The 72,089-nt window shown below is 31.9% G+C and overlaps 1 protein-coding gene across 1 annotated transcript; it reads left to right on the forward strand.

The window, feature by feature from the left end:
* Positions 1-9,705: 9,705 nt before the first annotated feature.
* LOC129220457 (acetylcholine receptor subunit alpha-like) lies at positions 9,706-56,325 on the forward strand. Its single transcript, XM_054854877.1, is given in 8 exon segments — positions 9,706-9,768; positions 15,272-15,316; positions 21,569-21,678; positions 25,757-25,937; positions 44,667-45,017; positions 45,019-45,191; positions 45,817-46,105; positions 56,143-56,325. Coding segments are annotated over 7 exon segments (1,314 nt in total). The 5' UTR covers positions 9,706-9,768; positions 15,272-15,289.
* The last annotated feature ends 15,764 nt before the right edge of the window (positions 56,326-72,089 follow it).

Genomic DNA, 72,089 nt, shown 5'->3' on the forward strand with positions numbered 1-72,089 from the left:
ATTGGCGAGAAAATTCACCAACATTATTTGTAAATATACAGGCGAACCAAAGGACCTTTTAATTTTCTATTACGGGCAAAGCCGTGCGGGTACCACTAGTCTTTTATAAAGAAAAAAATATTCTGCTAATCAATTAGTAGTCGCTTTTGTACTACTCTAAGTAAAATTGTTAAAGACATCGGGGCAGAAAGACTAAAACTTCACTTTTTGTAGGTTTTGAATTTTACTTTGAAATGTATGAAGAAAATATTATTGTTTATAGTGTTTAAGAATGAAACATCTCCCTTAAAATTTTCCATAAGATATAAGTGAAAAGGGTCTATAAATAGCACATTTCAGGAAAAAGCGAAGACTTTTTTTTTTAAATTTTTTGTATTATTTTCAAACTAAAATTTTTTTTTCAGGAGACTAGTATGGTTTTAGATTTTTATTAAAAATCAAAATTTATTTCGGATCGCTATATGCATTAGGAGCTAATGCGGTATAAGCTCTCTCTCTCTCTAATACGGTAACAAATAATTACACCGATATATTAAATTAAACTACAATTATTGAAATGGATTTCGTAGATGCGAATTTTAACATTTTATTCAATTTTAAGACAAAATCTTGAAGACGCGCGAAATGCGTGCTTATTTATTTATGTATTATTATTATTATTATCATTATTATTATTATCATCATCATTATTATTATCATTATTATTATCATTATCATCATCATCATCATTATTATTATTATCATTATTATTATTATTATTATTATTATTTTATTTATTTATTTATTTATTTAAGTGAAGTTTTTTAAGCTAAGGCTTTGAAATTCTGATCCACAACCTCTTTGTGTAACAGAAGTGATACAGTTATACTGTAAAATAATAGTAATTATGAAGCTAAAATACTTCCGCTTTTTAACTGAAACTAAAACAATGAAAAATAATAGTAATTATACAGTCAGTTTCTTTAATAGATCTATAAAGTTAGTTTCAAGGCTAAAACCTAAACAAGCATCAATATCTAGATTTTGTTCCTTTTAAACTTTTCAAGTAATGCAGGTTTTCCAGGATTTCTTTAATTCAAATCAAGTCATCACTTCAAAGGCGTATTCCACATTGCCTTCATTAAGTTCAGCCTTGAAATTAGTTTGTTAACTCTTAATAACAAAATTACTTCATAATATATATTAGTTTTCATATTTTTTGGCAACAATTAAAAAGGGTATTTTGAGTACTGTTCAGTTTTGGCGTTATTAAAAATATATTTTTTCATATCATCTTCTTGTGAATATGAATAAGTCAGGCGCAGAAAGAACAAGAGCTGGCATGAGCGGAAACGCGCGGATAAAATGACAGTTTAAAATGTAAAAAAAGGAAAATGGAGAAGTTTCACTTCATCATGTGTAATTAAGACACGCATTATTATTAGTATTATCATTATTGTTATTATCTTTTAAATTTTATTTATTTTATTTTATTTATTTAATTATTTATTTATTTATTTGTAATTCCTCAATTTTTTTAAAAAGTGGAGCTGTCTCCTTCTTGCCCCTTGACATTTACATAACCGAACGAAAAATGAGAAAGTTACCTGTAACAAGTGTATTTTCAGTATTTTAAAGTTAAAAAAAATCTTCCCCCTTCTGATTTGGCCATCTACTGCACATTCGTACACAGAGAGGGAAGGACGAGGAAAGGGACAGATAAAGAGAGGGAGGGAGAGAAAGAGAGAGAGAGATGGAGAGAGAGAGAGAGAGAGAGGGAGGGAGAGAGAGAGAGAGAGAGGAGAGAGAGAGAGAGAGAGAGAGAGAGAGAGAGAGAGAGAGAGAGAGAGAGAGAGAGAGAGAGAGAGAGAGAGAGAGAGAGAGAGAGAGAGAGAGAGAGGAGAGAGAGAGAGAGAGAGAGAGAGAGAGAGAGATGGTATTTGCGCGCGCTAAAATCACCGAGAGCCCTTCTGAATCAGCACATCGAAAGAAAACACAAGAAATTCAATAAATAAAAATTCTTCCTGCGAAAGTCTAGCACATGAGCCACTGCTTATATAAATACGATATTTTCTTAGCAGACGGAAACTAAAAGAAACGAAAATCACTTGAGATTAGTTCTCAAGAAGTATGCTGGAGTTTTTGAGGATTTTGCTTAAAGCTATGCACAAGAGAATACCAGTCGCCGGATTTTATGTCAGCTTTGAAATAAGAATTTTGTTTCATTCTGCATTTTAGCATTTTTTTCAGTTAAGTTTATCGGATTCGTTTTCCCATCTGTCAGTTTTGTTTGATTTTACTTGAGGAAAGCTAAAGTTAACCTCCCTTATGAATAAAGAGTTTAGATATTCAGTGTTTGTGTATCATATTTTTGAATAAAAGTAAAATGACTAGCAACATCACATATCCGACATGGATTTACCTCAAATGCATTTCTGAATTGCATATATTATGCTTTTTTTTTTAAACCTGTAAGCGGTATCTGAATAACTTGCCTGTATAATATTTTTTATGTCGCCTGTCATGCTAAATGTAAAGTGTTTTGCTCTATTTCATTCTGTTTGAGTTATGTGTTTTAGATAAATATTTTAGGATGAGTAAATTTTTTGAAAAGAATGAATTACTTTACGAGTTTGATTTCTAGAATTTCAAAATTCTCATAGGTAAATATTTATTTAAAAATGAATGAATGTTAAAGCTATAGAGATTAACGTTGTCGACGAAGATTTAAAATAATGTAGAGCTTAGCTTGACACAAAAATTGCGCACAGTATGGAATTTTTTTTATCTGTAAACGGTACTTAAAACTTACTTTTTTTTATGTTTACAACGCTATAAGTCAAGTATTGCATTCAATTTTATTCTTTTTTAACTAAATGAGTTAAATATTTATGAGTGTATTAATTCTTTTTAAAAATATTTTCAAGTTCGAATTTTTAAATTTTTAAAATGTAGGCGGGAAACACTTTTCGGAAAATAAACGCATAAGAACGTTATGTAGAAAAACATTACAATAATGTCAATTTCACCTGATAAAGAATTATTTTTTTCAAAATGTATTTAAACTCTAAACTGTCTTTTTTCTTGATGCTAGGAAAAAATTACAGCAAGGGTTTTTTTTTTTTTTTTCATCGAAACAAAATATGTTAGGCATAGGAGTAAGACAGAAAGAAAGTACATTATGATTACGAAAAGATAATGACGTTAAATTGTTATTTGGTACTAAAAGCAATTTCCCATCCGTCAATTTTTTTCGTTATGTAATGCACATTGTAATTGGTTGGAAATTAAATGGTACTTTTGATGATGTTATGATAGACAGGAGGGTATACTTGACAGATTTTGCACTTATTTCCAGTTAACAGAGGTCTACAGTTATTTTTTTTTTAAATCTGATTAAAATTTTTACTGAGGTCGTGTATTTATATCATTAATATTGAACAAACGTATTTTTCTTAAAATTATTTCCTGATGTCTACAACACTGTACGAGGCAGTGAAAAGCAAAGGGATGTAAGTGAACTTTTCAAAGTTTTGAAAAAATAATCCTTTAAAGTTTTGATTCTAATAGGCTTTCACTGATTTTTTTTTCTAAATCTTGCAGTATAGCAACCTCTACAAGAGCTACTAGTACCATCTTTTGGTCAATAACAGAAAAGAGGTTTTCTTAAGATTTCACTAGTAATCTCGAAGTTTTTAGTTTTGGCATTTACACCCCATTGCTTCTAACTGCCTCATATGCAAAGAGTTGTACTCAATTTCATTCTGTTTTAATAATGGTGTTTAGGTATTTTTGGGTACGTCAATTCTTTGAAAAGGACAAATAACTTTACAAGTTTTGTAAGGATATGTGGCTAAGAGAGGTAAGGCTATGTCTACGCGTCTGTAAGGATGCGTGGATGAAATTTTACAAATTTGAAAAATATGTTTTAGAACTGGGTTTAATGCAAATTTTAAAGCTAGGTGCTTGAAAGAAACGTCTCATTTTTTCAATATTGCAGTCGAGATATTTTAAATTTATTACTATTTCAATAGTGGTAAGCGGAAATTCCCGACATTCTACGGATAAAGAGATTATTCATTTTCCTTGACATTTTCTCAATCCTTAAAATGTAAAATGTCGTCTGTGCTACTTAAAACAATATGTACCTCATACTAAAATCTTGCGGTCAGTGTTTCTAAACTCGGTGACTTGTTTTGTGTTTCATTAGATATTATTATCTTCAAAAACTTCTATCCTGCTGTCAACACCACTACCTCGACTTCACTATCTAAATTTTCTCGTACTTAAAGCTGAAAATTTCATCTGACACCCCCGAAGCTCTTTCAAAAGAAAAAAAAAATTCTTAACTTTCGAAATTGGGTTCCGTAGAGACACCTGTCAGATGAATTTTCCGTAGCGCACGTCTCGTTAATCCAGTGCCATTAAAAATTCATATTTTCGAGAAGAGTTGACTTTTCTTCCAATTTTAAGCTTACTTTATTTATTGACTGAATATTGAGTTTCTTACCATCTAACTGGGACTCCTTAGCGAAATTGATTAAACTTCTAACTTTCTAACTTTTGATTCAAGTTGGGTGGTTTATATAAATATTTTTCAGTGAAATATAAAATAACATTTTGGTAACTTTAATCCAAAAAATAACAGTACTAGCAACTAATTTAATAATTCTTTTGGAAGTTTACACATAAAATAATTGTTTTTTTATTTACTATTTTTAGTAACTGTTTATCTTTATAGTTGAAAGTTTATAAACTGATAGTAAAACACTTTTGGTCATTTTTTGGTAATTTATAAGAAAAAAATACATATTTTTAGTTATTTATAGCCTTATTATTTCCAATTTTAGAATATGATCTGCTTTAGTGCAATAAACATATAATTGTTAAAATATGTAGCGCATATACTCTTAAATAGTATCAGCCATCATTAAAAGTGAAAAATTATTATTTTAATTCATATTTTCGAGAAGAGTTGACTTTTCTTCCAATTTTAAGCTTACTTTATTTATTGACTGAATATTGAGTTTCTTACCATCTAACTGGGACTCCTTAGCGAAATTGATTAAACTTCTAACTTTCTAACTTTTGATTCAAGTTGGGTGGTTTATATAAATATTTTTCAGTGAAATATAAAATAACATTTTGGTAACTTTAATCCAAAAAATAACAGTACTAGCAACTAATTTAATAATTCTTTTGGAAGTTTACACATAAAATAATTGTTTTTTTATTTACTATTTTTAGTAACTGTTTATCTTTATAGTTGAAAGTTTATAAACTGATAGTAAAACACTTTTGGTCATTTTTTGGTAATTTATAAGAAAAAAATACATATTTTTAGTTATTTATAGCCTTATTATTTCCAATTTTAGAATATGATCTGCTTTAGTGCAATAAACATATAATTGTTAAAATATGTAGCGCATATACTCTTAAATAGTATCAGCCATCATTAAAAGTGAAAAATTATTATTTTAATGGCAACTAATTTTTCAATTAATATTTTTACTATCGGGGCTGTATCAAACCAGAATATATTGCCCGTTCCTGTTAAGAAAATTACACGTACTTGAGTTTAAAAGTTAGAACGAAATAAATTGTGTTATGTTGAAAACAGTACATGCAATTTATTTAGAAGTAACTATCCTCCATGTCATTTTGCCTAACATTAACATCACGTATATTAATTTTTGGTCAACTGGCATCATTTAATCAAAAACTTATTTTGAAAACACAGTAATGTATAACTTAAAATATTATAGACGTGTTATTCTAATAATTAAGTCAAGTTGGCATGTATTCTCTTCTCATGCAGAAATATTGAAATAAGTTTTTTTTTTTTTTTTTTTTTTAAGTTTAAATAACAGAGGTTGTCGGATGCACTGAACTGATTGTATTGAGACAAGTGATATATTTATATCTCTATCAGGGCTAGCACTTTCAAAACATTTTTAAACAATACTGCTTCTAATCAATTTATTTTATCCGAATCAATATGGAGAAATATTTTTTTTCTTATGTGATCATTAAGAAACCAACTTTATCGTAAGAAATAGCAATTTCTTTAAACCAAGTGGGGAAAAAGAGTAAACTTTGAAACCAACAACCCCTTAAAAGTTTTTTAGATGCTTAGTTAAACATTAAAACATTGATTTTTGACCTTCACATCAAGTCTTCTTAACTAACGCAGTCTATGGGACGTATTTCATTAAATTTAAGAGCAGACTGCAAACTTGATAACTGATCTTAACTAAACCATCCTATGCTACGTACTTCAACAAATTTAGTACCTAAATTGATAACTGATCTTAACTAAACCAGCCTGTGCTACGTTCTTTAGCAAGTTTTCCGTTTTCTTTAAGCCTGTTCTAAAAAGTTAAAATGCAACTACGATTATTAATTTTATGTGATACATTTTACATCTGATTTTTTTTTCATCAATATGTGTCGAAAAGAGCTCACTGTGTCTGATTTATTTAGGAATGTGTGATTTTCGTGAGGAACGAAAGATAGGAGCAAGTGGAAATATGGAAAACTATTCTCCGCCTCGAAAAAATATTTAAAAATTCTGAAATCTTTGTTTTCATTGATTCGACCACTTAAAGATTGTTTCCTCTGTTCTAATATACGTTTCAATTTCTCCCCAAAATATTTTCCCAATGTATACAAAACAAGAATGCAATATAAAATATGCTTATAATCCCCCAGAACCCCGGGGAACTAAAATATTCTTCTGTTGATGGTTTTACTTCTATTTCAATTTTCCTTTTTCAGGACATTTTAAAATATGAATGTTTATTACGATTTTCTTTCGTGTACGCTTTATGGAAAAAGTTTCAAACTTATGGAAAAAGAAAGCGTTTTATGTTTCGGAAGTATCATTTTTCGTCCTTCCTTTCGTTCTAAAGAAGAAATATGAATTTTTGTAGGGAAAAACAATTCTGGTCTTGAAGAAGTCACAGTGGTTTTTTCTCAAAACTAAAAATAGCTCCGTTCTCTCAAGTCGAGCATAGTTTCGTCCTTCGTTAAAAATATAACTATACATGCACTGCCGTTCAATCGAAATTATTAGTTACACGCTCATTAAACCTAAATTCTTAAAATGTAATTAATATACATTAAGACACTTAAGTCCACTAGCAAATTTGGGTCATTGAAGGGAATTTAATGGATTAGGGTTTCATGAATGAAATAAATTTTAAATTAATTTTAAGGTTTGTATAAATACCGGTTTAAAATATATACTACTAGAGGTACCAGCACGGCTTTGCCCGTAGTAGGAAATTAAAATGTCATTTAGTTCGCCTGTATATTTACAAATTATGAATGATGAATTTCTCGCCAATTCGCTATGTTCATTTGCTCATCCCAATTATGGTAGTTTGCTTGTCCACTTTATGGTAATTTGCTTCACGTTACATTAATTTGTTCTTTCACGTTATGATAATTTGCTCGGTAAAATGTTCTTAAAATTGGAACGAAAAAAGAACAAAATCGAATTTTTGAAAAATCACTTCGAAGTGCACACTCCCACGTTACAACCGAACTTCGCGCCAAATTTCAAGAAAATTGTCCTAACGGTCTAAGCGCTATGCGCATCACAGAGATCCAGCCATCCGGAAAGAGTGTGATCCAGACAGTGAAGCTTTCAGCTTTATTATTAGTAAAGAATTGTTACGTTCAGTAAATTATTAAAATATTGAATTACAACTTTCTTTCAACAGTGTTGAACTTTAGAAAGAGTTTTAAGCAAGGAAGAGAAACGTCTTTTCTTTTTTGCTTTTTCGCTTCGAGGTGCTCATTCCTGTGCTGCAAACTAATTTTGTGCCAAAATTCAAGAAAATCGGCCGTACGCTATGCTAGTAACAGACATACAGACATACAGATGCAGACTTTCAGCTTTATTACTATTACAGATAAATATAGGACAATTTTTTTTTCCGTAACTCCAATAGGGACATTCCAAGGAATTGACGCCTCATATATTTCATTAGAAATAATATTTTAAAATATTAATGAACACATTTTTTCTGCTTAATGAATTAAAAACTTATGTGTGATTTCTTATCCGCCACGTGCGGGACATAGGGTTGACTTTTTCGTGGAATGGCTCAATATATTCTTAAATCTATTCTTTAATTTATCAACAAAAAAAAATGCATTTTATATGTGCAGAAGGAAATGAACACCGTAAAAGAAAAGAATGTTAATGTCAGTTTTTATTTAAGTTCTTAGCAACAAGTAGAAGAATTTTCTTATATTAATTGTTTTGCAACTGTATTTTCAATTGCGTACCTTAAAAATCCCATTAAACCATAATATATTGAACAGATAAACATAACAATTAACATTTTTTACCCTTTTGTAGGCACATTTTTACGTTTAAAAGGTTTTGGAGCCATAAATAAAATTGTTAATGTTGTTTTCTTTTCAGAACACATTTAAATAGAAAAAACAGAAAGATGCAAGTATGTAAACACGGCCTCTTACTCATTATATTACATTCCTAAATAAATCAGACGCAGTGAGCTCTTTTCGACACATATTGATGAAAAAAAAATCAAATGTAAAATGTATCCCATAAAATTAATAATCGTAGTTGCATTTAAACTTTTATAGAACAGGCTTAAAAAAAAGGAAATCTTGCTAAAGAAGGTAGCACAGACTGGTTTAGTTAAGATCAGTTATCCAATTAAGTACTCAATTTGTTGAAGTTCGTAGCGTAGGATGGGTTAATTCGGACCAGTTATCAAATTAGTTTTTAAACTTGTTAAAGTACATAGCATAGACTGGGTTTGTTAAGATCAATTATCAAGTTTGCAGTTTGCTTTTAAATTTGTTGAAATACGTGTCATAGACTGCGTAAGTTAAGGAGCGTTGATCTGACGGTTAAAAAACAATGTTTCAATGTTTTTTTCTTGACTTACTTCTTTATCTAATATCTTTATCTTTATCATTACTAATAATAAAGCTGAAAGTTCGTTTGTTTGGATCTCTGTTACGCTCATAGCGCCTAGACCGTTCCGCCGATTTACATGAAAATCGGCACAAGATTAGTTTGTAGCAGAGGAATGAGCACGAAGTGATTTTTTGAAAATTCGATTTTGTTCTTTTTCTATTCCAATTTTAAGAACATTTTACCGAGCAAAATATCGTAACATGGACGAACAAATTACCAAACGTGGACGAGCAAACTAACATACGTGACCATGGGCGAGCAAACTAACATAGCAAATTGACGAGAAATTCATCATCCACTATTTGTAAATAAACAGGAGAATCAAATGACCTTTTAATTTTCTACTACGGGCAAAGCCGTGAGGGTACCGCTAGTAGAGAATAAAGCATTGTCTTTCTTTTTAAGAGTGATAACTTTCAAAAATTCAAACCGAGAGGTTCTGCAACTTTTACGTTGATTTCAGTTCCAAGACATCACTGAAATATTTGTTAATTAAAGTTAATATACAAAAAACAAGACGCATGTTACTTAGGGTAGTTACAATAAAATTTCGTGGCCTGACTAATCATGGTGCTTTTTGCGTTGTGCGAAAGTATGTTTATTTTTGCGTTTAAATGAGAATTGCACTTCTAAAATTTACATTTGTATTTTAATGTCAATTAAATCAGTTAAAAAATTTAAATGAATCAAGCAATTACGCTAGCTTTTTCCATTAAAAAGGAGAATATTTAGCTCTAATATGCGCTAACAACATATTTCCACTCCTAAGCTTAAACCCACGGCTTGTAATGAAATGTGTTTTATGCCTAGGGCGAATCTAGAGTGTGGCATTCTTCAAGTAAAGGGTTTCCATGACAACAATCCTTCCATCTAAATAATAACTGAAAGTTAATAAGAGCTTGAATTGCCGGAGCGGAAGAGGTTAACTTTAATAAAACTAGAACTGCCGGGTTTTGTTTTAAATGCTAAGGAAATTTAGGTACGGCGCATGTGATTTCTGACCTGCAGGAACTTGGTCTTTGTTCGAGAAAGTTGTATATCATTAAACTCGAGGAAGCAAGCGGCATAAATAGTATTTCCGTAACTGTAACTGCACCGAAATAAACATCTTATCTTCTATGTCCTGAGTTCATCTGCTTTATGTTTAATGTCATTTGTACGTGTTAACATAAGGCTCGGTAATTTAAGCTAGAGCTATCTCTTAAGAGCTTTTATATCCCTTCAAGTTATTTATTTCTGGTATACATTTTAAAATAAAACTGCGCAAGATTTCTTTCCTAGACTTCTATAATTGTACATATATGTACATTATGTGTGTATGTGTGTGTGTACGTGAGTTTGTGTGTTTGTGCAGTTGCGTGTGAACGTGAGTTTGTGTGTTTGTGCATTTGCGTGTGTGTGCGCACATGCGTGTGAACTTGAGTTTGTTTGTGCATTTGCGTATGTGTGCACATGCGTGTGTACTTGAATTTGTGTGTTTGTGCAATTGCGTGTGTGCGCGCATGTGTTTGTGCGAGCGCTTGTGTGTGTACGTGTGCGTTTGCGTTTATGCGCACTTGGGTTCGTGTACGCATGTGTATGAATAGATGAAGATAAATGTGCGCTCTATGCAGATATAAAATGCCTAGCAGCGTTTTCTTAAAGACTGAAATTATTTAAAATCAGTTTTTTCATGTGTCCTCAATCATTTGATTATCCAAATGCTCATTGCATTAATTTAGGAAAATATTTATGGGCAAATGTGGCAGTGAGATACAAAGAGATGCATTTTATTCAATTATGTATAAAAAGTTAATACTGTTAATTAACATAATGATGTGATTAAGAACGGTTAGTTAAATATTATGCTTTATTTTAACTAACTGTATTATAATTCGAGTTAATGTCAGCAGAGCATCAAATTAACGCAATTTTCATGGTCATTGTTGTACTAAAACTGAAAAACAATCACTTCCGGGAATTAGGAAACTAAAATAATCTTTAATTGTAAAATTCAAGTGTTATATTTCCATAAGGCTTACAAATCTTTCTACAATTAAAATTTAAATCCTACCGAAGATTAAGCTTAATTTTTAGTTATTGAGTACTTTGTTGGCTCTTTTGTTCGTAGAATGTATCTTTTTCCGGAAAAATCTTTTAAAATATTTATCTTTGGAAAATATCTAATTTACCTCCTTTTCATGCAATGACCCTGGGATATTTGAACACATATATAAACAAAAGGATTACTTGCTGACATCATAATAAACTCTTTAATTCTCTAACGTTATATATTTGTTGAAAACTCCGCCTACGTTCTGAAATTTTTTTTGGGGGGGATACAGTACATTATCGAATACAAAACAACTCCAAACAGAAACAAACAACGATATTGTAAACATTCACTTACGCTGGCAAAAATTCTCCACACATTTGCTTGCAAACGATATATTTACGATTTCTAGAACATCCTACCCCTCTTCCCATATGCCACGAAGGAAAATATTTTTTGATCACCTTATGCTATGCTCCAGGCAATTCGCTTTTCAGAAATATTTTAAAACGGAAACCAATCTGACTTACAAAAATGGCACCTTCAAAACCAAACACTCTCAAGAAATATTTTATTTCTCGACGAAACATACTGAATCAGTAATGATTTCTTAGCGGGGCTGTTGAAAGGGGTTTGTTTTCTTTGCAATATCTTCTTTTCTTTTTTTTTTTTTTTTTGGTTTCTTTATTTTTGGTGATACAGCTGAAGACAAATAACTACAAATTGCACCAACACATACAAAAAAAAAAAAAAAAAAAAAATGCATGAGCTAGAATAAAACGTAAGTGGAAATTTGTTGATACATTCGTCTTTCGCTTGAAATGTCTGAGTCAGTTTGAAAATGAAACTGTAGTGGATGATTGAAAGACATGTTATATTTTAAACATTCAAATAAACTTAAAGTCCGTCAATTGTATATTAACAATAAAGGTTTAATAATATACCTGTTTTAACAAAATATAATCATTTGTCATCAAAAATGGTTTTAATTGAGGCAGTGAGAATCAAAGTGATGTAAGTGGCAAAATTAAAAATTTAAAGATGACCAGTATAAATGGTTGGTGAACCTCTCCTCTGTCTTGGGGCAAAAGATAGTAGTTCCAGAAACCATATAACTTGGTACTACTAGCCCTGGTAGGCGTTGTTTTATGGCATGATTTAGAAATACTTTTCAATGAAAGCCCACCAATAGGACCTTATCTCTAAACGCGTTTTACTCATTGTTACTCGTGGTTGAAAATGTCCACTTACATCCCTTTGCTTCTCACTGCCTCTATTATTTTAAGATTCTGATTTGTACATATTTAGTTCAGATTTTTAACAAAAGAAATTCATTTCAATCGTAAACTATACATTTATACTGAAACCAATTCGTAAATATGTAGTGCAATTTATCTAATATACAATTTATCTAATATCGAGTTATAAGAAGAAATTTGTAATTCACCCAGCTATGTTCTTTGTTTGATACACACTTTTAAATAAAACAAAGAAGTTATGATTCGTAACTGTTTCACATTTTTAATTTATAATGGCTTGTATTAAGCAATAAAATGCCATTATACTACTAAACTGGTTTAGTTGTTTAACTTATCACAGTGATTTGTAACGAAAATAAAATGTTAAATCATTTATTCATTCAAAATTGCGTGCGTTGCAATACAGAACGGCTCGTTACTGCATCAAGAGACTGCAATTTCACCTTTTTTCTTCGGCTCATTAGTCGGGAAATACCATAACAAAACTGGCGGGGAGAAAACGCATATAGAAGTTGAATATATCTTTATAATAGTAGTCAAAAACATTCCAAGAGACAGGCAAAATTTCCACTAGCGCGGTAAAGCTCCACCTCGAAACGCAAAGATGAAAACTTGGGTATAAAGCTCATCGTAGTCACCGTCTCATTGATGGAGCTAAGGCAGAATAGCAAGGAAATACATACATTCCTTTATACAGTATTTGTAGACTGTAGTATTGGCTTGCGGACTCGAAATAATGTAACAAGCTGTGCGTTGATTGCTTGCAACTATGTCTATCAACGCTTCTGTTATTTATAGCTTTATTCGACTTGTATTTTTATTTATGCAGTAATATCCCGATAAAGCAAATACCAATACAACAAACTTTCCATTTTACTGAAATAAATTTTCTGTCCCGATTTTATTTCCATTACGTTGCTTGAATTCCATGACACAAAATTATCGTTACAACGGACCAAGTTTTGTGATCCCTTGAAGTTCTTTGTAACGGGATTTAGCAGTATAATTTGACAAAAAAAAAAAAAAAAAAAAAAAAGAAAAAGAAACTTAAAACTGCATTGTCTCAGGTTCTATTGAGATATAAGCAACATCATCGCTTTAACTGCGAAAACAATTACTTACACCCTTGTAAAAATTAATGGAATCAAGACATTTTTTTTTACAATATCACCTTTATTTACATCATTTAATTATAAAATAAAACTCACCACTTAGTATGCCCCCCCTTTTTTTTTGTTCAGCACCATTTTTACTCTACTTGGCATAGAGTCAATTAGAGTTTTGCACTTTTCTTTGAATTTTTGATAGCAAAGCACAGATCACTTTCTTTTGTTGCGCAATCAGATTTTTATTCACTGTCACAACGGCCTGCCTCTTCCGCGGAGAAATATCCATGGCTAACAAAACGATAAAAACAGACCGGATTGAGAAAAAACAACAAAAATATATCGAAATTTATAACCCTTAAACAAAACACAAATATTTATGACAAAAAAAAAAAAAAAACCGCGAGGTTATAGGGCTTAATCAAGTGGTAGGCTAAACAGCTGTTAAAACAAAGATTGCGAAGCCTAAAAAACTCGAAAATTAAAAATTCCAAACTTGAGTCCATAAATTCTCACAAGAGTGTATTACTGCTTGCCTTAAAGTGCCTATTCAATGGCAAGCCCTGTTTAATGTTTAAATGTCGCTTAAATGGTCGAGCTCATTGTTCCGAGCTTAATTGATGTAAAAACTCCTTTTTACCATCATTGCAGCTTGCTACACATTGCTTTTTAATTAATAAATTTAATTAATAGAACGTGCGGCTCCAAGGAAGAAAACGATTAATCAAGAAATATGCGTAGTCGACCGGTTTCGAGTTCAAATACATTTAAATATGTATCTTTTAAATTTCCCAAAATTATGACATTTCGCTAAGACAAAATAATGTCAGTTCAATGTCAAGCGAAATTACACCGTCTTTGGATGCCTTAGTTTATGTAACAATGTCACTTTGATATGCGGGGCAGCCTACTAGGTTGTAGATAAGAATTATTTGTTTGAAGATTAATGAATTCTTCTTGCGATAATTAAAATTTTGGCTGACTGTTTGAAGTTTCATTAAGATTAGAAACCGCTTTTAATTAGTTAAGTCATTTGTTATGTAGGCTACATAAAGACTGAGCGCCTTGATGTTTGTTAGTAAAGAAGATTAAGCAACAAGAAAGCTAGCTACGGCTAATCGAAATTATTTTGCCATGTAAGGTCAAACAAATTGCATATTGTGTTCTAGCAAATGTTCGGAGACATACGTTTTGAGCAATTTCTCCTTTTTACAAACTGTATGGTAGGGCCAAATAAGGACATGTCGACTAATAAGGTCAAACCCCATTTTTCTAGCAGGATAACAAAAGTTTGCTAGATCGTGATATTACCGTACCGTCATTAAAAAGCCTAACTGATGACAAAGCGTCATGAACAAGCAATTTCTTATTAACAGGTAATCGTGTAACAACCGTTATTACTTCCTTATGGATCACAGTACTTTACTAATGGTTAAAAAATGTTTAATTGTCCAAGAAAGCCGAATTTTTATGATGTTATTTATGTTTGTTGCGAATTCAAAAAGAAAAATGTCTCTGGGTACCGCCATTTTGTTCTGTGATTTGTTACCGCTAGAAAAGTAGACTGTAGCTCAATAAGGCCATGATTGGCATTAATATGACTCTAGTGTCTTTATTAAGGTGCTAAGGAGTAGGGTCCCCAGCACAAAAACGGTTTCAAAAGACATCCTCGGTGACGTGAAGAAATTTATTCGTTGCGATTTTTTTTATTTATTTATTTATTTTTTAGAAATTTAAATTTGATAGTTGTTTTGTCGAACCTCTTTCGTAAACAACAGCAATTTGTACTTTTTTTTAAATTCATGTTTCCTGAACTGCATCTTTAGTAACAATAAAACCATCACCTATTGTTTGTTTTCTAATTTATTGGTGAAATATTTTTTGAAATAGAAATATTTGCCTAATATTAATTCTTTATTTTTTTTTCTTTCAGAATTTAAAGAATCAAATAATGACTACAAATGTTTGGGTAGAACAGGTCAGTAAAACTCAACTATTTAGTTCATGTATATTTTATCATTGTTTTTGATTTTTTTTTCTCCCCAAAGCAAAATTTGTCACATCTTTTCATACTTAATTAACTTTTTATATTTATATATTTCTGGTACTCGGTCTTTTTCCTTATCAGATATTTGAATGAAACTGATGCCGACATTATATTACTCAAATGCTAAATTTAGTTCTGTTTTGTTAGAAGAAACATTTATATTGACTGGAAAGTATATTGAGTATAAGGCTTTCGATAATATTATTTCTTAAAGGTATCGATTGCTTAATCGAAGTAATCGATGCAATCGACTTGTTTACCTGTCGATAACACAACAGCAAATATGACTTCTTATTTTTGTTTTTCAAACTGTGGGATTCTGCATGAACAAAACGTACTTGTTTCATAAATCCAAACCAAATGATCTGCTACAAACAATTTTCGTAGGACACCAACAGGAAAAATTAACAGATAATTTGATTGTCAGCCAGGGCTTGCTTTTTGCTTCTCATTGTTTCGATCAACAGGAAAGACTGATTTGTGGGCCAAAGTTATTCGACATTTTACCTTTACTTCTATGAAACTTTTGAATTGGTGCCCGAAATGCAACAAGCAATGTCAATTTTTTTAATGATCCGTTCAAATCGTTATTTTCCCTTCTCCAGTACATTGAATTTGTTTAGTTGAACTGTGCGACCATTTAAAAATGTTACAAGTCTCAGCAACAGCTATTCATGTACTTTAAAAGCGTTTCATTGGATCAGTATTATACTTTTAAGGAAAAGCAACTACAATTATCTAAAAATAAGATGTAATACAAATAAGAGGCTTAGGTTTAGATTTAAAAACCTATTATAGTTCATTTTTTATGATGGTTCTTTATAAGCTCACTAATTATGCATTAAAATACTTCCTTGCACCCAAAAACATGTGTCTGCTATAATCTGCTGCACTTTGTTCCATTATCCGTTGATATTATTTTATCAAAGACATGCTTTTCATTTTAAGATTTTTTTCTGTTATACAGTGTGATTTAATGTCACTAAATGAGGAGCAAACATTCAAATCATGGTTTCTCCTTCGGATACAGTTTTTCAGGAGACACAAAAAAATAATAAATTAAAAAATAACTTGTTTTAGACCCCAATTATCATTTTTTTAGTTGTATTACTGGTTACTAGTAAGATTTGTAGGCGTACTTTACCTAATAAACTTAAAATGAATTAGAAAAATGCATTTGAAGTTTGGAGAAATCATGTTTTGACCGAACTCAAAGGAGGAAACATGTTTTGAATGTTTTCAATGTGGATAAAACACTTTTTGAATGAAAAAGATAGTAACTCATTATATTGTTACGATTACATTTTTTAATGGAATAAAACTAATTAATGACATAATAAAACTGATTATGTTATAAAATAAAGCTAGAAATTTATAAGTGAAAAAAAAATTGTCCTGCACATTGTAGGGTATCTTTAAATTCTTAAACCGATATCCTCATCCAAATAATCGCACACTACTTCCTCCGTTTCATCATTGCGTGCAGGTAAATTATAATGTCTTTGTACCAATTAAAATCAGGTTGATTTTGCCACTCTTCGCTATACATTAAGTTTAAAAGTTTGTCTACGTCTCTTTTCTTTTCAACTGATATTCTATGGCTAAGAGGAAGAGAAATTGTAAGACAACACTTTTCACAATGTGCATCTATTATTTCTTCCATCCCTAAATTAATAATAAAAATTTAGGTGAAAGCACACCGCTCTAAAATAAACAAACAAACCAACATAGCACCAAGCAAACAATAACATAACCTCTGAAACACTAGACACATTGAGAAATAGCTAGGTCACGTGATCAGTAAGAATAGCTCTGATTGGTTGGCTGGAGGAATCACTGTTTGACTGGAAACTGGCTCTGGAGGAAACACTTTTTGAACGAAGCCTGAATTTTATGAATAGTTTTATGATGGGAAAAAACATGTTTTGGTTGAAAACAATAGTATATTTTTGTACCATTTAATGTTGAGTTCAAAGAAAAATCACTAACTCATTTTTTTTTCATTTTTGGAGAAAACACGGTTTGAATGTTTGCTCTTCAAATATTGATGAATTTAAAAAAAAGTGAGTACAATCCATTAAACATGCGTTGTAGGCAAAGTATGTGTGGAACAAAGGAAACAAATATATGTACAGTAAACTCTCAATTATCCGCAGCTTCTCCCTTAAAAAAAAAAAAAAAAAAAAAAACGATGAAAAAAACCGATGATGAACTGAAAAGTAAATAAATGCTCACATTTTAGCTTAATTCGTTAAAAATCTAATTCGTTAATTTTTAGACATTCCTTTTTTCTTTCTTCCTCCCCCCTTCCAATGACATCAAATCTTCAAAGGTTACCGAAATCTGACTTGTTGAAACCTAATTTTAAGATCTACACTAGTTACTGCTTCATACACTACTTAGCGATTTTTAGATCTACTAAACTTACTAAATTCTACACTACTTACGCGCGTAAACCAGTGACCGGACTAGTCTTGAAAAAACTCGCCCCCTCTTCCCTGTCTTTTTAGCGTATCCTAGCTTTTTCTGTTGTAGTAAATCTGCTTGCACGCTTGCTCGCGTATGTGTAATTCGTTTGCGATAATGAGCGATACGTTTTTAGTTTTACGTGCATTTTGTTTACATACACTTATCATTTTAACTATAATTAAATGCCTGCAAGTGGATCTTTTAAAGAGCAGTTAAAGCCATTACATGCACTAGCTATAATTTTTAACACCGCAACTATTTTCACTGTATCATGTTTTATGTGCAATACAATCAATCAAAATACAATTTTTATCTTCTTTACCCCTCAGTTTAAGCCTTTTTTCGGATTAACCGCAATTTTCGTTATCCGCAGAACCTAGGCCATCCATTTCCGCCGATAACCGGGAGTACACTGTATAGTTAAAATACATGGCAATTGCTTAACAAGAAAAAAAAATTAATGATAGCGAGAAAAGTGGGAAAACAGAAAAACGAAGGAGGGAAAAAAACAAATGTTTTCAAAAGAAGAGAAAACTAGTTTCGGTTCCGGTCCCAGGTGCACAGTTTGGATTACATCTCACGCGACCCAGGTCGTTCTGAATCGTCCGCAAGGGATGTTCCCCGGGGAGTCGTAGAATAATGAAAGGAATACTCCACTGGATAGTGATGACCACTTTGGTGAAAAATGGGCACATTTCTTCTTCCTCCACCGGGCTGTAAAGTATTGTTCCGGGCATCGTTCCTGATCGCTGGATGGTCGAGCCGACACATCCAATTCATAGTTTTTTCGTTTCATGGATATGGCAGTATAACTCAACTGATGGGTCGGCTTTAGCCATTATGATGTGTAATATTTTCACAAACGAGAATAGGGAGGAAAGATTTTATTTTATTGTTTTGGCATACTAAGAACACTCAGTGCAAGTTGCAACGTTTGTACTACTTACTGTACATGCCTTAGTTCAATCGAAGAACCAAATAAATAAAATGAGGGAGCAGAAAATAGATCAATGATATGGAAATCTAGAAAACCATTTAAATGTTTTTACTCGGTTTAAAATTGGACTGCACATAGCTCCTATAGAGTTAAATACGGGTAAAGGGAAAATAAGGTACAGTGGTGAAACCGACACATCCAATTCATAGTTTTTTCGTTTCATGGATATGGCAGTATAACTCAAGTGATGGGTCGGCTTTAGCCATTATAATGTCACTTTTTCACTAAAGATAATAGGGAGGAAAGATTTCATTGCTTTGTTCTGGCATACTGAGAACACTCATCGCAAGTTACAACGTTTTTACTATTATGCATGCTTTAGTTCAAGTGTATAAACAAATAAATTTTTAAAAAAGGAGCCGAAAATAGATCGATGATTTGGAAATCTAGAAAAACGATTAAATGCTTTTACTGGGTTTAAAATTTGACTGCACCCACTCCTCCCCTTAAACACGGGTAAGGGGAAATGTGGTACGGTGAGACATGAAGATTCAACTTTTTTTTACTGTTAAATAGCAAAGAAAGATTTTTTTTTTCATATAGAGCAATATTTGCCTTTGTAATAGATATTTAAAAAATAGATCAAGAGAAAACTGCAAATTAACACAAAAAAAATAAGAAGAAGAAGAAACAAAACGCAATTTTTTCAAGGACAAGATTTGGACAAGTATGAAAGGGAAACGTTTCGTAATATCATTACGCAACAATAGTCATAATTTCATTCAAGAATCCTTATTTTGTTCGTGCAGGGCTTTTAAACTTATTTTATTATTGATTGCACCAGCAAGATAGTTGTAGTTAAATTTAGTTTAATCGAAAAATTTGCTGCATTTAATATAAAAGTAACTTGAGAACAGTGAGAGGCGTAGAAATGGTTTTATACTGTTTCCTCATTTTGATATCTTTACTAATAATAAAGCTGAAAGTCTCTCTGTCCGGAGGATGTCTGGATGTCTGGATATCTGTAGGATGTCTGTAGGATGTCTGCGACGCGCATAGCGCCTAAACCGTTCGGCCGATTTTCATGAAATTTGGCACAAAGTTAGTATGTAGCATGGGGGTGTGCACCTCGAAGCGATTTTTCGAAAATTCGATGTGGTTCTTTTTTTATTCCAATTTTAAGAAAAAAACTATTATAAATTACGAAATTATCATAACGTGGAACCGTAACATGGGCACAAGCCAATTGGCGAGATACGAAATTATCATAACGTGGAACTGTAACGTCGGTACAAGCCAATTGGCGAGAAAATTCACCATACATTATTTTGTAAATATACAGGCAAACCAAAAGACCTTTAATTTTTCTATTACGGGCGAAGCCGTGCGGGTGCCACTAGTACAAAATAAATAAGAACATCATTCTTCTGCTAAAATGAACGTTATATAATAGGCAAATGTAAGATTAATAACACCAGTCTTTAATGCTTTTTCAACAGTTTAGAAAGGAGGTAACAAGCAATGAAGGTATTTTAGTTCGTGAGGTCAAATTATGATGACACAGTTTTTTTTTTGTTTCGTTCACCAGATTTCAGAACAGCTATTTTTTCATAATACTGTTCACAGTAATTCGAGTTGACTCAAAAAAGTTTTACCGGGCTTTACCAGAAATATCCAAACGAAAAAAAAAGAGCCATCACATGACTTCCTTTTATTCCAATTTAATGTCATTTCCCCATTACTGGCAATTTTAATGTGAAACAAAATTTTACTCTCTAAATATCACCAACAGTGGACAAATTGAAACAGATTAACAAAAAAAAAAATCTCCAAATTTGTCGCCAAGTTGGCGACAAAACTTGGAGACCAAAAATCTGGCAATATATCGCCAAGTGTCCGCCAAATTGTAACACCACTTGAGTTTGCATCGAAATTAACAATGATTTCCCCCCAAAAAGGGGCAAAAGACCCCTTTAGAAACACCCGAATGCAACCAAAAGGGGAGGTGCACAAGTAGATCCCACAAGAAGTCTACATACACAATTTCAACTTTCTAGGACTAACCGTTCTTGAGTTATGCGACATACATACGTAAATACAGACGTCACCAGAAAATTCGTTGAAATTAATTCAGGAATCGTCATTATGGATATTTCGCGTGTCTATACGTTCACAGGCACTTATCCACGTGTGGTCGAGTCGGTGAAAAAACTCAACATCTATTCGGGGGTTAGCAAAATAGAAATTAAGGCCGATTTCTGAGTGAAAATTTTTTCGCGAATACAATACTTCCTTTTTTGTAAAAGGAAGTAAAAACATTGCTGTTGTCTCACTGTTCCAACTTCCTATTCTGTACAGCTCAGACTACAACAACTAAAAAAATAATATTTATCATTATTACAATTTTATAACAGTAATCTACTTATAGTTCAAATATCTAAAAGTGTTAGATTTATAATGTTGCATTTATATAGACGCAGATGGGTAAAATTATAGACTGATTTTTCAAAGTGTGTTTGTCTTAAGTTTTTCTCTAAGTGATAAAGAACTCGTTCTTCATTGCTGTGAAATAGCATTATGTGAAAATAAGTAATAGAATAAACCTTATTAGGCCATCTTTCAAACCTCATGGTTTTACCCTCTCACACTATTAAACTATTTCTAATCTGTAATTAATAGTGTAAAAATAAGTATTATTTCTACCGCATTTAATTACTTTTATTACTCTTATAAACTTATTTTTCTCTGTTTGTGTGTTTGCGTTTCTCTTAATTTAGGAATGGAACGACTACAAAATGCGTTGGGATCCTGATGATTATGGAGGCGTTACTAAACTGCACGTTCCAGCTGAACTAATATGGCTTCCTGACATCGTCCTTTACAATAAGTAAGCACAACTGTATTCATTGAATGACTCTATTTCTTTTCATTTTGATTTAATCTGTAAATCTTTATAAAAAATATAAAGGGGAAATATCAACGTTTTAAGATAATACAGTGGAACTCTGTCACAACTAGCACGAATTGACCAAAATATTGTCTGACCAAGGATTGTATGGAAAGACAAACATCCGTTTTACAGTTGGAAATTGACGAATCTATTATTTTTGGCAATGTCAGCTTTTGCAGAAGCAAAGTCTCTTTCAAATAAGCGGAATACGTGCATCAAATTTTTAATTTTCCCCCTCATTCAGATAGATTTGTCTCATCTGGACGTTTGAAAATTCCATACAATCCGTGGTTGGACAGTATTTGCTCATTATAACCGAGAGCTCGTAATAATCGGTTTCGTGAGAAAAAAAAATCAGAAAAATTCAAGCATAATTATTTTAATTTATTTATTTATTTTTCTTTTCATTTTTATTTCGGACTTGTGGTACACGCACGGCTCTGCCCGTAGTAGAGAATTAAAAGCTCATTTGGTTCGCCTGTATATTTACAAATAATGGATGATGAATTTCTCGCAATTTTGCTTTGTTTATTTGCTCGCACCGGGTTATGATAATTTGCTCGTCCACGTTATGGTAATTTGCTGCTCCACGTTAAGATAATTTGCTCGGTAAAATGTTCTTAAAATTGGACTAGAAAAAGAACAACATCAAATTTTCAAAGCATTGCTTCGAGGTGCACACCCCCATAGTAGAAACTAATTTTGTGCCAAATTTCATGAACATTGGCCGAACGGTCTAAGCGCTATGCACGTCACAGATATCCCGACATCCAGACACAGAACCAGACTTTCAGCTTTATTATCAGTAAAGATAAAGAGTTCAGATGAAGTTAGTTTGGTTTTAAATGTCTAGTATCTTGGTTTTCTGCATTCAAGTAGTAAGTTTCAAATGTTTTTCTGCCCCACTAAGTCAAAGAAATATCAGCATCACTAGTTCTCAGTATTTATAACTCATCACTTGGTTTCAATTGACTTCGGAATGCTACAGAAATTTCTTCATTACAAAATCAACTGAACTAGAAGAAGAAAAGTCAACAGGAATTTTATAAAACACAAAAATATTGCTCGCTTAAAGCGGGGTTTGCTTGAAAAAGCGAGTTATGCTCCATTGTACCAGTCAAGCGTTTCTAAATTCTTCGTTAAATCCGAGTTCTCGTTAAAACAGTGCTCGTTATAAGCAAATTCGACTGTATAAAGTTTTTTGGATTAAATCAAATAATTCATGTGTGAGGATGAAAAATTTCGTTACTCTTTTCTTCAGCTGACACATACGTTGAGTTTTGGCTTTGGAAAATGGCTAAATAATGCAGAAAGTTATTTGGAAAAAGTGAAAGGAAAAATGCATTAGGAAAAATAAAAATTTAACTTCTTGATCTCGCTTAAACAAATTCATGCTTGTAGTCTTATACTTTAAAGAGTATGTAGCGTTCCCAAGAACGAAATGCATCATCTGGCATGAAATTCCAATTTGTCAGCGAAATAAACGAGATAAAACCATTTTCTTGATTGAGATCTTTGAGAATAAGAAGAGAAACCTTTTAAGAAATCAATAACAAATCTTAAGTCTTTTGCACTGAATCATCTATTTCACGTTTTTACGCTCTGTACGAATAAGAAATAAAAAAATCTAGCAGAAAATATTCTGCAAGATATGATTTTTCATGAAATCTTTTGAAATATAAGATTTGGTATGTGAACAAAACTGCAGAAAAATGGTTTCGCAATAAACTGCTTAAAAATGGTTTAAGTGGAACGACATATTTAAACTTTTGTGTTACAGCATTGTTGGTTAAGGGTAATTGCAATGGATAACTGACTGACATTTTGGGAGCAAAACCATATGCATTTTGCCGGATTCCAAGCCAAATATACATTATTTTCAAAATCTTTTCTCCTGGTTAATTATTTTCTTAAGCTTAATGATGTAATTGAATTCCCAATGTGTTCTTTTAGTGGTTTTGAAAAACTAGTTAAAAGCATGGTAAATACTGACATTATTGCAGTCCGCATGTCAAACAGTTACCATGTTTTTAACTATTTTTTTAAAAATCAAATCAAAGTTATTTTGAAAATTTAACTATACAACTAAATTCAGTTTAAAAAGAGTAATACACAAGGGTAAAGTATTTTTTAAATAATGAATATTTTGTGTATAATGTAAAAAATTGCATACGGTTTTGCTATAAAAATGTCAGTCATTTATCCGTGGAGTTGCCCTTATAAAATATTTTGGGTACATATCGGGAATATTTTGTGAATGCATTTTTCTAGATTTAACGGTTAGCGCATATTTGAAGAAGTATTTGGGAACAAACCCTTGATGCTCAGGTAAAAATATATTTTGCATCCATATTTTAGTTTTTTATAGTTTTTATTAGACGTATTCTGGCGCTAGAATTATACGAAGACTGTTATATAGTGGGAGAAAATTTAACGTTTTAGATTATAAATAGTTCTATTCCAGTGAAAAACCAATATCTTCCACTCTATTTCAAGGTACAATTATTTCGAAAGTTTTTTTTTTCAATTATTCAGGCATTGTTAAATGCTACACAATAAAATAGCATATAATGAAGAATATTAACATTTGCAACTAAAGTTGCTAAGATCTGAATTTACGCCTACATTTGTAAGATACATAGTTCGCGCTTTAATACGCAACGTTAAAGCATTTCAGCACACTTTGGTGGTTTTTAATCAGAAACAAAAATAATAATGCATTTTAACGACTGCACAAAAGTACTTGTAACGTTCTGTGAATGCTTTTTAAAAATATGTACTTTACAGAACATTCATCCAGTTTACTCATTTCTACCTTTTACTTCATGTGTCGACATCTTTCTTGTTTTTCTATTGAAATTTAGTGCCACTAAGTCATTTAATACGTTACACACAATGAATAAGGAAGTTTTTAATCAGTTTTAAGAAAACGGGATAATCAATTCAATGGCCACTGTAGATAGTGCTAAACCAATCGTGAAATAATGTCATTGGGGAAAGAACGTCCAGAAAAACTTTTAATATTTTCAGTTAACAATATACTCAGTATTTCTTGAATCAAAGCATTGCTTGAATTCTTTCTTATTGAAAAATATAAAATGAATTCACACTTATGAAGCGTTTTTTGTTTTGAAATAGGTTGTGTGTTTTACTGGAAATTATTTAAAAATGAGAAAGTTATATTGTTTCCTTTTGTTTGCTGAAAGAAAAACCTGAATATTTTACGTTAAATCACTATAAAGAAATTTTGAAAACATGAAAACAATATGAGGCACTGAGAAGCAAAGGGATGTAAGTGGCAAAGTTAAAAATTTGGAGATAACCAGTACACATAGTAGGTAGGTGAATTCTCCTCTGTCTTAGGGCAAGAGATGGTACTGGAAGTCCTGCTAGTTGCTTCTATGCAGCATGATTAAGGAAAAAAATCAATGAAAGCATACCTAGGATGTTATCTTTAAACGCGCTTTACTCAAAGCTTAAAAATGTGCACTTACATCCTTTGCTTCTCTCACTGTCTCATATGGTTCATAGTTATGTACATTTTCTTTTTTTACTAATAATAAAGCTGAAAGTATCTCTGTCCGGATCTCTCTCTGTCTGTCAGGATCTCTGTCACGCGCATAGCGCCTAGACCGTTTGGCCAATTTTCATGAAATTTGGCACAGAATTATTTTGTAGTATGGAGATGTGCACCTCGCGGCGATTTTTTCGAAAATTCGATTTGTTCTTTTTCTATTCCAATTTTTAAAACATTTCCCCGAGCAAAATTGTCATACGATGGACGAGTAAATTACCAAGTTATCATAACGTGGATTCATAACATGGGCAAGCCAATTGGCGAGAAATTCATTATTTGTAAATATACAGGCGAACCAAAAGACCTTTTAATTTTCTAATACGGGCAAAGCCGTGCAGGTGCCACTAGTTATTAATAAATACCGTGGCAATGAAAAATCATAACTGCTGGAATAAATGATAAAGTCATAATTTACTGTTGGTTCGCGTAATTTTTCAGTGCAGACGGTAATTACGAGGTTACTATAATGACCAAAGCCATTCTTCATTCTGACGGCATGGTGGATTGGAAGCCCCCTGCCATCTACAAAAGCTCCTGCCTAATGGACGTGGAATATTTCCCTTTTGACGAGCAGACCTGTTTCATGAAATTTGGATCCTGGACGTATGATGGATATACGGTGAGATTTCATGTTAATAAAATACTACTATTCTGCTTTTAAGGTAGGCGAACACCTTAATTTTCGAACAAAATCGATTTCAATATTTTGAGAAATTTAGAGAGCCTACACTCTAAAAACAACAATTTCAAAAATGACGAAAAAGTAAAATGACGAAAAAGTACTCAAATTTGAACATATTGCGTGTCAAAATGGCTCCGACAACGTGGTATTCAAATTTGAAACATTCAAATACTCATCAAATACTCAAATCAACATGTGTGCTCATTTTTGAGGTATTTGAGCTCATTTTTTAATATGTACTAATTTCAAAACTGAGTATTATATACTCATTTTTGAGTATGAAAGAATTCAGTACACTATTTGAAAACATGGGTACTCATATTTGAAACCGAAGGTTTCAAGAAAATTTGAAAGTATAAACGTATTCATTTTTGAAAACTTCATTTTTCTCAGTGTAATTGTTATTTCTAAATTCGTAATTGTTTTTTAAATCGACGAGTTATTGAGAAAACTATTAACAATTTATTAAACTCAAATGCACTGCTTATAACTGAAATTCACTTTTTCTTTCTTGATTTCCTCATAACCACGTTTTCAAGTTTTTATTTAAGCCAACAGCTCTAGCGAAAAATGTATTAGTTTTTATAGATTTGTAAATTTGCAAACGTGGTAATTGAACAAAGTACTGTGATATAAACCTCGAAAAGTTAATGCACATGCAATATGTGGCTTTGAAATAATGATCAATTAAACTTAGGGGCAGACAGCACGTTTTTCGGGGGAAATTTTCAAACATTTATCCATAAAACCTGTTTTTAGTTAATTATTTTGAAATCGAAGGGTCACATCACTCTCTGATATGTTATAAAGAGAAGGACACAAAAAGTTTTTTAAATTATGAAAAAATGAAAGCACTGGAAGTGTTAAGGAAATGGTAGTTTTTCGCTAAAAATATGGCATTAAAAAAAAACTATCATTTTTTTTTCAACAAATAAGCAGTCAAAATATGTTATTTATGTCATGCTCAATAATCGTATACAGTTTCAGAAAGGTGCAATAAATATTAAAGAAAAAATATTTAAGGTGTTCGCCCACCTTAAAGCCTTTAGAAATATAATTCAAAAAATATTTTTATTCCTATTAAGCAAAGAATTATTGATATAACATAAGATTTGCTAACTTCTCCTCTCATTATACACTGTGAAAAATTTTCAAAACGTTACTGATTATTTCTGTGGAACGTTTCGAGATACCCAAGGTTTTTATTCATTTAATCCTAAACTCAAGTATTTTTGCAAAAAGGTTTCCTGAATTGCTAGAAGTTGAAAGAGTACACACTTTTCGTTGGGAAAAAAAGTTTTAATTACCAGTTTTAAGATTGACTGATGTGTTTATTAAGATTATCGGCTTTATTTCTGTTACTGTCCGCCCAGTTTGACTAAGATCCCGATGAGAGTGAATAAGTCACTGGGAAGCTGCAGCTTCGCAAGGTTTAATGGCGATGGAGGTGCTTGGTTCTTACTTGCAATTCTGTCTCAGCGTTGGCCATGTTAGCATTTTATTAATGCCTATAGAACTTTCTTAGTGAATCAGGAAGATTCTAATCAATTACGTCAAAGGTACCTAATTTCCCTTGAAAGTTCCAGAGTGGCCTTAATCGTGATATTTTCCGAATTCCTTAGAAATGTTACTGACTTTTGGCGAAAAAAGTTCCTGGTTTTTGCAAGATATATTACTGGACGAAATTGAACACATCAGCTGCCCATTATTTTCCAGGAACGTTTCCGAATCGTTTTTACAATGTAAAAGTGTCTACTTTAGGACTTGCGATCTCTTCACACTTCGCAAAACTAGAATTTGCAGTAACGAAATTTGGTGTACAGGTCTTACGAAAGTCGATTTCATAAATCTTGAGGACAAAACTCTAAAACTGAATTATGGGTGGGGGGATTTTTTCCTTTTTTTCTTAATTAATTTATTTATTTTTCAAGTTTCTCGTGCTTATTCTCGCGTATGATACATCTCGAAAAATATGTGAAAGAATTTAATACATTAGTATGAAGATGCAATAAGTGTTATTGAAATGTGTTTTTGTTCATAACACCAAAACTTCTTGATCAGTGCTTCTCTCAATCTGTGGGGCACCTCCCTAGGGATATTCAGGGCCCCCCATAATGATACAGTACTTTGCTTTTGAACTGTACAATCTTTTTACAGAATTTGCAATAGAATTTCCATTTTTGGTGGCAAACTTGACGCAGTGTTGATGATCCCACTGATGGCATTTCATATGCTTTGCACTTCATCTCTATGGCAAATATTGCAAGTCCAGTTATTTTTGTGTGGTTCTTTGCTCCTTCTTTTGCTACCTTTTTTGTTCTGTGTCCTTTTTCTGTGGCGATGACGTTAGAACGTTTGCGGAAGAAGGTTTCCTTCTTCTGTCTTCCATTTTTTATGCAAAGGTAATATGTATGCAAACTTAACAAATTCATCAATAGAACCGACGATCATAACTTAAAGAGAACTAAACACTGATTCGTCGGAACTTGTGTTAATTTTATTAATAATTTAAAAACGAGCTGATGTGTGCATCACATGACTTCCTTTTACTCCAATTTAATGTCATTTCCCCATTATTCGCTATTTTAATGTGATTCAATATTTATTCTCTAAATATCACCAACAATGGCCAAATTGAAACCAAAAAAAAAAACTCCGCCAAATTTGTCGCCAAGTTGGCGACAAAACTTGGCGACCAAAAGACTGGCGATATATCGCCAAGTGTCCGACAAATTATAACGCCACTTGAGTTTACATCGAAATTAACAATGATTTCCCCCCAAAAAGGTGCAAAAGACCCCCTTAGGAAAATCCGAAAGCAACCAAAAGGGGAGGTGCACAACTAGACCCCACTGCGAGTCTATGTACCAAATTTCAACTTTCTAGGACATACCATTTTTGAGTTATGCGAGATACATACGCACATACGCACATACACACATACGCACATACATACAGACGTCACGAGAAAAGTCGTTGTAATTACCTCGGTGATGGTCAAAATGGATATTTCGCGTGTCTATACATTCTTAGGCACTTTTCCGCATGTGGTCGAATCGAAAAAAAAACTCAACATTCATTTGGGGGTGAGCAAAATGGAAATTAAGGGCGATTTTTGAGTGAAAATTTTTTCGCGAATACAATACTTCCTTTTTTGTAAAAGGAAGTAAAAAAGGAATTGCATATAACAAAATTGAAATTGAAGCTTCTGGCTAAAACGAAAAGAGGAAAAAAAAAACTATTTAATGAGGTTGTTGCTTGCAAGTAACTTACTTAATAAAGACCAGTGTGAATGATTTAATAAGCCTTATAATTTATATTTTAAGTATTCCTAAATACGCATTTAAATGTAACCACCAAATTATATTCTATAAGAAAATTAAAATGTTTGTTTGAATTTCATGTTCTTAAACTGAACTACCGGTCCTTGCAATTAAAAAAATAACCAGTTAGCAAATAATGTGAACAAGTGCAAATTTCAGTCAAATTGAAAAACTATATTTAACAAAACTGAAATTGAATCTTATTGGATACACACCTAGTCTAATGGTTGGCAGCTTCTAGAAAGTGCGATTGAAAATCCAAAATCAAAATGAATTTCTTTAAAATGTGCTAAAATTGTTAAAAATGCTCAAAACAATCCTAACTACGTCATTAATATACACTAATCACTTATTTTATAACGTGAAAAGTAAAAGGTCTGCTTAATTACATATTCTAAAAATAGACCACGGGTCCGATTTAGGAAAGTTTCTTCGGTCCAATAAAGGAAAACACGTCATTTTTATTCTTTTCCTTATACCTTGTCAACAAGTTTCCCAATCGTGCTTGTAAATACACTGCTGAAATCCCCATTAAATGCTGTTTATAATACTATAAAAGCAATTTTCTCAATTCACAAGTTTTAGTGTTATTCTACTAGTTACAAGTTCTCAAAATAAGATCGAACACGTTTTCAACACAAATCACATCGTAACTCAAGCTATGCAGATCGAAATGTGATGAAACTTCATTCTCAAAGGTTTCAGATATTTGTATTTCCACCAGCAGAATGTAACACAGAACTCTACGATAGATTTGAAGCTCCCAGTCCAATTTAAACAGTGGTCCAATGTAAGCGGTCTTCCCCTATTCACTTATATGTCCTACTTAGAGGAGTGTTTAGTATCTCGGAACTGTAGTAAATGAGTGTAGGTGCTAAAAACACTGCAGTATACTGTAACTCTTTTGAAACTGTACATTCTTTGAAGCAAAACTAAAAACTTTAAATACTAACTAAAAAAAAGTATAAACCCTTACTTCCTTTAAAACTTAATAATTCTTGCAGAAAATCCATGTGGTGGGGCGTAAATTTTTACCCCCAGAGTTCCAAATTTTAGTTGAAATTTTTTGCAACAGATGGCGTTTCAATTAGTAAGCCAGTAAGTAATATATATATATATATATATATATATATATATATATATATATATATATATATATATATATATATATTATATATTCTATATACATATATAGAATATATATATATATATATATTCTATATACATATACATACACACATATATATATATATATATATAGAAAATGACATAATTTTTCGAAAATAATGAACAAAAGAACAAAGCAATATTTTGAAACAATCCTTCATGTAATCCATGTCGTAATCGGTGGAAAATTCGGTGAATTTCAATTCTTCTATTTTGACTTACCGGATTACTATGTGCAGCGCCATCTATGGAAAGATTTGAACTAAAATTTGGAGCTCTAAGGGGAAAAATTTAGCGCCCACCACATGAATGTTTTGCAAGAATTTCTTTTTTATCATTAACCGTTCTCCTGTTATACATTTTTGAAAACAGTCAGTCTTTTTCAGGACACCCAGTAACTCATCCCTAGTAACGTATCGGCAATTTCAAGAGTTTAATATTTATATTAGCGATAAGTAAAATAGCTGAATAGAATAAGTAAAATGAAGTTGAAAGTATTTATATTGAAAAATTATGCATAGCTTACAGAAAATTTTTCCATTTTGAGTACTTTTGTTAACCATAAGTCATTAAAACTGAACTAACGTATTTTTTTAAATAAAAAGATACTTATTTCTTTGCTGTATTGCAATACACATACAATTCAACATTTGCAATACACATGTTATCAGATTCTATATAATTATAACTACAGATTCGATTTTCTAAATTTTAACTACAAGCTATTGAGCCGTTGTTAATAAAACGTTATTGTTTGTTGAAGTATGTAGAGCTTATTTTATCGATCATTTGAAACGGAATTAGTGAATCTGTAATTTAACTTCGAGAATTTTCTTGACAAAGTTTCTCAGATATTTTGATCAAATTTTAACAGGAAAGGATGTAACTGAAGGACAAACATCACTGCTTTATTTGATTGCAGCACGGACTTGAGAAATCAATAAACTTAATTTACAACTGCCGAAATTGCGAGCAGTATTTTCTTGTTCTTTCACACATTAATGCCTGGAGAATTTCATGTTAAATTTCGTCTCCCGATCTTTTGGGAATGGTAAATTAGAAAGACAAACCACGAGAAAATTGAAAGAGAGAAAAATTTTATGCAAAACTGACGTCATTGCATCCGGCAGTCAAATAGCCTTCAGCCATGTCAAGTTTTATTTGCTGACATCTTTAGGGGATGTTCTTCAACTTCAAAGTTTCCAAGTGAATGCATGATTTCATCGTAATATTATTATGTGAAGGACTCTTCCGCATGATTTTGCATTTGAGTTTTCCAGTTTTATTTGGCGACAGCAAACATTGCTTTATACGTGCGGTTTGGTGTCTGGTTCTAGTTAATATTTAAACTTTTGAAATATAAATTTGCTTTTCTTTGTTTTGATAACTAAAGATGTGTAATTTTGCAAATTTTGGTAGTTTTGCGTTAAAAGGATGCGTCACTTGGCGATTTTTTTTTTTCGCGATTTTAATTCCTTTGCCGTATTGTACTCTAAAAATTTTGTAGTAGGCGACATTCAACATCCTCAGTCTATAAATTCTGGGGTTGTTTTATACTTGCAGATATCGTCAGTTGACTTAAGAACATTTTTTTTTGTCACCAAGGTGGAAAGTATACGTCACCAAACCAAGTGACGTACTTTTAACTGAAAAGTATACCCAAGTTTATCTCTGTTTCATTGGACTGCACCCTTATTTTGTCAAATTTCATGCACTTGCTAAAGACTGTTAATGATCTTTAGATAGAAAGATGTTAATGATTAATGAGCAATTAAGTTTATTTCCTACATTTGTTCCTTTGTAGGAACTAAAGCACTGCTCGTAGTAAAATTCCCTTATAGTGTAAAAAGTATTTTTAATGTTTAAAATATGTTTAAACTGCAACAAAAACCAAACCATTAACTACAAAACTGAATTTAAAGATGAGAAAAAAAAAACTTGTTTCGTTTCTTAGCGCATTTAATTTTGCGAAGTATATCAGTTGTTTTCAAAAAAATATTGCAAAGTCACGTTGCGAAAAACAAAGTAATGTCAGAAATTTTGATATAACAATGGAATAAATAAATGAATGATTAAATATTTTAAGATAAATCACGTGTTTAACTAAAAATGAGTAACACTGTCGGTAAGTTTACATTTTCGCTAAAAAATTATTATTCGTGTTTTTTTCCTCGGTTCAAAATGCATTTAATGCAGAGTTCAGGTCATTTAAATCAGGCATTAAAATTGTACAAAAATGATATATGCAGGTGTCTTTTCATCATATTAGTTGGTTTGAAAAAATATTGTTTGAGTGTTAAATGAAAATTAAACCAAACCAAATTTAAGGGGAAAAAATTGACAATGTGCTACATTCTTTTATATACTGAGTATTTTCTTTGTCAAATGTCATGAAAATCTGCCGAATGGTCTTTGACATTTTCAAACATAGAGAAATAAACAGGTGTACTTTTTCTCTTATATTTTTTTTTTGAACTAACTCTCCTAATAGTTGTACTCACTGTGGCTAATACTACCTGTGGCTAATACTGTGGTCGGCTACTTAGCCGACAAACCGGTTCGTTATCTGGACTATGGAGCCTACTAATCTACTGAATTAGGGAAGTATCAACCTATCAAATATTCCAATTTTAACTATTGCACATTGTTGACAGGCTTACAAAACACAAAAATTCACCATGGCCGGATTTTTAAAACCAACGATTGATTTTTTATGAATTTTTTAAAGAGCGATGAGCAAAAAAGAGGTGTGGCCTAAAACGTCAGAAACTGACGTCATTTCCCTGTTCCGATCAGAGCTCCATTTCCATGCCGTGTTGCGCCTACCAGGAGGTGAATAGCACTGTCGTTTTCAGCCTTTTTAAAGCCTTTAACCAGCATTTTTTCCATCATGGAGCTAGGATTCACGAAAGGTCAATCCAATAACCTTCCTCAAGTAAAGTCATTCATGGTGTTTGACTTTTTTCGAAAGGACGAGAGATTTAATGTCCTAGAACGGGGAGTGAAACAACAAAGTTTCACCATTGTTAGTCTTTAAAATTGTACGTACATATCCGTCTATATTTACAGTTCATATTATTCGCATTAGTTTCCCTTATCAAGATTGATCATTTCCATTTGTGTGTCGATGGTTTTTTTATCTGAATATATAAATTACAATGTAAGAGCGCTATTCCAGTTCTTACTTGGCGGCTTTTAATGAGGCGCGCATTTTGTAACAACCCTACTGCAAGTGATTCCAGTACTAAGTTTTAGAGTAGTTTTTGCATGAAAATTTTTCGCTTTGTTGGCAATAAAAGTTGATCTGCTTTTTTTTTTTGTGGAAAATTGTTTTAAATCCATTAATACATGTTAATTATCCGTGAGTTTTTGTGCAACTTAGCAAAAAAAGGAAAAATATATTTTTTTGCTCTTTTGATAAAAATAATAAATTTGAAAATGGTGTTCATTTCATAAAATAAGTACCTTTTCGCATGTGAGAAAGGTCTTGTATATATAAAAACGCTTCTGGTGATAAACTGAAAATGTATTTTTAAATTATCAATTTGTAATAGTTAAAATTTGAAGATAGTTTGAATGTTAAAAAGAAAGTATTAATAGTTTTTGCACTGTTATTAAAATGGAAATAGTAATGCATCTATTACTTTCTATTTAAGTTTATTGTGCAGGGTTTAAATTCCTTTGTTTACTTGCATTTTTTAAAAAATATCTCATATGCTTATTAAACATTTATTTACGAACAGTTGTGAACATATATTTCAAACTGTATTTCTCACTTGACATAGTTTTTAATTAAAATGCAGTGCAAATTTTCATTTTCAAATTTTAATTAATAAACACACTTGAAAACACTTCTTTCGAAGATCCTGCTGGGACGGAACAATAACAAATCGCTTGTGAGGAGTTTTTTTAGATGTAGATACGCATCCAGGAACGAAGCAATACTTGTAATTGATTGTACTAGCCATGACAAAGAAAATCAAATTAAAAACAATCGCAGAATGCATTAAACCCTACAGACAGCAAAGGATTTTCACTAGCCTTTTATGCGCGCTGCTGTTAGAAGGCTCTTGTTTTCCCGCGCCTTCCCCCAAAGATCGCCAAGCACTTCTTTGTCCTAGCCAACCCCGCCGCCTCGCAGCGCGGCAGTGACGTCAGTCAAAGGACTTACAAGCAAATGACGTCACTCGCGCGTGAACTTTAAAAAATTATTTAAAAAAAAAAGTATTAGTCGTATCGTAAAATTTTTTTTGCAGATGATGTCCATGTATGTTACTCTATCATATAAAAATAAAATTAGAAAATCGAATACTTCCCTATTATAAGCTGTTTTGCAAAATAATTATTAAAAAAGTAACACCACCAGAAAATATTATAAACTGATGTACGTATCTTAAGCAACGAGTAGTATTAAAAATTACGTGGAAACGTTGCTTACCCTCTAGAAGCAGAGGTATTTGTGATCGAAAATTTCCGAAAATTTGAGGTTGCCATTTCCAAAGAACTTTGGGCTGACAACACATTCTAAAAAAAATCTAAACTTCTAAAATTATTTGCAAAAAAAAAAAAAAAAAACTTATTTTTCTTTTTTTTGTAATGATTTCAATGATTTTTTTTCATGCATATTTAAAAAGTTTTCACGGGGAGGGGGGGGGATCGAGCTTCCTCATAGTTTCCTAAATAATCAAACTGTTTTCAGAAAATTTTACTTAAGTCCACCATTACTCCTGTCTAGAAAAGATCGTACATACGTCATATCAGTTCCAGCAGGTTGTTGACCGCTAAAAAGTCGATTACAATGCATGTCAATAAATAGATTAATAAATAAATGTGTTACATAATTCTCACTGTTATAAATGTTTTCATATGAAATAAAATTATTTAACTCTCATTAAAAATAAGTGAAACTGTTGTAGCGAAAAAACTGAGACTCTACTGCTTGCTATCTGCTACTTATTCTGGGGCAAGAACTAAAACTGTTACTTATCCGACTATGTTTGGAGCAGTTTATTTTAAAAACAATATTATGAAATAATATTAATGTTTTTTTAGAAGCAGAATGATCTTAAAACATGTATTTTGCTTAAAAACAAACCATAATATCAATAGTTTTTTTTAAATGGGTGATTTTTTGGCAAAAATGACTGACAATTACCAGTTTGGAGAAATACTGTATTAATAAAAATTAACTAGCTAAAAACAGTGTGCTTAGATTATTTCACATGTATAAATGCTACACATGAAACAGACAGCAGGTTAAGAAATATTTCACGAATTTTAAGGTTTATGACAAATTACGTGACTTTATCCAGAAATTTCTCAAAAATTAGTCACCTTTTTTTGGTAAAATAAGCTCTAAATCAAAAAATATTTCATAATTTACGTAATCTGTGGTCTATTCCACTCACAAGTACTTACAAGACAGGCATGCCAAATTTCATGCTTGAATACTGAATAGAATTTGCAAAATTGTGTTTTCCGTAGCCAGTATCGAGCAAAAATTGCATTCTTTAAAAAACGTAAGTAAAGATTAGACTTAACTCGTGTTATACCGCAGACACTTAGTATTCAAATGCTTATAACGTCAGTTCTAATTCGCGTAGATTAAAAAACCAAAAAGTTTTATAATCTTAAAGAGTTGGGGCTGTGGATTAAAATTATTTTGATAAAAAGTGAATTTTGGTCGAAAATTCCCTGTTCAACGTAGTCGGATACCTTAAATATACCAAACCAAACACCCAAGTTGCTACTACTCGTAAACGAGCTGATGTGCGCATCACATGACTTCCTTTTACTCCAATTTAATGTCATTTCCCCATTATTGGCAATTTTAATGTGATTCATAAGTTTACTCTCTAAACATCACCAACAATGGACAATTTAAAAAATTAAAAAAAAAACATCCGCCAAATTTGTCGCCAAGTTGGTGACAAAATTTGGCGACCAAAAGACTGGTGATATATTGCCAAAAGTCCGCCAAATTATAACACTACTTGAGTTTACATCGAAATTAACAATGATTTCCCCCTAAAAGGGGGCAAAACCCCCCTTTAGACACACCCGAATGTAACCGAAAGGGGAGGTGCACAACTAGACTCCACTAGGGGTCTACGTACCAAATTTCAACTTTCTAGGACATACCGTTCTTGAGTTATGCGACATACATCCGCACATCCGCACATACGTAAATACGGACGTCACGAGAAAAGTCGTTGTAATTAACTCGTTGAATGTCAAAATGGATATTTCATGTGTTTATACGTTCTTAGGCCCTTATCCGCGTGTGAACGGGTTGAAAAAAAACTCAACATTCATTCGGGGGTGAGCAAAATGAAAATTAAGGCCGAATTTTGAGTGAATTTTTTTTTGCGAATACAATACTTCCTGGAAAAGGAAGTAAAAATAAAAGATGCTGCTGGCATAATGCACCACGAGTCAACACTTGAAACTAACTGTAAATGGACATCTTTCGTTCATATTTTTCCTGGGGTATCTTATCTCTTCCACGTTTGATCTTTAAAATTTGTCATTTATTTCGCATGTTTATTTTAGCAGCTCAATTTAAAATATCTTAGCCACTATAATCACCAAAAAAGTATTACAATTTGTTAGATTCTCTTGTCTTTAGTTACCCTTTGTTCTCTGGGGAAAATATTCCGATTCCTTCAGCTCTACGTCCTTTCTGCATTTAAATACCAAATTTCATGCATGTATTCGTTTCTGGAGAATTTTTCCTTGTTACCGAATACATATATAAACCATTTGAATATCAATGCAGAAAAAATAGCGGAATTACCCCGAATTGAAGCTTGTTTGTTTCCATGGATGAGGCCGCATGCAGGAAAAAAAAACTAAAGTAAATAAATAAAAAATTCAGTTTCCATCTTGTTGGATGAAACCCTTTTACGATGTTTTAAAAACGAAAGAGACAAGGGCAGCATTCCACAAATTTAATACCACTCACTTTGTGTGCAAGTAGAAATGTATTCGGAAGCCGATCAAATCCATTTTGCGATAGTTACTTTTTATTTTCGGAGCCATTTTATTTTATTATTGATTGCGTTTTATGCGGCTTTGTTATATTTTTTGAAGCAAAATGAATACATAAATAAAAGAGAATTTATCTTTTTATATCATCTTTTTCAGGGAATGACCAACAGTGTATGTGTAGGGAAAAAATGCAGTTGGGACTGCCATTTTTATTGCGTGTGGCTTTGTAAAAGCTCACTTTTTTCGGAACATAATTTGAAAAATGAAAAAAAAAAAAGCTAGTGATAGATTTATATTCTCTTCTTCGGTTGATTGTTGCTCTTTGAAAGGAATATGAAAAAATAAAATAAATATATGAGTGCTTTTAGTGGGAAAAGAAGATAATGTGGGCATCAAGAAACGAAAGCGGCACTTTTAATCTTTATAAACATTTAATCTAAATATCAATTAAATTATTTTCTCTTCCTATCTATCTTCTTCATTAGTGTGCCTAAGCATATGTTAATCAATCGAATTATTTTGTTAAAACTTAAGTCCATTACATCTGCCTAACAAGATTATTATTTTTCATAACTCTTTCTTAGCAGTTTTGGATTTCGAAAACTTCACTGGGGCTGACTAAAAACTGATGTCACCCTTTTTTCCAACAATTCGGACTCCCTTCCCTCTTTTGTTACAAAGTGTCGCACATGGGTCACACTTGGGATGCGTAATGACGTGATGTCACTCTTGGAATGACTGATGACAAACAGTGACACACGTAAAGTCACACTTGGAATGAGTGATGACACACGTGAAGTCACACAGTGGTCCATACTTAATGTCCAACTTTTTTTCAACATTTCTGACTTCCTTCCCTCTATTGTCGCAAAGTATCACACTTCACTTTATCCCCTCCGCTTGTCGCACTGTTTTTCATAATTATATATTCATGAAAAAACACGGTAGGTTAGACTTTTTGTTACCTCCCCCCTTCCCTTTGTCACAAACTGTTACAATTTCCCGCATACCCCTATTCCTGAAAGCCTGACATAATTTGTGAACAGTCCCAATATAATAAAAAATAAATAAATAAAATCTACGTATTTTACAGTAAAAGTTGCTGCCAAGTATAGCATTTATTCTATTTTTTTACAAAGAGCTGCTTCTAAGAATGATGTGAGTCTTACATCACAATGCTGTGCAAAAACCAAAAAAAAAAGAAAAAAGTGTACTAGCAACTCTCCTCTGTTGCATATGTTAATACACTCACTGGCCAATGAATTAGCAACCTTTAAGATTTTCATTTCAATGCGTGCTCTGTGTAAGGATCTAGAGGGAGTATCATGATATGGCGCCTGTTCTGCTGGCATGGAAGTGGTGCCCTGCTGTTCCTCGAGGTTAAAATCAGCCATAAGATACCTAGATAGACCGGCAGATCAAATGCACCCTACAGTGTTGCATTTTTATCCTGATAGCGAGGGATAATGCAAGTATACGTCGTGCTAGATGTGCTGAAAATTGGTTCACTGAGCATCATTCTGACTTCTAACACTTTCTCTTTCCACCGCATAGCCCGGATCTTAACCACATAGAAAATGTGTGGGATATGGTGGAAAGACGCATCCGACAGCACTCTTTGCTTCCATTTAATTTACAAGATTAAAAAAGCTGCAAAACCAATGCATGGATTCTCTGGATGTAAATGCACTCCAGAAACTTGTAGACTCGATACCCAAATAAACCAGCGCATTTATCAGTGTAAAAGGCGCTAAAATAAAATATTGGTCTTGGGTTTCTAATTTATTGTCCAGCGAGTGTATCAATTTTATTGATACAGATTTGCAGGAAAGAATTCCGAGCTCAAAGAAGATATGTTTATTCCGTAGCAAAAATTGGATGCCGAACTCGGTATCTCAGGGGAACTAAACCATCGCTCAGACAATTCGGCCACAGATATATATTTAATCACTAAGCGATCATTATTTGCTTACATTGTGGCGTCATTATTTAATTACGTAGGTGTGTTGCCATTTCGCTCATCATAAATTTGTCGGAACGTTTCCTATTGGATGTATGGCCCACGTGATTATAAGAAATTCTGGAAGCTTTATATGGACAGAGAGCGTGAGCAAAACGAATGTGCCTCCGCAGAAACACAAAAAAATATTTGTAACGCAAAGGGAAAGGAATCAACACCTTGGACACCGGTGGGAATCAAACCCACGTTCTTCAACATGCGAAACGAACCTTCTAAGACTAAACTACAAATACCCATTTTTTTATGCTGAGAGTCTTCGAACGACAGGCATCAAACCGGCGACTCTCGAGTTACGAGTCCAACATCGTAATGACAGTCTAGCATATTTGTTGGAACTGAATATAGAGAATTTAAACTGTAGAATATTCTCAATGTTTTGTTTTTGTTGAATTATTAATGTTGTTTATTGATTAATGTGTATGCAAATTAACTTTTTTCTATTTTTCTAATACCTTTACTTTTTGTGTGGCAACAGTGTGTTTTCCAATTATAAATCTGCGGATGTTGTGGTTGTTAGGGCTTGCTTCATTTTTCTTCACACGTGCGGGTAACCCTTAACAAGATTTTAATCTGTTTTTAATAAATATAGTTTTTGTTTTAATCTTGTGCTTTCTCTCGACCTTAAATTCACTTAAATTATACTGAAGTAAAAATTCAGGAGGGGGCCGTGGTAGCCTGATCGGTAGGGCATTGGACTCGGGGCCGGAGGGTCTCGGGTTCGATCCCCGCTGGTCGAAGACCCACCGTCGTCATTAAAGGGGACTGAGCGACGTTAAATATGCTCGTGGTCTCAATGTCCTCCAAGTGAAACGATACCTCTGGGGGTGCTAGCACCAGGTAGCTATTAGCTCTTGGACTAGCTCTAAATTCTCATTAACTGTTCGATCCGGTGATGGTGCTGCCATCTATCGGTATATAAAATAATGGAGGCAAGGCACTTAGTATGCAGTCCTCGACATAAATACAGTTGTAGTCAGTTGTGACTCTTGAATAGAAATAGAAATAGAATAGAAAAATTCAGGACATTGGTTAAATGTCTCGTACCTGCAACCTCAAATTAAAGATGTTTAGATTTAACAATATTGTTACGAATTTATATTTGTGATGTCAGATCACACACTGCCGACAGATTTGCGCTGTTGTACGAGTAATTATATTCATATTTTAATTTCTTTCAAAAATAAAACTTCTATATTCCTTAATCAACGTTTTCAAAACTCGAAAGAAGACCAAGAAAGTAACTAAAAAATCTGAAACATACACACCGCTGGTAAAAATTATCCACTATTTTCTTTCGAGTTTTTCGAATTTCACATTTATGATTGCATATAAATATTCTTCATGTATCAGCTTCAGGCAATTTTATCGTTCCCTCACGATTATTTGAAAATTTATCATTAATGGAAATTCATGCAAATGAAGACGCCTTTAACTCCGACGAAGAAACCAAAAATTGCTTTTTAAAAACTAATTTAGTAAGTTTAAGTTTTAAGAATATAAGATTTAGCATTTTTTTGACACATGAATTTCAAATTTCTTCAAATATATGAATGTATATTTAGGAAAGACTGCTACAGAATATTGAAAGATAAAATATTTCTCATTCAAATTGAATAGTAAATGTAATTTAGGCTATTGTTAGTTAGTAATCTTTGCAGAAATGTAAAAGGTTCCTTTTCGTTTTTTTTTTCTGAAATTGAATAGTTTTTGATTATCGATGGACATTTGTGTTAGTTCAGAATGTTTTTTTTTTTCTTTTTTCATGTTCTTTAATTAAAAAAAACCTAAAATTTAAATTACAAAAACATTTAACCAATTAAGAATTTTGTCTGAATTGCATTTCAAAACAAATTAAATACCAGGTTTTAAGGATTATTCTTCGGAAACCTCAGCGATAGAAAATTTGTCTTTGCAGTTTGATAACAAGTATCTTTTTTTTCTTTCCAAATGTTTTGAGCAAAGCTGCTTTAGTTCATCATTTAGTTTAGTTTGTTGATTTCTTATGTAACACAGAGGGTGCACGATTGTATCATACAACAATTTAAGATTTTAAAATAGTTGACTCTTTATATGTAGCCAATCAGTTAAGAACATTCATTTATTACTTTGTTTTTCTGAATGCCTTTCTAAAATTTAATCAAATTAAAAAATATATATCAAGTATTCAACAAGTTAATCTGTGTCAAAATGCTCAGGTTTGATGAGTAAATTACTGCAGTTACACAGATGTGCAAAGCACATATGCTTCCTCGCTTCAAATATTTTCCTCTTTATCTTTCAGATAATCTTGAGTCAAAGGAAAAATAACACTGCATAAAAACGAAACATATAAGTGGTTCTTTTTAACGGGCAGTTTCAAGATATTTTATTTTTGGGACAAATCACGTGTTTGTTAATATTTGTCTTGCCGTAGAAAGAGAGTGATTCTCTATAAAGTTAAAATTAAATCAACAGCTTATTAAAAGTTTGCCCTCAACGTATAACGAAACCTTTTTCATATTAAACCGAATATACAATTACAAATAAAATTTTAGTAAGGGAACACGGGGCAAAGTGAAATAGTGAAATATTTACTCTGCTTTCAGCTCCACCTACCTAGTATTATTTTAACTATATAGTACCATATGTGGTCTATTTCAGTCGGGGAAAAAATACTGCCGAAGATTGAGTCATTTGGTAATACAGGCAATTTTTAAAAAAACGATACTCATATCGTAATATTTTGTTGTAAGTCAATTTTTTTTTTTTTTGTTACTATAAAATGATAAAGTTATTGTTATTAACATTTTAAATATTAATCGAGTCCTCCTAATATTCGAAGCAGTACTATTTTATTTAATGTTAAGCTTATTTGTATTTTAAATAAATTGTACAATTAGTCAAGTACATACGGGGCAAAGTGGATGGGGCAAAGTGAAATAGTTTGTTTTATTTACTCACTCAATCATTTAATATAAATACTACGTTTTCATTTATTAATTAATTCATTTACATTTCTTCGTTTAGTAATTCACCTATAGTATTCATTTATTTACCTATTTTCTTATTCGATCATTCTTTACTGGCTCATTTATTTTTCTTTATATATTAATTGATTTGTTCATAAAATTACACGTTTATTCTTTTATTATATTTTCAATTATTCATTCAACCTTTTATTTGCTGAATATTTTGTTCAATAATATGTTTTATAATTAGATAGAAAATATTTCATTCGAAAAATATTTCATTTTTCACTTTGCCCCATGAAAAAAAAAGTGAAAGTTTTCCACTTTTTTTCAAGGACTAAATTTACTGCCAAAAATTTAAAAAAAAAAGTTTTAACGCAAGTTTTAATATAAAATACAATGTTCTTCCTTTATGTTCTGTAATTTTCAAAAGAAGTTTTACATTTGTTCATTTTGAAAAAAATCAGTCATCTTAACCATTTTACTTTGCCCCACATTCCCCGGCATGGAAAACTATTATGAAACAATTTCTATTGTGGTATGTGTTGTCGAACAATCTAAATTTTTTAAATTTCGAGGTAATATTATTTGACACGGTTTCTCACTTACATATAAGACTTTCCCGAGTTGAAGATTGTTTCTCTTATTCATGAATTACTACATGTAGCTTTAACTGAAAGTGTTTTTGAAAAATAAGGCTAAAATTTGCTGAACGACCTTTTAATGATTTTTTTTTATTATGTGATTGTTGCCAAAAATTAATGCCAAATTTTTTTTTTTGATGCAGAGTACACAAAAACATTTTTAAGGGGAAATATGTTCTTAAGTTAGAGAGAGAAGGAAATGAATTAATGTATGAAAATTTTACTACCGACAACTTGACTTTTTGCTGGAGGGAAAATAAGATCTCTAAGATTAATCGATGAAAGTTCACATAAACATCTTGAAAATGTTCATTTTTGATAAATTTTTAAATTCTTATCTAAATAAAACTTACTGGGACTTAAGGTATTGAATTTTTAAATTTTTCATGACTTATTCGAGACAGAAATTTGTGTTCTCATTGCATTAATCAGAAACAAGTAAACAGAAATAAAATTTTGAGCAATTTTGGTAGAGCAAAATGACTTCCGTAAAAGTCAACGTACGGAATCTATATTTTCCAAAAATCCTACCGACACCTTTATTTATTGATTCAATTTGAAACCTTTAGTTCAACCTGTGAATGAGAAATTTATAAAAAATTATTTTAGCCTAAAATTAATTGAAAAAGTTTTACTTATTTATTTATTTATTTTTATTTTTTATTTATTTTTTTTTTCTCATTTGCAGATTGCTTATTATGTTCATTTGACCGAGGTTCTTGTTGCTATGAATTTTCAGCATGACGACGAGTATGTTTAATGTTTATTACGATGACACATTTTCGTCGTCCATGGTTACAAATCATACGTACCTTCAAGGCTATTTTAAGAATATTTTACTTTTAAAAAGGGGGAAGCAAGCTGTAAAATTATTTCTTTTTCGAGAAAAATTTCAATATAGATGAGCTAGATTAAAAAGCAGAATTTTAGATAAATACATAATTTCAGATTACTGTACACGATCATTTAGGAATGATAAAAAATCAAACCAAGGGCACCCATATGCAAAATTTTAAGGAGGGGGGCTCAGATATTTTCCCCATGGTTCAGTAGGATATTTTCCCCATAGAAACAGATTAGAGTTATTAAAGTTTGACATTTTTAATAAATTATTCATTAATGGCTGGAGAAGAAATGCTTTTACATTTTTGCAAAGAAAAAATTGCTGAAAGCAAAGAAGTTCTAATTTCTGAAAGGGGGGGCTTCAGCCCCCTCTGCCCCCCCCCCTATATGGGCTTCCTTGAATCAAACTATCACAAAGGTATACACTGTAAATTTAATATTTGTGATGAGTTACCGGGTACAAATATGCCGTAATAACCACATATTTTTTACCGCAGCCAAATGTCCATTTCCATGTTATGGATATGCCTCGTATTACCTAATCTAGACAATCATACAGTCATAATACGACGGGTGCAAATCTCTTCTCGATTTCCATTCCAGTCCATTTGTAAGAAACAAAGAATTCCACGATCATTATCCTCATGAAATTCATGATTGCGACAAACATAATTTGAATTCAAAACGTCAAAATTCAAATGATTTATTCATTTTTAATTACAACTTTCCAGGTCGATTTGAAGCATAAACATCAGAGGGAAGAGGAAGCCGAAATCCCAATGGGGATCGACCTCAGCGAGTTCTACCTAAGCGTCGAGTGGGACATCATGGCTGTCCCAGCGAGGAGAAAAGAACGTTTCTACAGCTGCTGCGAAGAACCTTATCCCGACATAACATACAACATCACCATTCGCAGAAAGACACTGTTCTACACGGTGAATCTCATCATCCCCTGCGTCGCCATTTCGTTCCTGTCAATTCTGGTGTTCTATTTGCCATCCGACAGCGGCGAGAAAGTCTCTCTTTCCATTTCGATCATGCTGTCCTTGGGTGTCTTCTTCCTCCTCTTGTCTGAGATCATCCCCCCCCACGTCGTTGACAGTCCCTCTGTTGGGCAAGTACCTTCTGTTCACCATGATCTTGGTTTCATTCTCGGTAATAGTGACCATTGCGGTACTCAACGTCAACTTTCGGTCCCCTGCTACGCATAAGATGGCACCCTGGGTTCGGAAAGTATTTCTTGAAGTTCTTCCAAAGTAAGTTTATTTCGCTTTTTCTTTTATGTTTGCAAAAGAAAACATTTGTTTTTAACATAAATATTTTTGGAGCAAAAAATACTACATCAAAAAAAGAACTTTGTTACATTCGTTTTTTTTTTTTAATTTTTTTTTCTTTTTTATTCACTAACTGCAACACAATGACTTTATTTTCATTTCTGACGAAAACCGAGCCTCCATTATTTCTATATATGTAAATTTTAACTAAATCAGATAAAATTAAAAGCGTAATTTGAAAAATGCTTTACATTAAAAAAAAAACTCGCAAGAAAAAAGAGCTAGAGGAAGTATATATAATCTACTGAGAAGGAATAGTGGGCATCATTGAAAACAATTCTAAAAAAGAAAATAGGGAAAAAAATTACAATGCTGCTTCCTATCGTCAAATCAATAAATCAAAATGTTCCAAAAAAATAAATAAATTTTGGGGGGGGGGAGGTCACGATGACCTCCGATAACTTTCCACGTGGGCGACCCTGGAAGGGGGCGCAATTTCTTTAGTTCGCCAGGGGCGCTAGACCCCATAGTTACGCTACCGTACAAGAAAGTGCTCTCACTTAGTTCTAGACGAAACTTCCTGTTACATTTATTATTTTTTTTCTAGATTCCTCCTAATGAAAAGGCCTGATGATGGTGAATCTTCAGACGCTGCATCTGATACAAAATCTGGTATCTTGAGGCCGTTCGACGGTACGACAGTGGACATTAGTGACACAGTACCTGTTCGAATATTGGACAGAGAACGGCTGGCCGAATGCGCTTATATCGAAGGCCCACATACCTCAGATGCAGGTTCGCTACAAGAACGTCATGAGAAGGAAGAAATGGAAAGAGCTGTTTTAAATGTTCGATTTATTTCCCAGCATATGGAAAATCTAGATTCTTATTCGGAGGTGAGTATGGACTTCTTGAAACATTAAAAAGCAGTTATACAGTTAATTTCTCTTAGTACGACCACGGTTAATACGAAATCAAGCCTAAAACGAACATTGTGTTAATAGAGTTTTTCGCTATTTAATTACACTATTAACTTCACGCATACCACGTGCATTAAAAGGCACTTTTCGGCTAAGACGAACAAAAATTTTCAAGATTGAATTTAAAAACTTTTTTTTTTCTTTTTTTAGAATTGTTTTCGCATTTTGCGCGGTTGTAGAAAGCCCAATAGATGTGACAATAGATTTTTTTTGCCGAGATTATTTTATTGCCGAGAACGGTGAAATTTCATAGAACTAAAAAAATAGTTAAAATATATAGATTTTTTTCTGCAATAGTGTTGAATTTTAAGAAGTAAGCTAAATTTTTCTCTATATATTTTTGCTACAAGATGTATATCGGTAATAATAATAATAATAAAATACTAGTATTTTTCTAAATATAATGAATTTCTTATATATTTTTTTTTTCTATTTTACTCATTCACGGTTGTTACGAATAACGTCTAACACGAACAAATTCGTGAATTTTTGGCATTTCGTACTAACGGAGTTCAACTGTATTTAACTATTCTTTGGATTGGAAAGAATGCTAAAAAATGCTGTTGACGTATCTCTCCCCCCCCCCCCCCCCAATCATTACATAACATATACCAGACAGCCCGGATATATCACATTTCCGAGATTGCATTTTCTTTCTTATTAGAAGTCATCAGTCTGTATTAGTGAACACCCATTCTCGAGGCATGTCATCTCATCGAAACTGAGAATGCCAACAAACTGGTAGATAGAGAAAAATTATCTCTCCAGCGAGTGTCCGCAGTTTATTCACTAATCCAGAGTGTTGAGTTCTAATAAGAACAAAACTGCAGTCTCTGGATTTGATAACTGGAAGTCCGGTATATTGTATGTACAGTGAAGCACCGTTTATACGTTTCTCTTTTATACGTTTTTATCATTTATACGGTTTTTAAATTGGCCCCTGCAAAGTCTAATACACATTAACCTATACCTATTATACGTTTTTTTGTTTGTATGCTTTTTTCATACAGTCCCTTCAAAAACGTATAAACGGTGCTTTACTGTAGTTCTGTCTTAGCTCTGGCTCAGCAGAAGTAACTTACTGCTAAATGTCAATCATAATTAATGCAATTTTTTTTAATCATATTAAGACACAATATTTAATGATCAGAAAATGAAGGCTTCAATACATGTAAGGAAATTGTTACTGTACCATAAGTTAAAGTTCGCAATTAGACAATATCCCTTAACATGATGAAGTTCTGTGCAATTACATAATATATAATAAAAATTAAACAAAAATTATAACACAGACAGGGAAATTTATTTTGTACCGTACGTAAAAAAGAAATACAAATTGGCTTAAAGCTTTTAACATCAAGCACTGTACGTACTAAAGATAAATATCAGCAATTTATAATGCTAGCTATATAATCAGTAAGTTACACCCATTAGCTAGGGCTAAGGCAGAAAAACATGAAATACACCGCCAGCTCAGTCATTTCCAGCCGAAGACTGCAGTTTCGTGCGTATTAGCACTCATCAGCCCGGCATAGGAAAGTGACTGAGCTGGAGATGGAAAACCAAGAGTGCCAAACAAACTGGTAGCCAATATAGAATTAGCAGACCAAACGAGTGTCCGAAGCACTGAACCGTTGAACCGAACCATTGCTTCGGACACTCGTCTGGTCTGCTAATTCTATATTGGCTACCAGTTTGTTTGGCACTCTTGGCTTTCTTAAGAGGTTTTCCATCTCCAGCTCAGTCACTTTCCTATGACGGACTGATGAGTGCTAATAAGCACGAAACTGCAGTCCTCGGCTGGAAATAACTGAGCTGGTGGGGTATTTCATCTAGCTATATATGTAAGACGTATAACATTTATGCAATACTTAATAAAATTCAGAAAAACCAAATGAAATACTTACAGTGAAAAGTTTAGAAACAGCTAGACAATATGTTTTCACTACATCATTTTCACCTTTCAGAATTTTAGTTCTAATTTTAGCAAAATTCAAAACATCCAGGCTCTAAACATGGCATTTCAAAATACATAGTAAAAGAACCGCAGTATATTAATCATCTTAGTTCTGTATTAGAACGTGTCAAAAGCAGAAAAGGTGAGAGCTTTTAAAATTACTGCTCCATCTAACACTCTATTTCTCTTACTTAGAAAATAAATTGGTATCTTTCCATACACCCTATTGTTGTCTGATACACCTTTACTTTAATGGAAGCGAGCTCTTTCTGAAAAACTCAATTGAAAACAACCATTTAGTCTTAGCTTATATGGCTTTTTGATGAAATTCTCTAGCATAAAAGAAAGGAGAGTGTGGGGAAAATGCTCACAGTATTTCTTGCTTTAAGCGAAAGCGGCTTTCTAATACAGAAATTAATGGCTCCAAAAATTATGGTTTGAAAGGAATGAATGGGTAACTTTTTTGATCTAATCTGAGAAATAAATTGCCATTGAATTTCCGACTGGAAGAGGGATAGTATTAAAAAAATATATGTTGGACAGACGCCATCAGTCTTTTTAAAGGCTTTTTTATGGTAAATGAACGAAACAAAAAATATATTTTGTTCTTATACAAAGTATATAGAGTTTCGAAAAAAAAAAAAAAACCCTTAGTTTTTTTTCTAAACTCTATATACGTTGAAACCTTACTTACCTTACCTACCATACTTTAAAACCTTAGTTTTTTTCGCATTATTAATTGTCTATAATTTAACAAGAAAACACTCCGCGTAATTAATTTTGATCGAGATAAACGAATAAAAATTTGAGACTGCTAAAAATGAAAAACACCATGTCGGTGCAAATAATTAAGTTTGATAAATATCTCCTCGTCATAGAAATTGTAGCATAATATTTAATTTTGCTTATAAATGTACATTTTAAACCCTGGAGAACTCGCGTGGTGCCTGAGTCACTCCAGTGACCTTAAAATGTTTATTTTCGAGTGTGCAACTCAACTGATAGTAACCAGATCTTTAGTGACTTAATTTCTTTGTATTTCCTTTCAAGAGCACCTGCTAGTAGTTTGTATATTCCATTTTTGAGAAAACGTATTATTTTGTTGGAAGGCCGTCTGCACTTGAAGTCCAAATCCAACTGATGAATCAATCCAAAACCAAAATATCTTGCTTTAAATTTCAGCACTGTACTGTCAAGCTTAACTCAAATTTGGTCTGTGATAAACGCATTGAAATTTAATATGGATATGTATTAAGTGTTTTATCAGTGCTTTATCTTTATTTCGTTCTTTTTTTAATGTAGTAAATTTTTCTAGGACACTTGTAGTAATCAATTTAAAGTACCTTACATTGTTATTTGTATGGAAAATATTTATTTTACGAATTGACAATGAACTACTGTTAATATTGCCTTGTATAAATGGCATTAGTATTAATAAATAAATGTAATAATCAGTAGGTTACGACTGGTCGGTAGGTTATCTGTTTTACGACGCTCTATTTATTGACTTTCTCTATTTAAAGACGACCTTTCGCGATCCTGGATGCTCCACTATAACTTTAGAAGCATTCTATTTAAAAACAAATGCTACTTGAGGGCGATTTTTTGTGGTCCCTTGAAAGTCGTTAAATTGCGAATCAGCTTTACAAACAATTAATAAATAAATTTATACAGGTACCCCGTGCGACTCTGTGTGTATTGTTTAGCACGTGAGTTCGACCCGGTTAGACGACAAAGAAGAAATACAAGAATAATAATCCCTTAAAAGAAAATAATGATAAATAACACAGAAATTAGATATAATAGTAATAATTATATATATATAAAATTATTACTATTACTTCTATTATATCTCATGTTATATATATATAACATGAGATACGTTTTAAGAACACTTTAAATTTAATTCAAAGACATTGAAAGAAAAATGAAAAAATAAATACTAAAGTATACTATAATGCCAGCGCAAAGCTGCTAGAAACAAAAACAATACAAGCACATTTATGAATAGACAATCAAAATAAATTGGAAAATGCAAAAAGCAAGAACACAAAAACACCAAAATGAAAAAAGGTGAACCAGGGACCGAAACTTTCCCAAGGAGAGAACAGGTAACTAAGTTCACAAGGCCCTTTCTGTTTAGCAAGAGGGAAGGTCAATAACGTGCTACCCTCCACGACGGCCTTGGAGGAAAATAGAGCACGAAAACATACCTGAAACTTAAAGAACGAAAGAGTATTCAGGTGAACCTTCAAAAGGAAATAGCAATCAGAATGTAGACCCTGAAAAAGAAACCACTTGCACGTGCCAGGCAAAAATGCAGTTGAGCCACGGCAGTAGCAGGACATGGAATTGAAAAACATGGAGTTGAAAAAACCCTAGAGAGGAAATAAAAATACTGGATCGGAAATTACATTAGAAATATTTTCGATTGCGCAATCAAAGAATTTATTTCAATAAAACTTCACTCCCTCAAAATAGTGTCACGCCGAATTCATTCGAGCTCTAAATTCCATTAAGATCACGAGCCAATGATATGTTTTACTCAGAATGAGATTCATTTATTGTTCCGTGAAAAATTAATTTGTCAAATAAAATGAATTCCCAACTCCTTACTTCTCCAGAAGCAGTGAAAGATAGTTCAGGAGGAATAGTCATACATCATTTAAAATGTGGTACTTCTGATTCCTATTCTCCTCGTGGTATATATATCGTTATGTTGGCAGGCTTTTCTTTTTTTCTTCCAGTCCAGATTTTATTTTGTATCTTTTTTTTTTTTTTTTGCATTTTTCGTTTTGTAACTGAAGAAAAAGACGCATTGGGCATGACGCTTGTCTTGAGGAATTTTTCCTTTGCGATGGAAATTTCTTAAGTGAATTTGTGGAGTGATTTCGGAAGGATGACGGGGAAAGAAGAAACGTAAAAAATTGCTTTTCTTGGAATTTAGATGATTACTTGTGCAGATTTAGGATTTTATTCAGAGAAAAGGGAACTTCTTGAATGGGAAAAGAAAATTTTTCTAGCTGCGATATTAAAGGAATTAAGTCGAGCTTTTTCTTCATTTATGCATAAAGACGTATATAAAGCGCAATGTGCTTGGACAGTTTATATATTTTTCATAATGAAATATAATTTGAGTTTTCATTAACTAAAATGTTTTTCTACGTGATTTGTATTCAATGCTGTCAGTTAAATAACTCCGCCAGTAAAAGTATACAGTAATTTTCCGACTGATGAAACTTGCTTCAAAGCTTGTGGGGTTTTTTTTTTTTTTTTTTTTGAGTATTGCGTAATTTTACCGGGTTTTTCTTCTTTTTTTCTATGTGTTCAAGTTCCATTTAAAAAAAATTGCTTCCCGAACAAAAAGTAAAATTAATAAACTTTTTCAGATAAACGTTCCATCCTTTTTCTAAATCATCATTTTAAAAACAAAATATTATTCTTACCGATACCCCTCCCCTCCCCCTTTTTTTGCATCCCACCCTCAAATGAAGCTAGGCCTTTTTTTAATCAACTAAGCAACTCCATTAATAGAAGAAAATAAAAAGTATTAAAAAAATATTTTATGAGTACATACGCATAAACTCCCACAAAAATATATTTTTTGCAGAATGCAGACAAATGATTTCAACCATTAAAATTTTAATAGATACCTATAAAAACTTGATTTTAATAGAATCAATGTCAAGTAGAATCATTGCTGTTGTAACTGTTTAATGCTTTTGTGGTGAAACCAAGCATATTATACTCCATTAAAAGTAATTCAATTTTTAATCTATTTGAGGCGTTTAGTACCGGAATCCACTTTTCAAAGTTTTACATTAGATATTGTTGATGCTTAAGTTATTGGTTTTAAAAATTCAAACATATATTTCGACTTATTGATGTATAGTACAGTATTTTTTTATTTAATATTTGGCACGTTTTGGTTTTACATATTTCATTTATTTATTCCTTAATGTATTAACTAATGTACGTGTTAATTAATTTATTCATTTTCATTCGTACAATTCATTCCTTTGTTTTATTCATTCACTTATTTACATATCATTTACTAATTCCGTCTGTCATTTATTCAATCACCAATTAATAAACTGATTTGTAAAAAAATGTTATAAATATTGGTGTCTTTGCCCATAAATAGGTGTATGGCAAGCATTCTGAAATCACTTATTATTTTTGTCGTACTGAACATCCCGTGAAGATTTTCATTAGTGAAATAAACTATAGTAAGAGCTACCATGATTAGTATTCTGCGGTCTTTTACTATGTATTTTAAAATAACATGTTTAAAACTTGAATATTTTGAATTTTACTAAATGTAGAAAGGTGAAAATGACGTAGTCAAAACTTGTTTCCCAGTGTCACTAATAAAGACCTTTTCCCCACCAGAACAACGAAATGACTGTAAAGCAAAAATGTATGCCATTTCCAACGGCCTTCTGATATTTCCCTTCTTTTTCTTCTGACATTATGACATTCCTAAAACTTCTAAAAATAGCTAAGATTTATACCAAGTAGCATTTTTTTTTGTTTTATTTTCGGAAAAAAGTATCAGTGCCATTATTCTTTCTCATTCAAATTACTATGATTTTTTACAATGTATTTTAAATTAACATGTTTAAATATTGAATATTTTGAACTTTACTAAATTTTGAAATGTCAAAATGACGTAGTCAAAACTTGTTTCCCAATGTCACTAATAAAGACCTTTTCCCCACTAAAACTACGAAATGGCTGTAAAGCAAAAATGTATGCCATTTCCCTCTTTTTCTTCTGACATTATGATGGTCCTAAAACTTCTAAAAATAGCTAATACTTACACTACGTAGCATTTTTTTTTTACTTTCGGAAAAAAGTATTAGTGCCATTATTCTTTCTCATTCAAATTACTGTGTTTTTTACAATGTATTTTAAAATAACATGTTTAGAACTTGAATATTTTGAATTTTACTAAATTTAGAAAGGTGAAATGACGTAAACAAAACTTGTTTCCCAGTGTCACTAATAAAGATCTTTTCACCATCAAAACTACGAAATTGCTGTAAAGCAAAACTGTATGCCATTTCCAACGGCCTTCTGATATTTCCCCTCTTTTTCTTCTGACATTATGACACTCCTAAAACTTCTAAAAATAGCTAAGACTTACACCACGTAGCATTTTTTTTTATTTTCAGAAAAAAGTATCAGTGCCATTATTCTTTCTCATTCAAATTTCTCGTGAATCCCCAAACGAAAAGGATACTCCAAGGTTTAGTTTTATTCAGTTCCATTTGTGACAATGCCCGTTTGGGAAGCCTGGAAAGCTTCGAATTCCAAATCCATTGGCGCGGTTCTCCGGGGATCAATAGCACTTATTGATCGGGGAGGGAAATTAATTTGTCAAATCCCCCTTTACAATACTAGTGAAGGATAGATTTTGGGAGCGCGCTCATATATCATTGGAACTGCTATACTTCAGATTTCCAATCCTGACGCTTCTGTGTATAACTATGGTCTAAGTTTAATTTTTTGGTTCATTTTTTTTTTACTCCCATTTTTTATCACTTTTTCATCTTTCTTTAAAGTATGAGGTGTATTGAGTATGACGAATGTTTTCCGTATTTGTCTTATGCAGGAATTTTTTTGAAAATGTGAGGCTGAGTTCTATAAATGTTTCGCAATGAAGATTTAATAGAAGGGCATCCAAAAACAGCTGTTATTTCTATATATATATTGTTTTGAAATTGTTTTAATTATTTTAGAAAGTTTTTCAGATGAAATTTTTTTTAAATTACATTTGCAAGGTTTTTGTAAGATTGATATTTTACTCAGAGAAGAATGTTTTAAATGCGATGCATTGCGTTTCTTTCATACAATAAACTGAGTTTTCGTAAATTTATAAAAATTGCAGTCTTTTTTATTTTAGCGGATTGTGAAAACAAAATAGCTTTAAAAAAAATTAATACATGCACAACATCTATGAAAAAAACCCTGAAGGATTTTACTCTTGCAAATTACATTATGATTATTTATTCAATCTTAACATTCTTTATAAAATTCCTAATGTTACAAATGATACTCATTTCTAAATCCACAATGCGGCACAATGAAAAATAACCAAAAATTATTAATTCGTGGTGAAAGTTCATGTAATTTTTTAATATAATTTTCCTTTTTAATATTTCTTTTTATATTTCAGTTTTGAGAATCTTTATAATATATCAAAATATAAGCCGGATTTAAAGTTAGATTTAATCATTTTTGAGAAAAGAATTATTATCATAGAAGGAAATTTATTCAGTCGATACTTGACAAAAAACATTGAACTTTTTGAGAAGTTTGAGTAACATATGGAGGGGGGGGGGGAGTATCTTTAATAGAAATTACATCTTACATAGAATCCAAAAGTGCATAACTCATCGATAGCCTGGATGACTAAATGTTGTTATAATTCGCCCTTTGAGTAATAGTGTCTTGGTTTGCACAATCAACTCTTTTTTTTTTCTATCCAACTGGCGCATTAGCTTCAACACTTGGCAGCAAAAAATGCTTGGCAGCCTGAAGATAAACCAACACGCCTCAAAGTTTGAAGTAAGTGTAGGGGATTTTACACAGAATCTAAAAGCGATAGCCTGTATGACTAAATGTTGTTACAATGTGGTATTTGAGGTATGGTATCGTGGTTTGTGAACACATACTCTGAACTTTTCGATCCAACTGGCACATAAGCTTCAACAGTTAGCAGCAAAAAAAAAAAAAAAAATGCCGGCCTGAATCGAAACCAATACGCTTCAAAGGGTTAAACCGTTTGAAGTATGCGTAGGACTTAACATAGAATCTAAAAGCGTATACTCATCGATAGCCTGGATAACTAAATGTTGTTACAGTGGGCCCTTTGAGGTATAGTATTGTGTTTTGTGGACACATACTCTTAATTTTTCGATCCAACTGGCACATTAGCATCAACAGTTGGCAGAAAAAATAAATACTGAATCGAAACTGGTACGCCTTAAAGTGTTAAAGAGTTTGCAGTATGTGTAATACTTTCTATTTTTAAGGAAGCATTGCATTGTGTTTTCGGCGATTCTCGAAAAAATGTCTCGTGCATAACGATAAGTTTTTAATTTTTTCCAGCAAACCAAAGCCTTAAAAAAATAATGCTGTTGGGGAATAATACAGTCTTTAATATACTATCAAAGCATAACAGTTAATCATATATATGATTAATAGTTATTTGAATAAAATAAAAACTTAGCGTTACGTACGGGACATTTTTTCTAGAATCGCCCTTTTACAGAAACCTTTTAAATAATAACCATGCACTGTCTGACCACCGATAGGATGGAAGGGCGAACATCCGGTTTACAGTCGAAAATGGATGCATTCATTAGTTTGACAGGAAGCTAGTTTATTATTACAGGTACGAGTTACCTTTTAAAATAAGCAGAATCACATTGAAATATAGTTCACTCTCGATTATCCGCGCGCGGGTAATCCGCATGACAAAATTATCCGCGAGTCAATCAACAAACAAAAACATGTATTTTCGCAGCAAAAAGCAAATATTAATGAATGATAAAATATAAATAAATTTATTTATTTATATTTTGCTCTTCCTTCATTGTACATACACTTCTTCTTTATTGGTGTTAAGTTTTGTTATGCAAACGTCCATAGCATTTTTACAGAACTGAATAAATTTTCATTGCTTGAAAATTATTATGCATCAATACAGCCAATGTTTTGAGGTAGGACAATTTTTACCTTATTTGTCCCTCGTTTTATGTTTGGTAGTTTATTCGCAATTTTTACTTCCCTTGGCACTTGCGCCAACCAATTCCGCGAATAACCGGGAGTTAACAGTAAATTAAACACGCGCATTAAATTTTGCATTTTCCCGTTATTCAGATAGCATCGCCCCAACTGGCAGCTTGCCAACTCCATTACAAACGTGGTCAGACAGTATACTTCGAATCAAACTTTAAATAATTTTTGTTCAATTTTAAAATTACAGATTGAGGGTGATTGGCAGTACGTGGCTATGGTGTTGGACAGGCTGTTTCTCTACATCTTTTCAATAGCTTGCGTAGTTGGAACGGCTTGCATTATTTTAAGAGCACCTGCCCTCTACGATGACAAACAACCAATCGACGTCTTGTTTTCGAGAGTGACGCCTAGGTTGCGGCATTTGGACTAAAGACAGTACAAGTACACTGAACCGTCGGTTCAAAATCATTTACTTCCAATCTTTGTACCTTTCTTTGTAATAGAGTGTCCCCAAATGGACAGTCTGTACACTATAGCCTATATATTTCCATAAGAATATTAATTAGATAGTTTCGGTTATCGAGACAGACGAAATATATTTGTTCAGAAGGTAAGACAGGGTGCAGAAGTAAGATTACCAATTTAATACAACGCTAAAAATAACCTTCATTACATTAATGTAAAATAAGTTATTAAGTAGAGATAGCGAATAATCATACAAGACATTGGAGTTAAAGTTTGCATGAATTGTAGAAAAATAACATTTCTGTGTTTATTTTTCCCATAAGAATCATAAATAGAAAACTGCAGTTAATAATATAAATTAAATTAATTTTTGATAATTTAGTTTAAAAATTTTTTTGTAAGTTAAATCCATGTCATTGTCCAACCGTATGAAAAATTATGAATAAATGATGTAGTAGTATCTATTTAAAAAACATAATGATTAGTGAAGTAAAACTTGTTGACGTTACCCGACACACAATATTTGAAATTATTTGTTTTTAACCACAGAAATAGCAAATAACATTCAATTGATAATACTGAATTTTTAAGCGATGTTTTTAATTATGTACAATGACAGAGGTATTTTATTCTGTCTATATCCATGATTTTTTTTTTAAGTAGCAAACCATAAAGAGAAATAACCAAAATAGGAAAAATAACAATAAAACAAAGGGTCGATATTATGACCCCCTTAAGGTTTTTTTTACTCATAATACAAATTTAACGATCAATTAATCGAAACAAAATTAAAAACACTAACCCACACATGGTATATAAGCTTAAACACATAAAAAACAATTCGTTTTCCGCTTAAAAAAACGCAGTTTTACCAGAGTTGAAAATAGTTATCCTTTTTCGCCCCCCCCCCTTCCAATACACCTTGTAAAAGATATAATAATATTTCTATATCGGGCACAGGAGCGAAATATAGCGATTCTTTCCTACGTGTTATCATACAGTTGTTTTATTCAGTAATTATCCGTTGATGCAGACTAATCAAGACTATCAAATATATACCTGCTACAAAAATCTAAGAGCAACATTTTGCATAAAAACAGAAAAAGATAAAATAAATGAAAAAATATATATATATTTAACATGTATTGCATAATAAAAATTTTTTACTATTCATTTTTGGACACTCTTATATAATTTTAAAGGACCAAGTCATTGGAATATGTTTATTTTCTTACACAAAATATTTCGTTTTGCTCTAACTTCCTGTTTAAGTTATTCTTTTAAAAAATCTTTTTATCGAGCTTGTTTGATGTATTGCCATAGTAGTTCTTAAAACATTACAAAACTTTTCCTATGCTGTCTATGTATACCAAAACTAGATTCATGTACGGTTTTTTATGTGGTTAACTTGTACTTTTGTATTTGAGAAAAGCAAAGTTCTTCCTCTAGCGTTCTATGCTTTTATTTTTAGAGGTAACGTACCAAATATAAAAGTAATCATGTTATTTCATACATATTTAATACATTTGTTGAAGTTTGATTGTTATTTGTGTAAAACGACCTCCTTCAATTTCTGTGATTTATATGAAGAAAAAAGTTATTTCATGTTTCTTAATTATTCCAGCGAAAATCGCCTTGTAGACATCAATGTATTTATAAATCTTGTATAAATATTGTAATCTAATTATTGGATCAAAAATTTATCTTCATGTTTTTACCAAGTCTTCTTTTCTACTTCAGAAAAAAAAAAAGTAAAGTTATAACGACATATTGTTCAGTATTTGTTTATGAATACATCCGAATGCGCATATCAATTCGTAAATATTTGTTTGGACTGTTTAGAGAGCTAAAATACGTCACATACCAATGCAAGTTATAATAGTATAAAGATCGCCAGGATGAAATAAGTGTTATTTTCATGTATCATTACGATTTATACAGAAAAAATTGAGCATCCTCAAGAGTCTTTTGACAGTCTTACATAATTTTCGCTGTATAACTTTCTGTAAAAATTACATTTGCTTTGGTATTTTCTTCATCTGTTAATTTACCCATTCACATGATAGGCTGCAGGGACTTTTGCAGCGAAGAAAATATAAATTTAGACTGTAATAAGAGTGAAAATGTCTATTAAAAAACAGTCTGTCCCAAAAGTCCTTGACACATTTAAAAAAAATTCATAGAATTGCAACCAATTGTCGTGTAAAAATGCGGCATGATCCATTGAATGAAGTATGAAGTGAAAAGGGGGGGGGGGTTGGCGCTTGAAACCAGCGCGAGCACCGAGACCACAGGTCTATTGTACTATCCCCGCTTAGACTACTAAAGGAGCCCAGTAACAGAAATAAATCTCAGCAGTTGCCTAACCGAAATTCTAGGCAGTTCCCAGGGATCTACATAGTGGTATCCCAAGTGCTCAAATCTATGTGCAGAGTAGAAGGCACATTCACATAGCTCATGAATTGAGCTTTCATCAGCCATATGACATCCTCTACACGAAGGGTTGTCGGTAACACCCATCAGATTAAGGTGCCTATTAAGAGAGCAGTGTCCAGTTAGTAACCCAACATGATCCATTACACTTCATATGTTCTATAATTTTTATTACGTCGTAGAAAAAGAAAAGTGAAGAAAAAAGAAATAAAAAGAAAAAATATATATAACTAAAAGTAATCGAACTATCTTCGCAGCAAGAATTTGTTTTTCTTACTGTGAGAGTAAGAAATATAAATTCTTACTGTGACAATACACTATCAATTGCTTATAATTACACTTTTTCTTTGTTTCTTTTCCTTCCTTTTTCTTTTTTCTTTTTTTTTTCTCTTTTTACGATGTTATGAAAAGTTCTTGAACCTGTAACGTACTATGGCGTGAACCGCACATTGATACAGAATTTTACCGTTCTTTTATTAATTTTAAAATGTGTCAAGGACTCTTCGGACTCCTGTGTTGTTACTAGCGCGCTTTGATGACAACTCGTACCTAGTCTTTCGAATTACCAAAAGATATCTAATTGCTTAAGAGGTGCAACAAGTATGAAAATGTCTGAAAAAGGCATTTAAAAAGCATTGCGACGAATGCGCATGATGAAAACTTGCACCTACTCTTTCGAATTACCAAAAGACATCGATTTTTTAAGGGGTGCAGCTACGTAGTGCACGTAGCTTTTCTTTCTTTCCTATATTTTCAATTTTGGAAATCTCACTGATAATTGAAACTATGAGCAGAATCAGTAGTTAGGCTTAATTATTAGCTACTTAAAACTAATAATCTTTACTAAAAATAATTGATATCCTTTTTATAAAAATAAGATAATAATTCATTTATTCATCAATTTTTTTTTAGTTTAACGTATATCAAATTTCTTGAAAAATTTTAGTAACATCCAAATTACAAAAAAAAAAAAAAATATTTACTTATACCTTTGCAAAATAGAAAAAACGTCTTTTATAGCTACTGAAAAATTAGAACTAGGATTTCAATTTCTAAACTACCTTCGTCTTTCACTTTATTATTGTAGTACCTGTCAAACGTACTATACCTTCATGTCAAAAATACCTTTTCACACATATTCATTGGCTCTCCAACGTTTAAGCGCATCGAATTTTACCTGCAAAGAGCTTAAAATTTATGTAAAATTTATGCTCATATCATGTATATATAATCATTTATTTCAAAATTACAAACATGTATAATAAAAAAGAGTTGGTCTATTGATATTTCCTTTTATTAATTAAAAATAAATAATTTGTGCTATTATAAAAAAAAAATAATTGTTTCTAAAAAAAGCAGTAGTTTCAAACCAGTAACGATGGCTACTATGTTTCATATTTGCATACTGTTGTTCTGAATAATTTACTCTATTTATTTACTCACTAGTCTCAGTTTACTCCCTTGTACACATCGTATAGGTCGAGGCTTCATCTTATATCAGACAGGCTGCAATACTGCTTTTTACCAAACACGGAAAGGCAAAAAAGATGAGCTGGTCAGCGCTTAAACTTAGTTTTCCTTCTTAGGTAGTTTGCAATTATATGGGCAGCTTGTTTCAATTCACTTAAAAAGCACTGCGTCCATGAAACTTATTAGGATTTTAGGTAAAAATCTAAATTTATGTACCCTTTTATCATAGTACATATTTAGTTTAGATGTAAAGGGAGTTTTGGCCTTGAGCTCTAAGTAGTATTAACCTTAATAGGAACAGGGTTGCCAGATTTAGGAATAGTAAATACGGGACAGGCTTCTAGAAGTGAAAAGGAGGGGGGTGGACTTATTTTTGAGAAGTCGCTGTAAATTCAATCTCAACAAAGCATTGAACCTCAAAAGATGTCGCCTATCAAGGTATAAAAATAGTTTTCATTGCGAGTGGCGACGCATGCGCACAGTTATATTTCCAATATTAGTCAATCAAGAAGCAACCATTCAGCTCCTAATAGTCTGCAGAAAACACACACACACACGCACACATACAAATCAAATTAAAATTAAAATTTTTTTTGATGTCACATGATTTTCTTATTGCTCATTATTTCACATTTTTTATTTATTTTTTCCCTTAAAGTAATGTCTCGTTCTGTAAAATATTGTTATCAACTAGAATACGGGACTTTAGCCGGTCCGTATGGAAGTTCCCCGGGACGCGGGATACTTTTTCGAAATACGGGACTGTCTCTTGAAATCCGGGACGTCTGGCAACCCTGAATAGGAATGTGATTCAAATTGGAAGTTGAATATTTTCACTTTTAATGAATGAACCTTGTACACATCCTATAGGTTGAGACTTCATCTTATATCAGTCAGGCTGCAATACTGCTTGTCACCAAAGACGGAAAGGCAAAAAAGATAAGCTTGTCAACTCTTAAACTTAATTTTATTTCTTGGGTAGTTTGCAAATTACATGGGCAATCATGTTTCGGTTCACTTTAAAAGCACTGCGTCCATGTAACTTATTAGGATTGGAGGTAAAAATCTAAAATTATGCACCCTCTTATCGTAGCACATATTTAGTTCAGACGTAAGGGGAGTTTTGGCCTTAAGCTCTTAATAATGTTTACTGTAATAGGAATGTGATTCAAATTGGAAGTTGAATATTTTCACTTTTAATGAATTATTTTATGTTAATAGTAATAAAGTAGAAATTAAATTGCTTGTAGTAGGGGAACATGGGGAAAAGTGAAATAGTGAAATATTACTCTGCTTTTAGCTCCACCTATCTGGTAATATTTTAACTATGTAGCACCATATGCAATCTGTTTCAGTCAGGAAAAAAATACTGCTGAAAGTTAAACCATTTGGTAACACTGGCAATTTAAAAAAATGATACTAATATTGTAATATTTTGTTGTAAGTCAAAAATTATTTTTATTACTATAAAATGATAAAGTTCTTAAGTATTAATTGAGACCTCCTAATATTCAATGCAGTAAAAATTTAGTATTGAGCTTAATTGTATTTTAAATAAGTTGTACAATTAGTCAAACGGGGCAAAGTAAATGGGGCAAAGTGAAATAGTTTGTTTCATTTACTCATTCAGTCATTTTATTATAAATCGCTAATGTTTTTATTTATTAATTAATTTATTTAAATTCCTTCATTTAGTAATTTACTTACTTTTTCATCCATTCACTTATTCTTATTAATTCATTCTTTTACTCGCAAAATTAATTATTTTTCATATATTAATTGGGTTATTCATTTAATTATTCGTTTGTTTCATTATCTTTTTATTTACCCATTCAACCTTTTATTTATTGATTCTATTGATCAAAAATATATTTTATGATTGAATAGAAAATATTTCATTAGAAAAATATTTTGTTTTTCACTTGGCCCCATGGAAAAAAAGTAAAAATTTTCTACTTTTTTTCAAATTTACGGGCAAAAATAAAAAATGCTGTTTCAACGCAAGTTTTGGTATAAAATACAATGTTATTTCTTTATATACCGTAATTTTCAAAACGAATTTCTGATTTGTTCATTTTGAAAAAACTCAGTCATCTTAACCATTTTACTTTGCCCCACGTTCCCCTATATATTTTACCTGTCAAATTTATCAAGGAAACAAATACTGTTAAACTTTTTTAAAACTATACGGCAAATAGCTAAGTATCACACATCAAACGCGAAATATGACGACTCTCATCGAGTGAACTATTCCAGGATAAAGTGAAAAAAAAAAGTACTATTTGCCCATCGATGAGATAAAAAGGTTAACATCCGGTTTACAGGCGGAAGTGGACGAACCTATTAGTTTGCAGGGATGCGAGTTTGCAGTTGCAGACATGTCTTAGCTTTGAAATTAAGCAGAACCGTAGTGAAGTGCATCAATTTTATTCTTTATCCCTTTTAGAATCGCATTAACTGGATGCTTGCCAGTTCCACGGCAAGTATGATCAGACAGTAATTTGTTGATGAGCATTGACGGGAATAAAGTCCTGAACGTCTATTCTTAAAGAGGTTAAACTTCGGATGCTAATATTTTCATCGGAAGTTCACGTACTATAACTTGTTAGTCTATGTTTAAAACTTGGTGTGAGGCAGCAACTTTTCATTAGTTTTTTAAGAAAAAGTAAATAGATAACCTTTAAGCTATTTATTCTAAATAAGAGTTTTTTTTTTTTTTTTTGTAAGACATTTTGCAAGATCATTTGTGCATCACCATAAACTGGTAATTTTACTTTGCATGTAAAAACTGGCAACGTTTACAATTTGTAAGATTTCATATTCTAAAATGTGTTTATATTTTTAAACACATTTAACTGACATTAAAATGAATATAACTTGTCTTCAAAGTTTTTTTTTATTCTCTTGTGAAAATGACTTGAATTTAAACAGGGTACTAAAATATGAAACTCAGTCCAAGTTTCATTTCCCTCCTATAGAATTTTTCTTAGCATATGGTATTTTCTCGTTGAGACCAACTTGTTGAAAGAGACTTTGTAAAAGCAATCATTATAGGATTTTTGTAGAATTCTTCTGAAAATTCGGAGAACGGGTGAAGATAATAATTTCGCCACCCCCAACTTCGAGAAACTTACTAGATGCGTGTTGAGAAAGCACGCAGAGACGTTACTTATCATTTTCATTTCATAAAAGAACTTCTGTTGAATTTTCCCGCATCTCACGTAAATATTTATGACGAAATAAAATTTAAATTTGATTAATAACATTTTTTCGTTTTGTTTTTAAATTTTATAAATAACTTTTTAATTAGAATCAAAACAAATAAATAGAAAAATCTACAAATAAAATTAAAATTTATTTATTTTAGTTTCCTAATGTATGCCTAAAGTAAATTAAGCTTCTTAATCAAGATTTATATACTACTGAGATATTAATGAAACGTCTTTTTTCTGTTCGAAATGAAACGGAACAGCTTTTAAAATTAATTGATAAAATACGAAAATTGTGACCTGCAGGGTTACTTCAACTTTTTTTTAAATATGAAGAGAGCAGGCGGACGAACAGAAAAAAAAAACCCTTGATCACATTTCACAACAGCTTTCAAATTAATACCATTCAATATTCATTATTATGTTTTGAATTAACTTTTGGCAATCTTTTAGACGTACAAATCCTTCTCTATTCTTGCTTTTCTTTCCATTTTAAATTTTTACTAAACAGTAAGCTAACAAAACAATAAAACATGCGCTTTCACATTAAAACACAGGATTTGGCTTCAGATTGAATACGTGCAAAAATAAATTTCTAGACTGAAACTTTGAATATTTACTTTTATACGCCTGATTTAAAAGGACACCAACTTCCCTTCTTTACGCAGTTAAGGAGAAAATGTCCTGCAAAATTTTTTTCTCGATTTTGAAGTTAAAGATTATTTGATATAAGTTACATTGACTGAAATATTTATTGGTAGGAGAATTGTGCCAAGAGTAATTACTCAGTCAAATTAAAAGTCGCTTTTAAAATGTAACCTGTGATTTACCGGTCTTTATTTATTGTTTTTATTATTTATTTATTTATTTATTTTTGTAAAGGCAGTGTGGTAGCAAAACAAAAAGTACAAATAGCGTATGTCCTGAGACGGTTCAACTCATTACAAGGAAGTACATGTTGTAAATGTTTTTAATTACGTCATTAAGTAATAACTTTATTGTTGTAGTAGATATGAGCTGTTATAAATTAATAAATTGCTATTTTAAAAGGTTAATTTTGATAATTTTCGTACTCTTCTAATAATGCCTTTTAAAAATGTTTCTTTTTCTGTATACAATGGATGGTCTTACTAATTACACAACATTTATTTCACATTTTTATTACATTTCTATTTATTACCATAATTCATTACATCTATGATATGAAAAAAACTTACATAATTTTAAAATTGAGAGTACGAGCAAGGGTGTGTGTTTCACATCCAATACATATTTGTCTTATTTATTTAAAAGCAATAATTCAACTTCATCAATATTTAGAAGTAGTCCATACATGTATTTAAGCTTAAATAATAGTAAAGTGCATGGTTATAGATTACATACTGCATAAAAGTGTGTGATAAACCAGGGGTTCTCAAACTTTTTCGACTCACGGCATCCTTTGAAGAATCGGAATTTTCTCAAGGCACCCAAGTCCATTTCTATTATTTGAGGTAAGTGCGTCTAATAACCTTAACTTTAACAGGGGAGGTGTGGTCTCACAGACCGCTCAAAAGTTCATCCGATTACCCCTATTTTATTTTCAGTCCGATTGAATGGTTTTTCCCCAATAGCTTTTTGTTTTGGGACCTTGAACACCCCCCTTGCTTATCAGTATCTTTAGGCAAGTGCATCTGGTTCAAATTTCATTGCATTCTTTAGAAGTGGTCTGTGAGACTGCACCTCCCCTTCAGTGTTACAACTTTCGGCAGTAGTAGACATCGCTCTTAACAAACCGCGGATATAGGTTTATTCGTCTTATCCGCGTTATGCCGAAGAGATGCAAAACATTCTAGATGAGGTTGAGAGCTGTTTGAAACGTTCACAAACGTTACGCAACGAAGCTCTATAGACAATGAAGGCTGAATTATTCCTTGAAATACGACGCAAAATACTAGTAGTTAAAGGGCTGTCAAAAGTTTCCGTAACGTGATATAATCAACTTTTTGGTACTAAAATGTTCTGTATGTATTAAAAAACAACAATGAAATCATTAATAAATAATTGATTCATTTTTACTACGTTTGGTTAGTAATTTACTGCAGCATATGATTTTCTCGAAAAATCTTAAGAATTTAGCAAAATTTCCTCGGAAAAGGTATACTTTGATTCAAAATTCAAAAATAAATTTTTCTCTCGTGCTAATAAAAGTTCAAAGAACATCTAAGAGAAATTATAGGAATATATTATAATTACACGATTTTTAAAAAAATTCTAACTAGAGCGGTCTCTGAGATCTTACGTCCCCTGTTGCGTCCTACTTTTCACCTCCCCTGTTACGGGTTAAGTTTCAAAACCTAATATTAATGCAGCTTTTGCATATTCTTCTAATGACTCATAAAAACTAAGAAAAAATTAAACCTGGTGAAATTTTAAATTCCAATCATTGTTTTCAGCAGTTTTAGCAAAGAAATGCTTTATAAAGAACACGGGTCCTTATAAGAAAAAAATTGTGCAAAGATAACATCAGAGAGTTGAAGCCGAAAAGGCTCCAAAGTACTATCAAACTAAAACAAACTGAATGAGTCTTTAATATCAATATCTATTAAACCGCATTTGATAATCTTGGATGGTCTTATTGGTTATAATGGCCTTATTTAGCAAACTCACCTAACAAATATATTGATACCATGAACACTTCGCGCTTCATGGCACCCCTCACCTCCTCCTCCGGCACCACAGGGTGCCGTGGCACCCAGTTTGAGAACCCCTGTGATAAACTATTTGTTGTACGAATTCAATAAATCAAGTGATGATGGTACAATTTTTAGAAAAATCTATATAATCATGAGTTTAGAATAAGCAAGTCTATAAGTGTTTTTTTCTTTGAGTTTTAAAAGCAAAGAAAACTCTTTTTTGCAAGGGAAAATATGTTTCAGGTGTTTTGAAAATTTTCGGGCGAACTATATTTATCTGTAAAAGCATATGTGTCACAAAGTATTTTCTACAAATGATATTCAGAGAACCATTCATTTATTCCAGATTTCTTGAGTAAAATGTAAGGTAGAGAAAACAATGAATATATTTATAAGCTTGCTATTTTATCAGAAACATAATAGTAGAACTAGAATGTCTGATTGTCGAATGTGAAGTTTAATAATCAAAGTAATAAGATTACGATGTTTATAAAACGCTGTTCTTCCTATTTCATGTTTCTATCGTATTGTATTGTCTGTCTGGAATGTTAAAACTCAGTTTTAAGCAATTCTTTTAAAGCAAAGAATTTCTATTATTTACCCGATTCTGTTCGTCTTTTCATAATTGTTAGAGAAGCTATTTAAAGGGATTTTTTAATTCTTGTAAAAGTATAGATCGTTCATAACATTTCTGTAACTTCAAATTTCAATAGCATAAATAAAAGTAACTGTTAATCACCACAATCTAATTAATACATACAATGGATAGCTGAATTTACCTAGCAATGGATTGTATCCAGAATTGTTTAAAACGTTCCGTTATTTTACCGTTACTTTAGCTCTAAACGGAAAAATTTAAGAACATTTTAAAAAAAAAACTATTTATCTATGTTAGTTATTTAAAACTATTCCACTCAACTCATGTAAAACTTTTTGGCAGGTCCCGACTAGCCAAATGTAAGGCATTAGACTCACGTTAATTTGGAGGCTCTTAAAGACTATGCAGCGATTGATTTACATGTTTAGGGCCGTCAGAACGCACTTTTGGGAGCCTCTTTATCTATCACAAATCTATGTATCATTTAAAATGTTCATTTATAAATCCTATTTGGAGTCTATCACAATTGTCAAAAAGTAAATTCGTTGCTGGCAAAAGGAATAAAATTTCTCTTTTAAGGAAGTTTTATTTTCAAATAATAAATCATAATTTCTTATAATTATTTTGAAAATACACATGTTTTTCATATAGTTGCAATGCTATGAATAATTCTTTAAGTTATTTGGGGCCCCAGGCCCAAACCTAGTCCGCCTGTATGGTAATCAGCATTAATCCTTTTTTTTTCGGCCATCGTTTTTTGAAGTTCATAAATCTTTGTTATGGATTTCACTATTACATTTAAAATAGTTTCAGTACTTCTTAAAAAATTACAAAAGAAGTTTTTCTTACCACTTTGATTAAAAAAAAATAATAAGAAGGACTGATCACTAACATTGACTTTTAAAACAAATGAACAATGCTTTGTATGGAAAAGGAATACTAATTCTTTGCTTTAAAAGGTTATGAGGAGGACGCTGTGTGAAATACTGCTGGTGATAAGTGTTCGTCACATACAAGCAAGGCTGTTGACCAAAATATGTGTGTGTGTGTACTATATCATACTTCTCTTCCAACTTCTCGTTTTTCCTGACAATCTTTATCAATGTATTGTCCTCTTCTGATATGAGTTAAACTAGATTAGATAAAGCGTTTAATCTAGATTAGATTAAGCGTCTTGTAAGTATTGTAAATATTTAGCATATTGTTTCGAGATGCATATGTGCCTGTTTTTATTGTTCAGTCGTTTTTGAACTATTTAAAAGTCCGACGTACAAAATCAAAAACGTTTTAAAAATCTTTTTTATTTCTTCTCGCATATTTAACGTCACACAACAATACTGAAGCGTATATTTACCAAAGTAACAAGAACGCGTGAAGGGAGATATATATGAGCATCTAACACTTAAAAATATATTAAAAATCATAAGGTATATGCCATTGGTGCCCAACCTACGGCCCGTGAGCCGCATGTGGCCCGCTGTTATATTCAATGTTACGAATCGAAAATATATACTTCGAAACCTTCAAGAACCACATGTAGCCTTTTTTTTTGGGATTGCGAATGATTGTTGAAAATTTGAAGCCAAGTAGTAAGAAAGTTAAAAAAAAAAAAAAAAAAAAAAAAAAAAAAAAAAAAAAAAACTCGAAATTTCGTAAGGATTTTAACTGAAATTAAATGAAATGTTTGGAAAGTATTGAAAGTCGCCGCTGTAAATTTCAAATTAACTTAAGGGTTAATGTCAATCTTAACAATTTGTACCTGAAAAAAGCAGATAGTTTTGAATAAAAAGAGTTGAATACTGGACACTTGTTTTGGGAGATAAATTTAAAATACATACTGAGTAGAAATAATGTTTTCACAGAAAGGCGCTTCGCTAACAGGGAACTGGTATGCTTCAAATTTTCGGCATTAAGTCTTTCGCGCGGGCAACATTGGAAAGCAAAAAATATCAGCAAACAGGGTTATTTTCTTTATATATACCGTAGTTTTTCCTTTTTCTTTAGCAAAATAACTAAAGATAGTTTTTTAGTTGTTAAAAATCGTCTTTAGACATCAATCACAATGTTTAAACTATGAATTCTTAACAAAATTCTTTAGAAAGGAAGATCAGATGAAATACCTAAAAAGTCATTTTACACCGTAGTTGATAACCCGCACCGTAGTTTTTTACCGTAGTTGATAACCCTTAATAACCTGTAGAGCTAAGTAATAGGCATCAAAGAACTCGCTAATTAAGGTTATGAATTTTTCTAATGCTGATGAAATTTACTTTAAAATAAAATCTATATGCAAAAAAGTTATTCAAACGAAAATAAATGTTTAAATTTGCACCAATTCAAAAAAATGCATACAAAAATCTATTGTGCTTTCCTACAGTAAAAACAATTACAAGCAGTAAAAATACATTTTATTAATTAGCGCAGAATTAAATTAAAAGACAAAACACCATTAACTCATTACCTGCTACTCGCAACAGTTTTTAAATATTTGCAACAAAAACGTTAAAATTTCTGTATATTCTTGTCTCAGTTATTGGCTATGAGAAATGTTATCATTGTTGTTATTGTAAGAGCCAAATCAGATTTTCTTCTTGAAAGTTGATGCAATTATTTTCCATATTAATGCGAAGAAAGTGAAAAATGTATTGCTATTTTTCTTAGAAATTTATTTGATATTTTACATGTATTATGTTTCTGTTTAGGTTATTATACCATTTACAGTTATATCTTTGTATTTATTTTGTACTTCAACTCTCGAAAATTTCTGCAGTATTGTATAAAACGTAGCAAAGTTGAGTTATAATTATAATTATAAATGAAACATATTTCTTTTTTTAAAATGTTTAATACAAGTACAATTAAGTCCACAGATGTCCTAAGAATGAATTTATATACTGTTACTTCCTCAGTGGTATATATATATATATATGACTGAAAATAAAGTGTATGAAAAACAAAGACTTGTTCATTGATACCATTCTGTTTTATGGCATTGGTGAAAGATTAAGGATTATTTATTCGTTTTTCGTGGGTAATTGTGAGGTATTTTTTAAGTTTTTATCATTGAGCTACTTTAAACTACATACAAACATTTTTCTGATATTTTGAAATTTCATGAAAGATTAAGGTTTTGTTGAACCGGATCGGGTAATTCTAATGTGCTTAATTGTAGCTATAGCTTGTGCAAAATTGAGTTTTCACAACAATACTGAGATCAAAAGCTTCACTTTTTCCGGTATCTCTCTCTCTCTCTCTTTTTTTTTAATCATATGACTTTTTTTTTAGTTTCTGCACTGATTTCATATTCTTTCTAGTACTTTAATGTATTCTTCTATGAATTCTCTCCTCAACTGTTAGAGTATTAGTTACGCGTAAACTATTTCGATGTTGCAACCTTGTAATGTTTTCGAAAATAATTGCAATAATAGTTACAATTTGTTTTTTCCCAAATGTAGTTTGATAATTTGCAATGAGCAAGATTCGAAACAAGTATAAAAACTAAACATTTTAAGTAAATTGTGGTAAAATAATAAATATTTCCAAATATTTTCCAAACAAGGAGGAAAATGAAAGACAACAATTTAATTCATAAGAAAATGTATTTTTTTTTTCTTTTCAACTCACCCTTCGACTTTCGTTGTGTTTCATTGACTTTGCATGCAATTATTAACATCCCTTTTAAAACATCAAATTCTACATACATGAGGGAAAACGCAAAAAAAAAAAAAAAAAGATTTTTGTTCTAAAATATATATTGATCATATTATTCACAAAATGTCTTCAGTCTTCTTCAAAGCCTGTGCCATTACACGCAATACACTGGTATTATTTTCCACTGTTTAAAGTTCCTCTGGAACTCTTGAACTTTGATCGCGTCCAGTGCCCTTTGCGAAGCAGTTTTGACAGCATCTACATCATCAAAACGCTTCCCTTTTAGATTTTTTTCGTCCTTGGAAAAAGAGAAAAATCACAGGGGGGCAAAGTCTGGTGAATACGGGGGTGAGGAACAACTAGCCACTCCTGAGAGGCCAAATAGCGGTTAGAGTGTGCGGGATCATTATTATGGTGAAGAAACCATTCACCCGATTCCCCGCATGAGCTCCAGCTCACTCTTATTTCTTCTGAAATTTCATTAATCGTAAAACGACGATTCTCGTTGATTTTGCGGATTATTTCAACGTTTTCACCACTTCGAGACTTTGAAAGGTGCCCAGAACAAGCATGATCTTCAACAGTCTTCTCACCACGATTAAAGCGCCCAAGTCTCCCGAAAACTTGTGTACGGCTCATAGCATCGTTCCTGAAAGCTTGTTGAAGCATTTAGTAAGCTTTCATTGCCAACTTTTCAAGCATTAAACAATATTTCAAGCTTAATCTTTGTTCTTTTAAATCTGCCGTAATAAGTTCGCAGGCGGAAAGCAATAATACTTGAGAAACCCAACACTACAATTAGACGTTATCAACTAAACTGACGCCACATGCACAGCTGTTTTGTGAAGGTCTCTAATTGGGACATCTAGCCGAAGAACACTCCACTACATCTAGGATCGGCAGCGTGCCATTAGTCCGGTCTCTTTTGGGTCTCCCCTCGTATACATAACTTAATTTATCCATGAAAACTTATTGAGTATCAGATTGTTTATCCGGACTCTCTTGGACCAAAAGAGATCCGGTGAATTAAAATTCCGGATGATCTAATTAATATGACTATTATCAGAAAAAAACTTTAATTAAGCTGACTTACCGTTTAGAACAATAAAAAAACAATGATTTGCAAGAAAAGCAACGTGTAGCTTTTAGTAAACATGAATATTTACTAACCATTTAAGACATAAACATGATGTTGCACATCATTTCTTAACAAAGAATTGTCTAAATTCTTGTGTCTAAAATAAGTGGGTCGAATGAATGAAGCACGGTTTATGCAAACATTATATCACTAATACACAAAATACACCACCAGCTCAATTTTTCCATCCGAGGACTGCAGTTTCGTGCTTTTTAGCACTCATCAGCCCAGAATAGGAAGTTACCGAGTTGGAGGCGGAAAACCTCTTAAAGGAGCAAGGGAGCCAAACAAACTGGTAGCTAATATAGTATTAGCACTCTAAACGAGTGACCGCAGCAATGGTTCGCTTCAAGTCATAGATTGAAGCACATAGACAGCACTCCGGGCTGATTAGTGCTAAAAAGCACGAAACTGCAGTCCTCGGATGGAATAATTGAGATGGCGGTGTACATTATTTATTTCTGCATTAGCTCTGGCTTAGGGTGGTAACTTACTACAAAATATCCTTACCAGTTAAACAGGAATAGTCGGGCTTAAACTCCAAGTATGCCATGA

Source organism: Uloborus diversus, chromosome 4 (genome assembly GCF_026930045.1).
Source record: "Uloborus diversus isolate 005 chromosome 4, Udiv.v.3.1, whole genome shotgun sequence".
Lineage (NCBI taxonomy): Eukaryota > Metazoa > Arthropoda > Arachnida > Araneae > Uloboridae > Uloborus > Uloborus diversus.